Below are 68,053 nucleotides of genomic sequence, written 5' to 3'. Positions count from 1 at the left end.
ATAATGTGAGGGTGATGAAGAATATTTCATTGAATCATTGATTACTGTCTCCACAGTGCAGGGATACAAACCTGTAAACCCATATTCTAAGCCCTGCTGTAATCAGCTTCTTGTATATAGGAAGAACTGATGGCCTCGATTCCAACCATTCAACAAATATCTTAGTGCTGAATCCAGAAATTAGAACAGATATTTTTCAGTTTTGAGAAAAACTCATATATGTCTCATGGATTTCACAAGATTAACTGGAATTTCAATTTGCAGCCATTGAAATTCCCTTGTGTCAGTGAAACTTAAAACATGGACAAACACAATAAAAGTTGTTATAGGTGTTGTAGAGAAGAATATAGAGATAGTTTGCATTACTTGCAGATGCTCCAGTTCTTGAGATGGTGACCATCACTGACATGGAGAGCCTTTTGAACATCTGGTCTGTTGTAGAAAGCTTTTGCATATTCATCAAGGCATGGATCATAACCACCCATAATCCTTGGCATCTGATAAATATAATTTGACAGTTAGACCGTCACTTTACACTTTGCCTCAAAAATAAGTAAGTATCAATTCCCATGAACTTCAAAAGTTCATCAAAAGTGAAGATTAAAATAGTTACTAATCTACAGTAGAAGAATTCCATCATCAGAATACTCCAGCAAAAACAATTAAACAACTAAATAAGTCCATTTTGAAAATTCAAAAAGGCCATATTCCCACTTCACTGAAATGATTAATACCAACAGGATTCAGCAAATCTGAAATCATTTACCATCTTGGATGAGCGCGTAAACATGATCTGTGTAAATTTATCATCTGAACTTGCTGAATCACCAATGCAAACTGAGGTGTAGAGGCTGTAAATATCTATCTCCTTGTACTGTTTGAGTAATTCATCAACAGCCTCAGCACAATCATCGTTGCTCCATGGGTCATTACTGTCAAAGTTGCAGCTTTGTCTGATTATCTTATGAGTTTCATCTGATATGATAGCATGGCTCCAAGCATAGTCCACCATACCTCTCCAGTCTTCAGCGTCACTTGTTTCAGGATTACCCAGCTGTAACGCCCATAAAAAACACTGAGTTCTTAAGCAAATACTATCAACAAGCAGGAAAGTTATGCATAAAGATTTTGTTACAAGACCATACCAGAATACCCTTGAGGTCGATGTAACGGGAAGTATCATTATTCTTGTCATTTATAAGCTCAGCAAGCTCAGGAACATATTTTCCTGTTAATACATGTTAAAAAGTAACATCAGTGTGGTTAGAGTTTAATCAGAACGAGTCGGGAAATTATTGCCAAGGTGAAATACCTGCATAGCTCTCTCCTGCAATATAAAACGCCCGCGATCTATATGATGGAAACAGGAGAAACCACTTATGCAGGAAAGCATAGGCATCATTTGCTGGCAAAGAGGTAGGAAAAAACTCAAGATTTTCTGTTGATACCTAAATCAAAATGGTCCAAAAAGCACTCATAATAACACAATTTCTACAGACGAGTCAGCAAGAAACTCACCAGTAAATTCATCTCCCAGAATATTATAATCACTAGTAGTGTTTGAATACGAAAACCCAACTCCAACTGGAGATTCTAAGAATAACATATTGGCCTCTGCATCATCATGGACACAAAGAATGTTGAAATCAAGTTTTCTAATTAATCAGATATAATGGAGCATTATGCAAAGGGCCACCATAAATGCTCGTGTCATATTTTGTAGTCAGAAAGCTGGTCTTTGTGTTGAGAAAAAAGAAGATTGTGGGGCCTCGCATATATATATACCTCTATTCCAAGAGTAAGAATTATTTTTAAGTCCATTCCCATTAGTGTCCACTATGAAAGGGCCAATCTCTTGTGTTGCACCATATCCTACAGAAGAGCACCCAGGACCTGGAACATGGAGCATCTTGTCACCTCATTAGAGAACATAGAATAAGTAGTTATTGAAAAGAACTTGCTTTGGATGAGGTGGAAAGAGGGAGAAAAACGAGCCCCACTATGAGACTAAGAATTAATGGAGATTTTGATAATATATCCTTAATTGTTTATTAGCAGAGGTTTTGTTTATATAATATGGGGATCTGTCTATAGAGCAGGCAACATGAACGATCGAGCATGTGCTCTTCCTTTTCCACTGTAATACGCACATAAAATTATAGGTGAATTGAATAGATTTGGTAAAAAAGATTGGTGCAAATCTATATGGCCTTGAAGACATTAACGTATATTAGAGGATCACTAAAGTTTCTCCCACTATATATACTATATAGTAGATCTCAAGCCCCTATAACATCTATATGGACTCCTTTTATTGTCTAGTAAATCCTGAAATGCCGTGCACGATGGCTGAGGCACCACGAAGGATATGCTGCAATAACTAGACCAGCCTCTCTTTTTTATTTTGACCCGAAAGGACAGATTTGAATGGGGCATTAATTTTAAAAAGACTACATATAGTAATCACTCTTTCTTGGGGTTTATGTGGACTTCATTTTGACCTAAAAACATTAGGAAAAAATGGAAGCTGCCTATCCAGTGATGATATTATGTTACACGCGCTTACCTCCATTAAGCCACAGGACTAGAGGTTTTTTATCAGGATGAGTAGTGGCCTCATAGAACCAGTAAAACAATGCCCTTCCACTCTGTTCATTGACTGTAAGGTAGCCAGCATAGTGCTTGAAGCTCACATCTGGCTGGCCTGGCAAATTAGTTACAAGATGCTCGTCTACCAGTGGCTGGCTAGACAATTGCCAGTGTCTAATACAGACAACAGGCTCCAAAGAGGATAGAGCAATGAAAACCAAAGTGAGGAAACTTGTCACCTTAGGTACCAAATCCATTTTGGAAAAAGAAAACAATTTACTGAGAGATAGCTTCTAAAAAGCCGAAGATGATACGAGAAAGAAAGAAAGCAAGCATGTCTATTTATACCATTGGAGGGTACTTTGAAGGAGAGATAAATCTTAAAATTTTAATATTTGGGAGAGTAGTCCCATGTGGCATGGTGATTCTATCATATTGGAAACCTTAAAGCTTCTGACATGGATTTTTAGGCAGCTTCTACACTGTTCTTGCATGAAGATGGTTTGGTGGACCCTTCCATTTGTTGTTGTGTGGGTTGGAAGCATAATGTTATATAATTATAAAATCCTGTTATTATTGACTTATAAAGACTTCGCTTCTCAATTATTCATAGCTTTATTGCCACGAACAAAGCTTATAAATGTATTCATTTTAGGCAACATGAAGATTTGTCATCAAACCCATTACAATTTAATTGTTTCAAAAAACTATGGATTTAAGGGATATATAGGAGAATAATTTGAGGAGAAGATTATGGAATGGTCAAATGAGGCCTTCACGCGCGAAAATCAAATATTATTTGTTGTTTTACTTGTTAACAAGCCAACAGCCGGTTGTTACATTGGTGATTGCGTTTTTTTATTATTATTATTTTAGAAAATTATATGCTTTTTAAAAATATAACAAGCAATAATACTTCCAAAATGGCATAAGATTTACCAAAGCTAATTTAATAATATTTGCTAAAAACTTTGGTAAGATTTTGTTAGATAACAATCATATAGCAAACAATCTTTTAGGAATTAAAATGTTAATTTCTTTTTTTGGTTTATTGAGTTTAAATTTATTATTTTATGGCTTATGTGCTTAATTTATGGTATTTTCATCTCATGTAGATTGTATCCTTGTTAAATAGTCAACATGCATTTTATTAAAAAATTAACGTACAATTTTCTTAGCAATTACCATGTTTCTTTGTTTTTTTGGGTTTGTTATTTAAAGTACTATTTATGTTTTTTAATGCTCTTAATTTATGATACTTTTATTTGTTTAACACAATCTTTAGCAATTAAATATATTTCTTTATTTTTTGTAATTTGTTGAATTTAAATTAATTAATTTATGTTTTTGTGTGCTTTTCATTTGCGGGTTTTGTTTTAATATCATTATCAAAAAATTGATAAATATAAATGGGAACACCGATAGATTTTTTTTATCGGTATTACGATGATATTTACCAACCAAATTTTTCCATCACTAAATATATTAATAACCACCAACTGAAATATGTTGTCAGTATATACCAAGGGAATCGGAGCTGGCAAATACATGGTTTCGTTACCATGCACACTAGCAGTTTCATTTCGTTCATTTTCATTGCGAAGAAGATGATAAGATTTATTTTTATTACATCTATTTTTTTATTTGTTGTTATTTATAAATATATTTAGCTAACAACATTTTCATCTTGCAGACTACGACTCCTGAACGCGAGTCAAACCTAATGAAGCTTTTTATGGAAACACACGTGCGAAGTGATGACTATCAAAAAAAGGTGCAACAGTTCATCGACAGCTGAGCTTAACACTTTGTGGTACATTGGTTTTAATCATTTTTTTCTTAGGTTATTATTTATTTGAATTTAATTATTTTATTTTCTTATTTACATGAGACATGTAATAGCTAGTTGAATGAGAGATACAGGAACAACCCTTCAACCCATCTGGATTTTGATCAAGATTTGTGGTTGGAGACAAGATCGTCTAGTGGACCCTATACAAATCAGTTGTACGGACTCTCTAATACTATGGTCGAGAATTAGCAAATGGCTCATAGTATTTCAACCATTGGGTGCTCACAATTGGTCTTGAGCACTCAGTCTTTGAAGTTCATGGCCTTGTTAGATCAAAGAGTGCAAGAATGTACGGCCCATCTCAATGAAAAATATGAACAACTCTTTACGAATTATCAATAACTCTATCGAATAGTCATGAATATGAGATCACAAATGGATGGCATATATGCACCCCTTTATTGGTCTCACGGTCCCAAAGACAACTAGCCTCCTCTTTCTTCTCCAGAGCCGCCTATATTCTAGTTTCATTGTATTTGAATGTATAAATTTATAACAAATATGTGGTTTTTATATTAAGATAATTGATTATTAAATACTTGAATTTTATATAAATTTATTTTTCAAAATTATTTTCTATTTCTGTTCAATAGATTTTTAAAAATATATTATTTTTTTTAATTATTATTGACGGGGTTACCAATGAAATAATTTCGTCAGTATATTCTAAAGAGTTGAAAAAACAATTATAGCAAACCCCCCTGTAACTGTTAAATCACCAATGAAATTATATCGTCAGTATGTTTTAGAGAGTTTAAAAAGAATTACTGCAAATGTCACTGCAACTCACCAAGAAAATTACCAATGGATTGAAACATGTATTTTTTTTTTTTACATGCATGGTCTATTTATAAAGTCATCGGTAAATTTATTAACGACGAACTTACTAACAGACCAGAAATTAAAAACGGAGTGTTAGTGATTCTGACGAATGGTTTCTGTCTATAATTCCTTCAGTAAAATAATCACAAACAAAATAGTAGTGTAAACACCGAAAGAAATTTATGTTAGTAAAACTATTAAATCTAGTAGTAGATTTTATTGTATTGCATATCTACATAGACATATCACATACATTAAATAATGGATTCATCCCAATCTAACAATCCATATGTCATTTCAATCTCCAAATTGAATATTTAATGGATTTTATTTAGAATTTGATTATGATTTACTATTACATATGATATGATATGATATAGATAGATAGATATATGCTATGGATTCTGTTCATATTTTTCTCATTATATTCACACCAATTAATCAACAAAATTCTCATATTTCTACGACCTCAATTGAACTTGCGCGTATCTATTCTTGATCATGGATATTGTTATATATCCCTACCTCTATGAAGCATGGAGATAGGCATGAACTTTCTGAGTCATTGCTGAAATGAAATAATTTTCTTTGCGTTCTTGATTCTTAGAAAGACTAGTCAAAGTTCGCTCTTGTTTAAAGTCTTTCAATAAGGAAATAAATCAAAGAGAATAAAAAAAAGAAAAGAAATTAAAAGATAGTGGTTGAACTAAAGGGTGAGAATTTGGAAGATATTCAAAGAGTTTTGATTGGACTCTTAACCATATTTGTATATGCATCCACTCATATCTTTGCTTTCTCGTATCCTCTTTCTTATTGCATACATAAATCCATGATCTTGCTTGGTTCTAATCCCCAAACTTATTAATTTGTCTTTTGCTTCTTAATTTAATATGTTGCCAGCAGCAACAGTTAACCTAGAATTTACAAGGAAGGTGCTTAACTATTATTTAAACTGACAGCAGTAGTATAGTTCTGAACTTTGAAAAGCAGGGGACAGAGGGAAAATCTAAAGTTCGAGTCCCTCCCTTGATCACACTAGAATTAGTAAGGAGGGAAATCAAATGATAGCATACTAGGAACATTCACAGCATGTTTATAATACCGATCCAAGCCAAGAATATCCCAGGAGCAATCACCAAACAAATTTTAATACAATTTCAGTGAATTAAAGAATGTAATTGATGAATGATTGAGTTGTCTCTGCAATTAGAAGTGGCAAATATTATAAAAAATAAATAAATAAATAAAGACCACCCAAAAATCTGGTTACTGTCTCTACAGTTTCTGCAATACAAGGACAGCAAATAGCCTCTTGCTGTATAACATTATCCTTCTTAAAAGAGAATTAAGAGGAATTTCAGCAGTTGGCTTAAAGAAGTATTAACCAGTAGGAATCTAGGGCTAGCATCATTATCCTTAAGGCTAGTTGATGATTTGAAATTAGACTACTGTTTGGAAGTCTACAGCATGAATGTAGAAAGGTTAAATCAGGTCATAGCACGTGCTTATCCTTGTGCAGATTGACCATGTTCTTGCTAGTCAGTGATCTTGTCACCTTAGTGACAAGGTGGAAAGGCATTGTAGTATATATTCCTATTCCAAATTGGTGGTGCCTCTAAAATATACAAAAAGGCAAATGTTTTTAAGAATCTCATCATCACAAAGTAGAAAGATGGATTTTTGTGGCGAACCTTGTCAGCTTGTGAGTATTGAGCCTGATGATAATGAACTCTAGGTGGTGAACGGAAGAACCAAGTTGGTTGTTGAATAATGACTTGGATTCCAACTTTATTTTTAAGTTGAATAATGAGATGGAGATCGATCATCTCTTAGGTATTCAGTTTGTACGTTTTTTCTTCAATTTCCTTTGATATTCTTTGTTCCATCCAGCAATCATCAACAGAAGCAATATCATGAGCTTTCTAAGATGCTATTCTTTCTTTGAGGGTTATTCATATGCAGCTAGCTTTCGTTGATCTCATATATTTTTCCGCGTCAGTCCATGAAAACAAATCCTATTCTGATGCTAATACCCGCATAATCATATTGAAAGAAGGCAGCCACTCTTTCAAAAAACAAAACGAAGTAGGTTTATGCAAGCTCTTTCTTTAGAAATGGTATATAGTCTAGCATCATGATATCATCTACAAGTATTATTCCTCTTCTTTTTGTCACAAGAAAATGCCTCCAAAGCACATATATTTAACTTTATATATTGAAAGAAGGTAGCCACTCCTTCAAAAAACAAAACGAAGTAGGTTTATGTAAGCTCTTTCTTTAGAAATGGTATACAGTCCAGCATCATGATATCATCTACAAGTATTATCCCTCTTCTTTTTGCCACAAGAAAATGCCTCCAAAGCACATATATATAACTTTATATTGGCCAATGGATATCCACCTATTTCTTAGTAAACTTATTAGGTAATTCCCTTTTTGGTTGATTTCACAGTCACGAAAGGAGGGCCTTGGACAATCTAAAGAAAGAAAAGTGCAAGTCTGTGCTAATCTCATTAGCAAACAGCTTGTCATCAAACTAAATAATATGGCATGTCTCTATTAAACAGCTCGACATGTGTGATGTATGATGTGTGTGACTTCGGTGCTCCATTTTGGTTGTTGCATAGCACAGTCTGAACTACAAGGAGACACGTTTCCCTTTTGTGACAATTTTTGCTTTTCAATCAAGCTTTACCCTGTAGAGCCTACTTTACCGGTGGAAAAATTATCTAATTAAATTATGATAAGCTACAACTTCGATCTTTTCAGAAAGAAATTTTTTACTTTTAGTAGGTAAGGAATGATCAAGTCAGTGACCTGATCTAGGTTGTGATAAAGCGCATTATCACAGAAGCTACAAGTTCAACATCTGATCATTTACAAAGAAAAAGAATCATACCAGCTATATCCATGGAATAAACCATGCAGAACAACCAGTGAATCTTTTTTGAATTGAGCATTAAACTTGTTTTATGAATATTAGCAAGAGTACTTGATACAAAGTACTTGCATGGGATTTGAAACACATTCAAACTAGTATTTAGTTTAGCACTTTTGAGGTTTGTAAAACTTCGTCACTAGAATTTTCCATTAAAGCCTATAAATATTATGTATTAATTATGCCTTATTTTATGTAAGCCATTATTAATAAGCATCGAGTTCAAAGACATTGTGTGGGAGGATTCTGCCACTTTTCTTTGTATAAAACTTCAACAAATGTGGTATCAAAACTTGGATAAGTAATGGCTTTGAGTAGCCGTAGTAACAATAGCAACAATCAATTTTAATCTCGAATTCTCCATCCATAATCATACTTTTATAACAATTATTATTATCTTCTATAACTTCATGTACGTTGTTAGAACTAGAAGTTGACTTAGTCTTTCTTTCTATTATGGTTTCGTAAGGAACATATGGTTCTTCAAGTACAAACCAACCATAAATATATTTTTATGAATCTTTTTTATAGAAAATACATCATAACAACAACTAGATTGAGACTTTTTATTTTTACACGTCTTACATAGACATCTAATACCACCTCCACTAATATTTTTTAGATTAGATGGTGCATAATTAATAAAAACCTTCAACCCCATTACAATAATCTATCTTGCACAGCCCTTCGAGTGAAACTTGACACATCTAAGAACAATCATTAATGATTTATATGAAACCTATATATATATATATATATATATATAATGTGAACTAAACAAATTATTAGTATCCAACTAATTAGCTATCAATGGTTTAACTCAAATTTATTCAATTTATTTTAATAATATCCTTAAATCATTATCAATTTTCTTCAAAAATTCAAATTCCTCTAAATATCAAAATTTTCAACTTAACAATAAAATTAACAAAATATGAAATGTGCTCAGTAAATAAGCCATTATTTATTTCATTATAAAACACCTAAGTTACAAAATTAAATTCAATTTCATCAAATGACAAACAAATATAATTTCTTAAAATCTCAAACAAACCCTAACATGTATAAATCATACATTCACACAACAAATTTCTATAGGAAAAAGTTATAAAAAAAAATGCACACACAAACAAACTACATATACTATATAAAAATATCAAAAAATAACATTTTAAAAATGGTTTACAATAAACAAAAAAAGAACATATTTTTGCTTGATATGGTGAATCTTTAAAAAACAATTGAACCAAAATAGGGATACTAATAAATTGAGTGTTAGTGTAGCCAGATTTGTGATGATAAGAGCTTGATTTGTGAAAAAATAAGGGGATGTTGTGTGTTATTTTCTGCAGAATAAAAAGAAAGAATAAGAAATGGGGGAGGGGAAAAGGGGAGGTTAGTTGTCAGGTTATAATTTAAATATTACTGACAGATTCACCAATAAGTATTACCAACGAGTATATTTTGTCAATAATTATGTCTGTAATAATGACATGTTATTTTTTTCATTTATTCATTCCCAGCTATAATTCCTCTGGTAGTCACCGAAATAAATTTTTCATCGATAAATATCGAAGGAAACAGCAAGGTAATACTTCATCGGTAAATATCACTGTAATTTACCAATGATATTGTTTGTATTTGATAATTTTTTATGGTGAATGATGTTTGAGTAATGGAGAAAGTTTTGAGATCTATAGACTTAAATTTGATCATGTTATTGTAGCAATAAAAGAATTAAAAGATTTAAAAGAGATGACAGTGGAAGAATTTATAGATTCTCTTTAAACCCATGAGCAAAAGATTGAAAATAAAAGAGAAGGAAGATAACTAGAACAAGCATTGGAAGCAAAGCTAAGAGCGTGTTTGGCAGTGTGGTAGCGGTTGCTTTTCAAATAGCTTTTCGTGCCGAAATACATGTAAATGATGTTTTTTCATTTTTTAAAAATCATTTTTGACATCAGCACATCAAAACGATCCAAAAAGTACAACCGTCACTCAATTTTAGCAAAAACAAAAATTGAAATTTGCCAAAACGCAGTTGGCAACGCAGAGACAAACGCTTCCTAAGTTTAAAGGACAAAAATGAGTCTAGTGGAGGAGGTTTTCAAAGAGGGGTAGAATAAAAGGGTGACAGGTCATATAAAAACCATGAAAGTCATGATGGACGTGATGGCAATCAAAAATCTTTTCCAAGAGGATATGGTAGAAATAGAGGTTGAGGTCATGGTAGTTGGACAAGTTGGAGGTATGATATATCAAAACTTCAATGTTACAATTTCAAAGAATTTAGCCATTATGCTTCAAATTGTTATTGCAACATTGTTGGTGAAGACAAAGATGAACTTGGCTAAAACAAATGTTGATTAAGAGCTTGCTTTATTGTTAGCTTATGAAAATTTTAAGTCATGCAATCGAAGCACTTCGTATTTTGTTACAAGAGTATTAAATAACATATGTAGTATGAAAGAAGTTCTTATTGAGCTTGATGAAGAACACAACGGCAACATCACCTTTGGTGGTTTATAACAAAGACTAGTTAAAGGCAAAGGTAAAATTCTTCTTCAACTTAAAAATGGTGAGCATCAATAAATCTCTAATGTTTATTATGTTTCTAAAATGAAAAATAATATATTGAGTATGGCTCAGTTCCTTGAAAAAGGCTTTGTTGCACTGATAAAGAACATGTTCTTTTACATATATGATAATAATAATGTTCTGATCACGTAAGTAAGAATGGCTAAGAATAGAATGTTCCCATTAAACTTGAATATTTACCAACTGAACTACTTCAAAGAAATTATTGGTGATGAATACACCCTTTAGCATCTTCCATATGGACATTTAAACTTTTGTGCTTTAAAGTTTTATAAAAAAAAAAAAATAAAAAACAATATAGTGATAAGTTTTTCAAAGATTAATCATGTAAATTGCTTTTGTGAGATATGTGTCATGAAAAAACAGCAAAACAAAAAAGCCTTTCTAAGGAGGAGTTCAATAGCAGCTCAACCTCCTAATTTAGTATATTCAGATGTGTGTGGTCCTCTTAATTCTATATCAGTTGGTGGTAGTAGGTATTTTCTTACCCTTACAAATGATTATAGTGGTAAAACTTAGGTTTACTTGGTGAAAGAAAAAAATGCATTTTAAAATATATTTAAATAGTTTAAAATCCTTATTTAGAAGCAAAGTGGTTGTCATTTAAAATGTTTGAAAATTGATAGAGGTGAGGAATATATGAGTTTGATGACTTTTATAAAGAAATGACATTGTTCATCAACTAACCATGCCTCAAACATTATAATAGAAAGGGGTGTATCAAAGGAAGAATAAAATCATTCTTAATAAGGTTAAATGTGTTGTTACTAAAAATTTAGACCCTATGTGTTAGAGACGGTGTGTACCTCTTTTGAACTAAGTATAAGAGTTTAGGTCATGTTTGCTAGAAGATTGACAAAAGCAAAGAAAGATTTTATTTTTTTTTTTTCAAAACCTTGTTTGAGTTCTTTTCTGCTCATTTTATCCTTCCCATCTGCTACCAAAATCGTGAGGTTTTCTTAAGTTGATTAGAAGTCCTCATAATGCTAAATTCGTTTCTTCTTTATCTGGTCTTTAAAGTTGGATAAATCCCTCAGAATTTGCACTAAAAAATGGTTATGTTGCTATCGCAATTATTTTGTTCCAACTTAGGCTCTGATTCTGACTTGGTATCATACGATATCTGACTATCCTAGCTATATTATGTCACTCATGACATGTTGAAAAATTGACCTACACCTTTATTAGGTCCTAGGGATCATTGTTCTTAGGGCAGATTCTCAGTCAGATTTGGATGCTCGGCATTGTTAGATCAAGAACCTTTTTAACCAACTAGATTACTGCCAGATTTTGTTCTGTAAAATGATTTCATCTCACTTCGACTCCTTCATCAAAGTTGTCGTCCTGGAGATGTAGATAAATTTGGGCTTTTGAATCACTTGATTTTAATATCAAAAGCTCAAAATATTTTTGTTTGAATATCTAACGTGAATGGCGGAGAATTCTGCCGCGGGCAGGATCCTGACCCGAGTTTTGCACTAAAAACTCTATTTCCATCACAAATTTTGTTCATTTGTTCTTAGATCATACTCTCAATCATATCAGGATTCTCAACATTTGTCAATTTCTTAATTAGACCTGGAGATCCTTTTTTACCAACTAGATTACTGGCAGATTCTGTTCTGTAAAACAATTTTATATCACTTCGACTCCTTCATCAAAATTATAGGCCTAGATGCGTAGATAAAGTTGGGTTTTTGAATCGCTTAATTTTGATATCAGAAGCTCAAGATATTCCCGTTTGAATATCTAAAGTGAAGGCAGAGAATTCTGTCGCGGGAAGGATCCTGACCCGAGTTTTGCACTAAAAAATTTATTTCCATCACAAATTTTGTTGATTTGTTCTTAGATCATACTCTCATTCATATAAGGATTCTCGGCATTGTCAGTTTCTAAATTAGACTCGGAGATCCTTTTTTACCAACAAGATTGCTGCCAGATTCTGTTCTGTAAAATAATTTTATCTCACTTCGACTCCTTCATCAAAGTTGTAGTCTTGGATGCGTAGATAAATTTGGGCTTTTGAATCGCTTGATTTCAATATCAGAAGCTCAAGATATTCCCGTTTGAATATCTAACGTGAAGGCAGAGAATTCTGCCGCGGGAAGGATCTAGCCCAAGTTTACGAGACTAATTCGAAGGATTTTTTTTTTACCAAAGACTGAATCGAAAAGTGCTAAAATGAGGGATTGAATTGAAGAAGGATATTGAAAGCTAGAAGGGGGGCTGGATCATCATAAATGACAAGATTTTTACCACTCTGATTAAGGAAAATAAGACTTTGCAGCATGCACCCTTACCCATCTGATTTCTTTCCTTTTTACTCTGCAAATTCCTGTTTTTTTTCCTTTATCATCACACCTGATTTTTGGAGCTGCAACCATGTTTTTATTGCCTCATTTCAAAGGGAGCAGCTGGCCCTATGGAAGGAAAGAAAGAAGCCACACCATCCTCTAAAAAACTGGAAAAAAGTTAGACATCAGAATTAGAATATTTAAGTTTCTTTTTCGCATTTTTTTACTACAAATCAGTAGGGATTTCATTCTAGAATTAATGTATTGAATCTTTCCTAAATAGAGATATATTTAGACTATATATAAGCCCTTCTAATGACCTAACGACCTAACGGGGGCAGAAAGAAAGAGCATAAAAAGAGGAGAAAAATAAAGAGAGAAAAAAAGCTAGAAAAATGGAGAGAAAAGAGCAGAAAAAAACAGCCAAAGACAAAAGAAAAATGCAAGAGAGGCAGGGAGTAAAAACGCAAAGAACAGAAGGAGTTTTTGTTTGTTACTATGAAAAGGGAAAAAAAGAAGGGAAGCAAGGCAGAAAAAGAAGAGAGAGAACAGAGAATGGGAGAGGGATAGCAAAAAAAAGACAAGAAACACGCCTTTGCTTCATTTTTTCTGCAAATAACAACTGCAAAAACATGAAAAGAAAGTGCAGGAATCAGTAGAGAGAGTGACGAAAATGCAGAGTAAATAAGGAGGCAATAAGCAGACCTAAACACAGAATAGAAGAAGAAGGACGGACATAGACCGAGCAACCATCACTCTTTCAACGCCACTGCAGTTTCTTCATCTCCAGGTTTGTTTTCTATTCACCTATTGCATGCTTTCTTTTTCTGTATGTTTGCACTTTAGCGTGGTCTCTTTCCATTTGTGTTGTATGTGTTTGTACTGTTCAAGTGAATTAATTCACTTGAACAGTAGCTCTCCATTCACAAAAGAGGGTTGTGCCCCTTTTGTGTCCAATCGGGTCACTGCCCAGACCTCCCATATTTTTTTTTCTTTCTTTCTTTAAAAAAAAAATAAAAGAAAGAGAAAGAGATTTTTGATTTTTTTGGCATATTTATTTTAAGGTCTGAATTTTTTTTATGTTGTAAAAAATATCAATCTCGTGTTTAGAATACCCGGTTTTTTACGCAATGTGACAAATATACATATACATCAAAAATTGTTTTCTTGTGTGTTGCATACGGCCAATACTCTAACATGTTTTGAACACTCTTTTTTTTATACAAAAAATATTGGAAGTTTTGAAAATGTGTTTTCACATGGATTTCTTAAACACACAAAAAAAAAAATTGTTTTCTTGCATTTCTGGATTTTACAATATATTTGTAAAACTCCAAAGGGTATTGGCCAATATTTCAAAAAATATAAAAATCTTATTTTGGGGGGAATTCATCTATTATTCATCGCTAATGTTTGGATAAAAAAATCCTTTAAGGATGAATATCCAAAATATTATTGGGAATAATTTGTTATTATTCACTGTTAATATTTGGATAAAGAAACCCTGAGTGGTAAATATCCAAAATATTTTTTTAGGAATAATAAATCTGCACACATCCTTGAAAGAAGCCTTGATTATAATCGAGGACATTTCAATTTTTTTTACTCCACAGTTTACGAGCTATGAGAGTATAAAACACTAAGGCAAAAAATAGGTTTTTTTAAAGGCCCTAGATTTCTAAATTTTTGTCCCTCCTCCTTGCGATTTACGAGTTGCAAACTCTTGAAATACTAAGGGAAAAATGAGCTTTCGAAGTACATGAAATCTCCTTGGATTTCTATCTTAACACATTTAGTTTGAATCAAACCTAGAAAAACTGATGGGATTAGAAAACACTAACACCATAGCAATTATAAAGCAAACCAAACACCAAGCAGCTTACCTTAGGTAGGGCGTACTAGGGGTGCTAATACCTTCCCTTTACGCAACCAGTTCTTTGTCTTAGAATCTCTAAAAGACCAATTAGAATTCCTAGTAACCAAAATATTAGGTAGCGACTCCTTTATACTAAATTAAAAAACCTCAAAATTAATCAAGGGTCACCGCGCTCCGCCGCAAGGGTGCGACAAAATGCATATTGGAAAAAAAAAATATCTTAAAGAATTATGGGGAGATGTTGTTGATTGTGCTAAATATTTGTTAGACAAGTTACTACAAAATACCTTTGCAATATCATATCTAAAGAAGCATGGAGTTTGCATTAGCCAAACATTGATCACTTGAGAGTTTTTGGCAATGTTGCATATGCCAAAATACAAGAAGAAAAGAGGACTAAGCTTGGTAAAAAAATCCTACTAAGGTATAGAGATAATTCTTGTGGCTACAAGTTTTATAATTCTATTTATCACAAAGAAAGTAATGATGTCAACAAATGTTCAATTTAATGAAGAGAAAATATAGAATTGGAGTAATGAAGGGTAACCTGCAACAACTTCTTTTATAAGAAAAACAAGAGGTAAAATGAAAAAGAAATATCAGATTGTGTCAATATATATCTTAAGTTGAAATCAGCCAGCACCATATGACTCCTCTTGGAGTTGCTCCAAGAAAGACAAATGAGCTGAATTTCAACAAGAGGTGATATATATCATTCTATATATATATATATATATATATATATATATATGATGGCACATAAAGAATTGACTTTGATGATTTTAGCATGCTATGTCTTTTTGCAAATTATGATCCAATAACATTTGAAAAGGCTTCTTACACTTCTTCAAGTGAAAGATAAAATAAATGCCATTAACATTAATAATACTTGGGAGCTTTTTACACTTCTTCAAGGACATAAATAAATTGGTGTCAAATAAGTGTTCAAAACAAAAGGAAATGTACAAGCTGAGGTAGAAAAAAACACAAGGCTATGTTGGTGACAAAAGACTATAAACAACAATACAAAGTAAATTATAAAGAAATGCTTGCAGTGGTGGCTCAACTTGAAATAATGAGATAGTTAATCTTATTAACAACTTATAAGAAGTGGAACTTTCTCTATATAGATGTAATTAAACTCAATCTTTCTTAATGGATGTGATAAAACAAAAGTATATGTAAAGCAACCACCTGGGTTCATTGTTGAAGGCCAAGAAAAAACGATATATAAGCTAAACAAAGCATTTTACAGGCTCAAACAAGCACCACGAACATGAAATTTTAGAATTAATGCTTATTTTACTCAAAATGGTTTCCTAAGTGTTCATATGAGCATACTTTATACATAAAAACTTACTCTTGAAAAGATGTTTTGTTTGCTTGCCATATGTGGATGATTTAAGATGATTTAATATTTTCAGGCAATAATTCTTTCATGATTAAAGAATTTAAGTAATCTATGGTAAAGAAGTTTAAGTAATCTATGGTAAAGAAGTTTGTTTGCCTTATGTTATGATTTGTTTTATCCATCTTCATAAACCTTGAACTTACTGGTTATAGTGATAATAATTGTGCTAGAAATTGTGATGATTGGAAAAGTAATGTTGGCTTTGTATTTTGTTTAGATAGAAACAATCTATTGTTGCACTTTTAACTTGTGAAACAGATTAAGTTGCAGTTGCTTCTTGTGTTTGTTATGCTATTTGGTTGAGAAAATTACTAGAGAAATTGCAATAGAAACCAAAACGAAGCAACCATGAGTTATTTTAATAATAAATTAACTATTGTATTGGCCAAAAATTCAATTCGTCATGAATATATGTTCAAAACACGTACTCATCTTTATTTCATAAGAGAGCATGCGAAAAAGAAACAACTTAGACTAATTCATGTGAAAACAAGCGAGCAATTTTACTGTTATTTATCACAAAGCCTCTTAAAGCTAATACTTTTTATCATTTGTAGAAAAAACTTGGACTCATAGCTAGCAACTGGAATTTTTCATTAAAGCCTATAGATACTACGTATTTTACATTGTTTCATGTAAGCCATTAATGAACATAGAGTTCAAGGAGATTGTGTGCGAGTATTCTGCATTTTTTCTTTGTATAAAACTCCAACATTCTGAAGTAAATCATTATCCTGTCATCATCTAAAGATAAAGCTATCCATCCATGAGATTTCCTTCTGCTTCCAGTGTTCGAAGGCTCTTATAACTCATATTTTAAAATGATGTATTGCTAATAATACTTCCAGAAACCTGAACTATTTCAGATATAACCTTAAATGAAAATTGTTGAGCAGGGAACAGACAACTAAATCCTCGTTCATGGTTAACGACGAGTGCGTAGGCCATTCTTCATCTAATCTCCTACCAATTATTTGGTATTGGTGCACTTACAAGAGCATATATAGGTTAGAATGGTGTTTCTATTTGAGTGGTTGTCTGTCCCTTCTGCAGCATGAGAGGGCAGGATTGCATTCTCATTGACCCAGAAATATGATTTCCATAACCATCTTTTCCAAGTTATTCTTTTATATTTGCGTCTTTCTATCAAGAATATGATCCTATGACCATAAAGTTGATTTGAAGAGCACAAACTTGCACGTTTCTTTCTTGTCCACTTCTTAATGATAATATTCAGGTAAATTACAAAGAGATAGAATGTAATCGATGAGAAGAAGAAAAACTTTCCATTACCGGAACTACATGCAAATCACAAACAATTTAGTGGATTATCTATAAAAAAAAAAATACGAGCATTCTGAAGCATCAGCATCAGCTCTGGCATTTTCAGAAATGATATGAATAGCCAAGTCCCCTTCTAGCTACAACTAGGACTAAATAGATTGAACCCCATAATAGGTGAGGATTTCAAGACGCAGCGAGCCCACGTAAGCAATGATCAAGATGCTGATAAATTAGAAGCATACTTCTTCCAAATTCTAGAAGATGCTTTGGTCCAACCGGTGGGAACTCCTACTGCAGTTACGGTAAGTTTTCTTTTCCACCACCACACTACCAAACACATATAGCTCTTGTTAAATAAAAGTCGTCTTCTTTTTAAAAGCTCTGGCTGCCCACTTCCAAAAGCAAACGGCATGTGCTGCTGATTTGACCTACCTAACATTGGCATCATTACAATGTGGTATCAAACTTCAACAGTCAGTGTTTAGTCTTCCTTCGAACAAAGAAATCAATACTTATCTTTTATGTTATGTTATTTTATTTTATTTTTCCATAAAAAAATTCCTTTTGGCCTAGCAAAAACCCAGTAGGATTTTAAGAGCCATGGAAGGACTTACTCAAGTTTCATGCTGAACTACCTTTAGCTTTTCCACTTTTCACTGTTTCAACTTCCAATTCCCAAAAAGTTCCAGGAATCTGTAATTAAATTCAAAGTAAACTACTTTCACTTTTGTAACTTTTTCTTCTACAATCTACAAGGAACATGACTCCCTGCAATCACAGCAAAGAATACTCTTGTATGATCTAATTTCATGTATTTTTTAAATTTTTATGTCAATATTTATACTAACAGTGCATTGGTATGGATGCTACCAACGGGCTCATGAACGGAAACAATCTATCGGAAAAACTCTTGTCGGTAATTGGTCAGTCATCGGAATCACCAAAATATAATTCTGACTTAAATATCACAAATAAAATAATTTTATTGTATGATCGTGAAAACCAGGTCAAACCTAAGGGAAATTTCACTTAATCTTCTTACAATATACCGAAATGAGAAAGAACGGAGGATGCGAGTGAAAAAAATTAAGAAACAATAATTATGAAAATAATAAATTGATATGTCGTTAAATCAGTTCAAAGGTCCACACATCCATTCCTATAAATATATTGATCATCGAAGTAAAATAAATATCCTTTCACCTCAAGCAAATAAATTTAATATCCCTTAAAGTTGAAGGAAATCAATGAGATTATGACTATATTAATTAGAAAAAGCTCTCTAATCAATTTTTTACCATCAAGCGAATGTAATATTGAAAGCAATTTTCATTCACTCGACAATAGTCTTAGGGAAAAAATCTATGCATTTATTCTAAGCAAACGTTCAAAAGCTTGACAATTTTAACTTAGTTTATTCTTCCCTAATAAATCAAGATGAGAGTTGCAGCAATCAAATTAATTCTTTTGCTTTTTACTCTAGTCCCTAACAACAATTACGGATTGAAAGAAACTAAAAAGCATCCATGCCATCTCAAAACAATTCAATAAGCTTGAATAACAAGCAATAGCATAATTCTGAACAAGAAAAAATAAATACTTGAATCTAAAAGAATTACAACGATAACGTTACTTCTCACAACATGCTAATAGGGATGGTGTGTATCCCTCTTGAACTGAATTCAGGAGTTTAGTTCATAAATGCTGGAAAATTGACAAAAGCATAAAAGAAAATAATGTTTTTTTGGGCCATGTTTTGGATGTGTTCTGCTCTCTTTATCCTCCCCCTTTGCTGCCGAAATCTTCAAGATTCATGATGCTAAATTCTTTACTTCTTTATCTGGTCTTTGAGATTGGATAAATCTCTCAGAATTTATGTTGAAAACTGATTATGCTGCTGTTACAATTCTATTATAATACCAACTCTATTGCAATTTAAACTTTGATTCTGTCTTGGTTTCTTGCAATATCTGACCATCTCAGCTATATTATTTCATTCATGACATGTTAAAGGATTGATTTAAACCTTTATTGGGTCCTAAGGCCCATTATTCTTATATCAGACTCTCAGTCGTATTGAGATGCTCGACATTGTCAATTTATGAATCTGATCAGAAGACCCATTTCGACCAACCAGATTGCGTCTGAATTCTGTCTTTCAAAATGATTTTATCTGACTTTAAGTCCTTCATGAAAGTTGTAGTCATGTATGCGTATGATGAATTTGGGTTTTTGAATCACCTAATTTTGATATCAAAAGTTCAAGATATTTCCGTTTGAATATCTAGTGTGAAAGTAAAGAATCTTACTGCGAAAAGGATTCTGACCTGAGTTTGCAGGTTTGATTCGAGGTTCAAATAACATTGGATTTTTTCCCATAATACCTTTATGGCTAGCTTGACATTTGTACTTCAACTTATATTAAGCTCACCTTCTCATTCTAGAACTCTAACTTGGCAAAAAAACCTGTCACGATAAGCTAAGTCCAAAACATAAAATGCAGAATTTCTTATCTTTTAACGATTAATTCACGAAGTCTCTTCTGCATGCCAAACTCATAAACATAACTTCCAATCAACTCAAATAAGATCAAAATACATTAAAAAACATGGTGTAAAAGGAATAAAAACATATGTATATTTTGCACTTATCAGTAATTTATAGTCTGTCGGTGAGCCCGTCGCTAACAAATATACCAATAGATTTACTAACAGACAAAGTGCACCTAAAAAAATTACCCACTTCAATCCATCGGTATCTCCATTGATAAATTTAACTTATCACCTACAGGAAAACTATATGTAATGTCTTTGGTGTTTTTGTTTGTCCATTAGTATATCCATTAGTAAATATAATAAATCACCAACAAAATATCATTTGTAATTCCATTAGTGAGTTAGCAGCAGTAGTGGTATTTGCAATAATTTTTTTCCAACTCTCTCTGGAATATATCAACGGATTTGTTTTATCAGTAACCCTATCAGTAATATTTTAAAAATATTTTTAAAAAAAAATATTGAATAGAAGTGGAAAAATAATTAATATAAATAAATTAATATAAAAATCAAATATTTATTACATATTTAAATATTTGTATATTTAAATACAATAAATATAAAATAGAGACGGCGTTGGAGGAGGAGGAGGTTGGTCGTTGTCGGGATCATGGGGCCAATTAGAGTGTGCACGTGAATCACCCATATGTGATCTCATCTCCAATACCAATTGGTAGAGCTCTTCATAATCAGTAGTAAGTTGTTCATATTTATCATTAAGATGGGTCATCTAAGCCTAAACTCATTCATCTAACATCGCCGCGAACTCCAAAGTTTGAGTGCTCGAAATCGATTGCAAGCATCCAATGGTCAAAGCATTTTGGGTCGTCCACAAGTTCTTGGTCGTAGTGTTAGAGAATCTAAACACTCAATTTCTATCGGATCCACTGGATGATCTTGCCTCTAGCCACAAATCCGGATCGAGATCTAAATGGGTCAAAGGATCATCCCCATATGCAACACCCTCAGTTTAATTTGTCATATTCATTGAAAAATAAGTGTGCATGTGTATGTGTATGTGTTTGTGTGTATATCATTATCCTTAATTATCCTAACAACACTTTAAGCTTCTTATTATCATAGCTATCGAAAATTCATTAGAGTCTCCTCTGTATATTGACCTTTCTAAGTGTAGGCATCAACCAAAAACACAATTGATTATGATCCAACCATCCTGAAACTTCTTCACCATAATCCAATTACTCATCATTTTATATACTTCTACTTATATCTTCTTCATTTTCCATTCTAATAACATTGTAATGTATTTTTTCTTTTCATATGTGATGTCATTAAACAAAACATATTATAAAGTTATCTCTATGCATATCAAAATTTTAAATACATACACAAAACAAATTTAATTATCAAAATAGTAGTCCTCACTTGCTCCACCCTTCATCAATATATTGCTTAAACCTTCATTGTTGACTCTTTATAAGTGTATATTTGGTTTTATGGTAGTTTTTAGGATTGCGGTTTGAAAAACAAAACATTAAATTATCGTTTTTTTCTTGAATTCTAAGTTTTCTATCATAATGTAAAATGAAAAATAGGTCAAGTAATGAAAACCAAATAACTCTTAAAGTTATAGTTAGCGTAAAAAAATCTCAAATCGGACCATCCTACAATGCTAAACGAAATCTAAGGCTCACTTACTCTATTTATCCTTTTAATAATTCTTTATTATTGTTTCAAGATAAAAAAAATAAATAAATATAGGAGAATAGTAAAGACAGAGAAAGCATGTTTCATTTTCTTTATTATTTTGAAACAATAAAAATTCATTAATTTCAAAACAGTTTAAGAGACAAAATTATTCTGTGTAAAAATAGTTTCAATTTTTTTTTCTTTTCTTAAAAACACAGTCCATCATCCTGATATGTTTTGTGTAAAAATAATTGATCATATTCTAACTTTAAAGAAACATGAAGAGGAATGCAACAAAAAAAAACATCAATTTCGTATTTTGTTTTTCCATCCAACCATACTCTCGACTGCATTATCAGAACACTTGTCGATGTAAGGTATGCAACATAAGAATCCACAGAGAACATGAAGGTAGGATTTTGCAAAAGCAGGAGCTAAATGTAAAAAGATAGGAAATGCTGCAAGTTGGGTTAGGCAAAACCAGGGCCAGCCCAACCCTATGTAAGCCACCTACCTGTAAAAGCCCCCAACTTTGGGGGAAAAAAGAAGTCGAAACCACAACAAAATAGTCGATCAACGACAAGACCTCCCAAGAACAAGAACATCCCTCCAAAATTCCAAGTCTTCTCTAAAAATGAAGCAAGAAAATCTCATGCCCCGTGAAACAGAAGTCCACTTTTGGGGAAATACCCCAGAGGATGAGTACTACAAACAACAAGGGATCAAAGCTTCACGGTCATCTTACACATCACCAAGAGGCCTCTCACTTTTCACAAGATCATGGCTCCCAATCTCCACCGATCCTCCACTTGGCGTTATGTGTATGGTTCATGGTTATGGAAACGACATCAGCTGGACTTTTCAGTCCACGGCTATCTTCCTAGCTCAGATGGGTTTTGCCTGCTTTGCACTTGACATTGAAGGCCATGGTAAGTCTCAAGGCCTTAAGGGCTATGTACCCAATGTTGATCTTGTTGTTCAAGACTGTCTTTCTTTCTTTGATTCCATCAAGAATGACACACAGTTTCATGGGTTGCCTTTCTTTTTGTATGGTGAATCAATGGGCGGTGCTATTTGTCTCTTGATTCATTTAGCAAACCCTACAGGGTTTGATGGTGCAGTTTTGGTCGCCCCCATGTGCAAAATCTCTGATAATATAAAACCCAGATGGCCAATTACTGATATTCTATTAATGGTGGCAAAATTTTTTCCTACTTTAGCTATAGTTCCAGCTGCTAGCATTCTGCACAAGTCAATCAAAGTAGAGAGAAAAGTGCCAATTGCAGAAATGAACCCAATGAGATATAGGGGGAAACCAAGATTGGGAACTGTTCTCGAGCTTCTAAGGGTTACTGATCATTTGAGTCAAAATTTGAGAAATGTTACCATTCCATTTATTGTATTACATGGTAGCATGGATGTTGTCACTGATCCAAAAGTGAGCGAAAGTTTGTATGAGGAGGCAAATAGCGAAGACAAGACGATAAAGATTTATGATGGAATGGTGCATTCTTTGCTTTTTGGAGAAACTGATGAGAATATTGAAATTGTTCGGCAAGATATTATATCTTGGTTGAATGATAGATGCAAGCAAAACCATCAGTAAGCTTGTCGTTTTGGGATGTTTTATTACTGCTGGTTGATTGTTCAATTAAAGAACTTTATACTTGGAATTTTATTATAGAATTCATGTTGAGTTCATGTGCTGATGTTGAGTAAAAATAACACTTTGGTTGTGTAATTATGCCTCTTGAAATGCACGGTTTGTATATCCTAATGTGTTATTCATGTTGATTAGCTTTCGAGGGATTGTGTTAATTTTCAATAAAGTATTGAGTTCATGGGCCGGAATGCATGTTTTAGACATCTTACTGTGTTAATTTTCAATGAAGTTCTACTTTCCAAGTATCAATGGTAATGAGTAGCGGTTCCGCCGAGATTTGAACATGCAGGTGGCCTTGGGGCGAAGCACCTGCTCAAAGTCACCGTGGTGGCTTCTTTTGGCAACCCTTCCGATGCGCTTTACAGCCTAAAATACAAAGTAACGCTTCCGTTAAGCTCCGACATTTAATTTTTGTTTCACCACATGTTACTTTCACATTTGAAAAGATTTTTTGTGCGAATTCCTTGTTTGCAGATCGACTTCTCCCTTCTCGAGCATAGATTGGGCATGTTGTTTCGTCACAGTTCATCTGTAAATTGCTCTCGTATACGGCGGTACTAATGGCAAGACATAATTAAATAACCTTTAAAGCAAGCAGTTGAAATGCAGCAAGCCAGTCACAAGCTGAATACATGATGGGCCCAGATGACAGGTCTTTCGAGGAGATGATGGATTTTGTCATCTCTGCACCACAAGGAGAACTATGCAATGAAAATAACTGCGCAAGGGTAGTTAAGGAAAACCGAAAAGAGAATAACCCCTTCTATCAATTACAGGTGGGGAAAAATGAAAAACGTCCAAGCAATATCTATAGAAATCTATCTTCACTTGCTATCAGACTAATGTAAACCTACGTAGTATCCCAGTGTAATGGACGACAAAACGAGAGGATCCACTGTTTGACCGACAAAAAAAAACGTATAAAGAATGGATCTTCACCGACTGCAACTATGCACGTATCTACTGGTTAGAAAAGGCCTCTATACCTTTGTCATCTTGTTGAAACTAGTCAGGCAATGGCTAAAATATCAATCTGCAACCGCAAGCAGCAGCTAGGAGCCTAAAGATATCTGAGTTGCTGAAAAAGAACCTATAGGTGATCTCTGGGTTGCCGAAAGAAACATCTGCAAAAAAATTTGAGCTCCATATTCACACCATAAATAGGTAATTCAAGTCATCCACTGTTAGGCGAGTCTGACGACCACCGTTTTCATCCTCTCCAAAAGCAGATGCCACCATCTCTCTCTTCTTTTGCTGCAAAAGCAAACCCAGTATTTTTGTTTTACCAACAAATTTCAGAACAAAATAAATATAACAAAACAGACTTTAAAAACAGTAGAATAAATATAACAAAACAGACTTTAAAAACAGTAGTCCAATAATGAACTCTTAGTGAATACTAGAAATTGCATTTATTGGGAAAAAAAAACCGTACTAAGTTATCAAAACTGAAGGTACATCAAGGGGCACTATTCTTCATTTCGAAACTCTGGCCAAACCTTTTAGTGTTATCAACCAGAAAATTGTTCAGAAATGCATTTGAGTTTTGATTTCAGAACATGACTAGGTTGAATTAACTACAGAGCAAACAAACCAACAGCCTATTTGGCACCATGGCTGAAGCTACTTCAGCAAAAACACCTCCTTAAATGCTTTGGTTAAAAGCGAGCCAATGTTTCTATGGTACGTTAGGAACTACAAGAATCAAAGCACTTCAAATCCTTTCAGCCAAAGCATCCAAAAGGCTGCTTTTGCAAAGAGTTGCTCCAACTGCAGGCCAAAAAACTAGGCTCAGAATCCATAACCTGTTGATCATGTTAAGGACGAGTTTGTCCAAAAACAAACATCTTTTTCTCAGCCCAGAAACTTTTATTGGTTAAAACCAATGCATTAAGACATGCACTCGACCACACTGAGCTTGATGTCTTGAGCTCATCCAAACATCATGAATATACAGTGACCATTAAAGAAAACCTGATCTCTTGTCCACCCAATTCACATTAATCTGCCAACTTTATGTTGGTGGCTTGAGTACTGTTTAAGGCAAGTTCATTTAATACCACAACCCATTCCCCTTACTCTGCTATTTAAAGTTGTTTGAGTTATTATGGTCACTTGAAAAACTTAGTCGAACCACCTTCACCTAATACACAAACTCATTCCCTTTTTTGCTTCACTCACTACTTCAAAGAACACCTATGGTATTCAGCTTAGTAAGCCTTTGAACAATCAATGAATTCAGTTAGCCTTTGAATAACCATTGACTTATAGATGAAAAATGTATGTCTTTTGCCTCCCAAAATGAGAAACACTAGTTCTTAATTTTCCCATGGCAACGGAAGAACCAAAACCAGTAATATCAATTAATTGATGAGACCTGAAGCAAATAGCAATGGCACGGGAAGAACCAAAAATTTCTTACAGATCATTGAAAGCACCACGTCTATCATCTCCATGCTCTTAATTGTTAAATAAAACTATTGCATGATCAACCATGGAAGGGCAATTTAAACAAATTATGATGGAGGAAGTGATGACCTATGCACCTTTGAATGGTGGGGGAAAAAAAAGGTGGCCACTTGCTAAGGAACTGAGTAACACAAAATTTTAGAGAAAACACAGTACCTGGAGGGCTAATATTCTATCTTCAACAGTATTTTTTACAGTTAATCGCAAAACTGTAACTGCACGAGTTTGTCCAATACGATGTGCCCTATCTATTGCCTGATCTTCAGTTGTAGGATTCCACCATAGGTCCAGAAGCAACACATGGCAAGCTGCAACCATGTTCAGTCCAAGACTAGCTGCTTTCAAAGACATAATCATAACAGATACCTGTAGTGCAAAGGAATCAAACATCAGGGAAATATAACATGTGAAACATTTGAGAGGGCATTTAAAAAACATTATACATAAACCTTTGAAGTTCAACTGGTTAAAATCCCACAAACCTCCGGAAGTGTATTGAAATCCTTCACAGCTTTATCTCGGGCAGTAACTGACATTGTTCCATCCAGTCTTCTGTACTGAATGGAAGAATTTTTAAGACAAGCTTCAAGCAAATCTAGCATTCCTGTCCATTGGGAAAAAACTATGGCTTTCTCCCCAGCAGCCTTAATTGGGAGGCATCTTTTATCCATTCCATCCTTAACTGAATCTCTAGAACCAGATGAGGTATCATAACAAGCAACATTTTCATCAACAGTATTCTCTAACAAATTGCATGTAGGCAAACAATCTTTTGGCTTAGTCAGCGATTGCAGGACTTCAAGAGCTACCCTAATTTTTGATGAATCATGGGGACGGTTGTCAGAGGATGAGCTAACTGCCGCAACAAGCTCAGAACCAGAACAAACCTGACCAGGCTCATCAGATAGAGAACTGTTTAATGTAGCTTTGGAAAACACTGAAGACACATTCAGTCGAACTTTGCATTTTGACACAGGGCATTGGCTGTCGTCACCAGTAAGATGCTCAAAGATACACTGTCTGCAGAATACATGACCACATACTGAAACAACAGCATCTTCAGGTGGATCCTGTATGAAATCAGCAAAGAGGTCAGAAACAATTAAAAAAAAATGACCAAGAAATTTAACAAAAACAACCACCAAACCTCAGTCCCAAACTAGTTGCTAGATGGAAAAACAGTTTAACAAATAATAAAAGAAAACCGGGATATAAAATAACACAGAATTAAAGCACAGAATTATAAAGAAATTATTAGCCGCAGCAACCCTGTCCAACAATTTGTACAGGCAGGGGGGGAGGCTGCATTGTGCGCTCAAGCTTTGATTAGAAGCTCCTATAATGATGTTGCACCAAAATGTACCTCAAATAACTAGTTTTTGAAGTAGAAACAGCTGTTACATCATTTTTTCTATGTTATATTGCAGCTGGGCTATTTTATCTAAAAAATCTCTTGAAATACCAGGTTCTGAATGCCATGCAGTGACAACCATGATTCTTAGTTGCTTTTGATCAAGCCTAGTGCATTTTTTCAAGTAATGTTTGCTTTCCTAACAAACATAGCAGCATTACTATTATATAAAAGAAGAAATTATACTCCTAGCCAAACAATACTCCTGTTGAAAATACCAAAAAGCATCCTAGAGGCTTCCAAGGATTTGGAAACTATTCTATGTATAACTGTGAAAGTTCTAGACAGAGCTATTGAGCACTTTGAGACAAAGCAATCGCCTTATTTTGAGGAGGGAAATAATTAGGAATGGTGGGTATGATATGTAGGTCTAGCCGCTACAAAAGGAACTTTTCCCCTCTAAATCTGTGAACTCCTGCAGACTTCAGCCAGTAAAAGAAGCCTTCTGAATCATAGACATCAAACACCAAATCAAACTAATGCTTGAATTCTAAGATCCTGTTTATTATACAAGTAACAGATATGCAGCTTCAAGACTATCTTTTTTCAGGAAATCCAAAACAAAGCAATTGCAACTGAATCCAGTATCTTAAAATCATGTTCCAGATCCCTTCACTAATTGAACTAGCTGATGTTTAAACGAACAAAACAGGATGCAGAAAGGGAAAATTATGATAAATCTGTTTTAATATGCGCATAGAGTTATTTTTTGCAATATGCATCCACAATATAAATGTACTGATGAAGTTAACAGCAGGAAACAAATCCAGTAAAGATACAGAAAAAATAAAAGGAGAACATAGAAATAAGTCAAGGAGAAATAGCACAAGAAAAGAAACCACATACACTGCATATGCCACAGATTGCCAAAGATGCTTCTAAACAATTTAGAAGGCATAATTGTTTCTCCCGAGGAAGCTTCTTTGCCATCTCAACTGAGGAACTACCTAGAGAGCTTGAATCTAAACCCGAGACGAGACGAGGATGATCACAAGCTTGTCGAAGACGCAACAGCATCAACAAGATGTTAACATAATTTTGTTTAACAGTTCCAGCAGCTGCATATTCCTGACAAACAAGTGAAGTAGTTCAAAGAATTATTTGATATGCATACAACATTTTTGCTTCATAGCAGATATATGATTAAATTCTCTCAAAAATAAAATTGAAATCAGTTCTAAATTACTCTTCTGGTAAATTCATACTTTAAACTGAGCTCGTGAATCAATTTCTAGTCTGGTGTAGAATTCACGTTCTTCCTCTGTAAAGTCCACTTTTTTTAGTTCTACTACTCTGGGAGGTAGGTTAATAATTGGTTCCCCGTCAAGAAGAGTGCCTAGAGCACAAAATAGCCGTCAGATGAGTCCAAAAAGAAACTGCAATAAGTTGCACAACTTCAACAGGCTAGCTACAATTTACAATATAAATATGACACAAACCAGAAAAGGAAAAAAAACATATAGATGAGCATTTAAAGACAGAAATTGTGCAGGTAAGATTTTTCAAACAGATCAAAGGATACTAATATGTTTATGCATTGCCAGACTTAAAAAAAGTTCTCTGTGGGTAGTAAAATCATTGTAGACAGTGCCTGTTCATACACTGAGACACCAAACAATAGAATATGTTTCTTGTAACTAAAATCCATCAACTAATCACAGGGTTAAATCATTTGTGTATCCTGAAGATGTAACCTTTAGATCACTCCACAGCAGGACCCTCATGGCAAAAATGGAAAGAACTCTTAACCACATTCCTAGTTTAGACCAATGCTTCTAGTTAATACGCTACTAATCAATTTGCCAACAGAGGAAAAGAATGAAAAGAGTAGTTGAAACCTGTGAAAAAACTTCCTCTACTACCGATGCAATCCCAATGAATTGGAAGACAAACAAAGCATTCAGACCAGGACAAATAATCAACATCCAGCCGAGCAACAAGCCTCGAATAGAGAAAAAATATTAAAGGATCTCAATTCTACAACAAAGGAGATAGGTAGAAGGTCCTGGAGGTTTTTACAGTCATAATAAAACAAATTAAGGATCTTTGTCAAATCCAGCCAGGATGAATTTCACCATATGGACTAACAACTACGCTACTAATCAACTTGCCAACAGAGGAAAAGAATGAAAAGAGTAGTTGAAACCTATGAAAAAACTTCCTCGACCACCGATGCAATCCCAATGAATTGGAAGAAAAACAAAACATTCAGACCAGGACAAATAATCAGCATCCAGCCCAGCAACAAGCCTTGAATAGAGAAAAACTATCAAAGGATCTCAATTCTACAACAAAGGAGATGGGTAGAAGGTCCTGGAGGTTTTTAGAGTCATAATAAAACAAATTAACGATCTTTGGAAAATCCAGCTAGAATGAATTTCACCATATGGACCAACAAATACACAAAATTAGTGCACAGAAAACTCATACAATCTTACCTTTGGTGCGACGAAGCATTACTGTCTTCAAAACAGCTTGTAATTTTTTGTACCCTATTGGTGCATTCTTTTGAATTGGGACCTTTATTGCTGAGCAGAATAGCTTGTAGACAGCATATGGGTCATATCTGAGGAATCTGAAATAGCTATAGAGATCATCAATTGCATTTTGGATAGGGGTACCAGACAAGCACCACCTGCGTTTTGCTCGAAGACCCCAACAGGCCCTGGCCACTTGAGTTCTGTGATTCTTGATGCTCTGGGCTTCATCAAGGACAACCCTAAACCATGCCACCTTTGCAAGAGGCCGGGCAATGGACTCAAGCATTGCACTATCCATTCCTTTCTTATTCTTTGAACCCTTTTTACCAGAACTAGGAGGATTTTTTCTTTTCTTATTGTATGAAAATCCTAGGCGCGGAGCATCATCACCTTCCATTCTTTGTTTCTCTTCATCATCTTCATCAGCCAGAGGCTGCCTTGGGACCTCCATGCTGACAATTGAATATGTTGTAATAACAACATCATACTTTGCCAGCTCTGAAGGATCCTTTGTTCGATTGCTTCCATGGTATACTAGAACAGAGAGATTGGCTTCAGTGGTTACCTTCTTATGCAATTCATCATCCCACTGCCGCAGGACACTTGTGGGGCAAACAATGAGAGTTCCAGCAGCTGGCCTTCCCTTGGATTGCCCAGAAGAGTTCAGGCTCTTTGTTGAACTATGATTTGATGTGACTTGAGAACCATCTGCACCTTTCTTCATTCTGTCAATCTCAGTAACTCCATCATCATCATCCAAATTTAAGGTTTCACACTCTTCTTTCTTAACAGCCACAGCATCCGCTCGATGAGAAGGAGCTCTTTCCTTGAGTATAAGAGCAATGGTTGATACTGTCTTTCCCAGCCCCTATGAGAAAATGATTGCATAAATCACCAAGCCGCAAAAGAGAGGGTGGGGGGGGGGGGGTCTCAATGTTAGAACCATCAAATGTCTTTAGCAAGTTAACAAAATCTACCTGATCATCTGCAAGAATCCCTCCAGAACACTGCGAGCTAGAGGTTTCCTTCTGAACCATCCATGACAACGCAATTCGCTACACAAGAAATCATTGGACATCAATGGGATAATAATACATAATCACGCATATCCATAAGCCCATAAAAAGCACACTAAGCCATTAGAACAGCAAGGGGAATCCACATATAGTCCTCAAACCCCATCTTAGAAGTAGAGTAACAAAATGCAGAACATCAGAAATAGAGAGCATATAACAAGAAACAAACACTGTAGAAGTAAGAATTGACTTCAAATGCAGTTAGCCAATACCAGTTGCTTTCAGATTGCTAAAAGCCACCACAAAAATCCACTTCAAAGTGAGTTTTGCCAATCTCAGTTGATTTCAGATGACTATACAAGTCAGACTGAACTTAAATCTCTCTCATTGCATTGAAAACACAACACCCCATGCAAAGAATCTTGGTGTCAAGAGGAGAAATCCACTTCAAAATGTAATTTTTTTTCCACTGGCACAAACTTGAAATTTATTGTTTGTATGGATTAACAATTTATTTTGTTTGTATGGATTAACATGAACAAAAGCATAACACAACTCAAAACACATTGTGGGCAACTTGAAAAATCCATCTTCATGTGCCTCTCTGTAGGCATTTTGCCTTGCTACTGAACAGGAATATTACAGTTAATTGCTTGTGAGCATATAGGAGATCAAAGATATTCTAAGCTTCTTGTTGATCCACATCTGGTAGCTGCGAAGAGATAGTCTGGAGTGGAAAACTAGTTCCATATGTTCAGAATTATTGAGAGGAAATTCAAACTTTGACAGACTGCTGATAGAAATCAGTTCCATGATACATATTGACTTCATGATGCTAAAGCATCAAGAGTACTACTTTTATCTTTGTTTATTTTGTTATAGCCTTATTTATTTATCTTTGTTTTCTTTTGGTTAACTTACAAGTTACAATGCAGTAATGCTGGTTTCACAAGTCATGATGAGCTCAAAGTGTTCTGAGATTGCCATGCAAGATTGATTGATATGCCACTTATCAGATTCTGTGCATCTTATACAGTCATCAACTCATAGCTACAGATCAGCCTGCATAAGGAAGAAAAGAAAGATTCCAAACCTGATGTCTCAAGAGAGGAACTGCCAAAACACCATCGGGTGGAACAGCTTCAGACTTTGGTTGAGCAAGATCCTGCCATAAAATTTGCCATGTCAAATACTCGCAATGCTAGTCATGATATAAGAATCATGGAATCATGAAGAAGCTCTTTAATTTCCAAATACAGAAAACAGTGAGGTATTTATGCAAGATCGCAGGACTATGTCTCTTCTCATACATGAGAAAATCAGTTGAATTTCAATGGCAATCACAACTTTTTTATTTTTTCAGTTGAAATATTTTCTAGGGAGGACAAGTTTTCAATAAAGGAAATAAAAATTATGTCCCCACTAGTATGTGAGCAAATGCCTGCACATTGCACTCGTATGCTTATTGTCAAGTCATTTGGTGAGAAAGTGTCTGTGAGTGTGTGAGCCTGTCAGCATCCCAACAAAATATTTCAGGCAGAGACTGGAAATCTCAGATCAATGTGATGACACCTGACCAGAAAGTAAATTGGACTCCAGCTCCAACGCATTCCTAATTCTGTATTTAATTAAGTTCCAATTTCTTTTGAATTCAGAAGGAATTGATAATCAAAATTTTGGTTTTAGCATAACAACTCAGGTAAATTCCCAGCTCACAATACTGACCTGCAATGCAACTTGAAGTACAAGTCGCTCATCATTGGCCCTGAACCTTGTGGCTTCTACTGCAGAATGATGAAGTGAATCATTATATGTAGGTCGTTGCAAAGGATCTATGGGCTTTATAGAAGCAAAAGATTGGTTTGAGCGAGCAGGTTGACTGATATCATCAAGAATATATATATCAGGATCATCATCAACATGTGATTTGCTTCCAGACGAATTACTCTCAATTGATTCAGGGCTGACTATTGACAGATGAGAACCCAAGGCCTTAGACTGAATCAGTATACCCAGTTCTTCATCCTTACCACAACTCAACTGCTTGTTGCTTATATTGAATGTCTGAGCAAAGGGAAAATACTGCTCTGAAGCATTTAAATTCAAATATGCACTATCCAAGGGAAACCTACCAACAAATCCCTCAACTTGATCTCTTGAAGATCCAATGGTCACACACCCCCGTTCATCCTTAGTGTAAGTTACATGCTTCTGACTTTGCACATCTGATAAGAAACCTGATGATGACTGTTTTTTGTCTTCGTCAACAAAAGCACCATTTCCATCACTCCAGGAACACTTTCTGTCAAGAGCTTCAGTAACTCCACCAGACTGCCATGTCATATTCTTACACACAGCCGATCCATCAGTTTTTTCATCGCCTACACGAACTGTTTGGTCCCCACTGATGCCTAACTGAATATAACTGGATTGCATATCTGATGCCTTGTCATTAAAAAGTCCATCTTCAGCACTTGATGAAAAATTTCCACTGACTGGTGGCATATAATCGATACCTTCATATTTAACATTCATCCTGTTTGCATCAGAGTAAGGCATCATTGAAGTCTCTGATCCAGAGCATGCACTCTCAGGTTGAAAATCATTAATTTCTTGATTGTTGTGCAATAATCCAAAATTAAAAGCACTGGAAAAATCGCATTGTGGAGAATCAGTATAGTGCATATCATATTCGTTCATGCCAAATTGCATAGCTGAATGATTATAGCTGAATTCAGTATGAAAATCAGGATGATGCCAGACATCAGACTTGGGAGAAATCATATCATGTGAAAAAACATCTGTATTCATCAACTGCATGTCCATGGATCTATCAATGTCATTTTCAGGTTCTAGGATTTCTAAGCTATTCTTAACGAATGCATCACCAGATCCAAACTTCTCATCCGAACTCTCCATCCAAGAACCATGTGAAGCATCTGCAATTATCAGGAAACATAAATCAGAACTCCAATCATAAATCACAATGATCTAAATCAACCTCCCAAATGCACATCATCAAACACACAATACAAAAGCAAAAGTGGGAAAGAGTTTACATGCCTGTGGATTTGAAGTTCCCATTCTCATGCCTCAATTGGTTTCCATTTTCATCCAAAAGAGGATTTAAATTCAAACAACGTGCATGATCTGCAATACAGCTAGACAATCCATCAGCAAAAGTAGTAGATGCTGTACTGCAACTGGCTATCTCTGATTTCAACACTCCATCCCTCATTGTTCCTTGATCCTCTTGAAACGGTAAATAAAACTCTCTATTACTTCCAGAGTAAGCATGCATTGAAGAGCTCATTTGTTTCCCTGCATAATCAAAAGAACCACCCAAATGACCTACCCTAGCATCTGAACCTTCGGGGTTGTGTATAGAGTTCGCAGCATAATCCACAGATTCATCCCCTCCATCTGCCCCTTCTATCATCTGAGACCCTAAACAGTATTCGAACAAACAAATTAATTACAATCTACAGACAACCAACATAACATTCCAAGGATTATATTGCGTTTCAATCTATTACCACTTTGTAAATGCCAGTTTCCGCCATTTCCAGTATCCGGCACTGGCTCGCCCTGCAAATTCTCAACCAAAATATCCCCTTTACCACTCTGCAATTTCACATTAAAATTAAAAAAATATATATACTAAAAAAGGGAAAAACAGCAAAAGCATCCCCCCATTTCTTTATTTTTTTGCTCGAGTGAAGAATTAAGACTATTTCACGTTCAATTAATTAATGATATAACATGAAATTCAAGCAGAAAATCAGTTAAAGTTCTAAAAAACCTAAAATCCAGTTCAACTTAACCTCTCATCGAAGACATCACCGTATTCCCATGCAAACCCGAGTCCAAAACCAACGCCGGTTATCGAAACTTACCGGAGAAGCACGTAGTTCTTCTTCGAGAATAGTATAAAACAAGCCGACATCCATTGACAAGTCCTCCTCCTCTCCATCTCCAGTATTACCATCACCAACGGCCATGATTTCACCACCTGGCATCATACTCCCCGTGCTCCCGCCCGCCATTATAATGATCGTCAACACAACTTACAAAAACAAAAGGAAAAAACCCTAACAGTGAATAGAATTCAATTCAATTCCTTTTAAAGGAGAAATCCAAATCCAAGTTGTAACTGTTTTTGAGAGAGAGGGGGGGAATTACAGCGAAGTTTCGGGTTTGGGGTTTTTGTGTTTTTATGGCGTGTGTTGTGGTTTGTGGACTTTTTCATGATCCGAAACGGAAAGATTGAAAAAAAGATAAAGATGTGTAGAGATTAGAATAACCAAAAAAAAAAAAAAGAGTGAGGGAAATCTCGTGAAGAATGCAAGTGGCGCGGGTTTAAATATAGGGAGACGAAGGTTTGAGGTGGGGGCGGTGCGTAGGTTAACGACTTTTTCTTTGTTTTTTTTTTTTTTTAATAATAATATTTTGTTTTTGGTGATAGAAATAAATCAGTAATGGTCAAGTTTTATTAATTATTGCGTGTTAGCTGGGGATGGGAAAGTGAAGGCGTGACGGTGGCTTTGGGTTGGTTATTCTCGTTTGGTTGGTCGTTTTCACACCCGACGGGGATCGTGCTGCTCGGGATGGTTAATTTTTTTATCTCGTCCCTCTAGTTCTCATTCAACGGGGATCGTGCTGCTCGGTAATGTAATTTTAACATATCTTGTATAATTAATCCATTTTATACTTATCCTGTGATTTCTCCTTTTGTAGACTTTGTGAATTTTTAAGTTTAGTATCAATTTTACTTACTCCTGTTTATCTTTCTCTTTTTTTTATTTGTTTTATGATTTATGTTTTTAATTATATACTCGTAAATTATGTTATCTATTTGTATTATATTTTAATGTATTTAGCGTGTGTTAATGTGAAGCGGTAATCTGTTTGAAAGTATAATTGTAGTTGTTTTTTAAAGTGTTTTTTATGCTAAAATATATTAAAAACATATTTTTTAAAAAAAAACTAACAATTATTATTGAAATCAACACATTAAAATAATGTAAAACACACATAAAAAATTTAACAAAAAATATTATTTTTTTATATAACATAGTTTACATCATGTTCCCTAATGTTATTGTAGTTGCATTAGGATGTGGTGGGGATAATTATTTTGTTGTATATGAAGTCATTGATAATTTAGTATGATTTGGATACAGAGCAATTTTATTAAAATTTTGATAAAATAATTAATATGGACTTAAAAAAAAGATGACCCTTCTAGTATGATTTGGATACAGAGAAAATTTTATTGAAATTTCGATAGAATAATTAATAAAAAAAAAATGACCCTTCTATTTCATTGTATGTATAACGAGCCTAAATTTTTAACAATTTTTCATTTGGAATTCAAGATAATAAGGAAAATTTATATAATATTTTGTTAAAAATTTGACAAAGTCTCATCTATAAATGATCTATCCCAGCTTATTGATAATTTCAGCACAGCATCGAATTTTAAACAATTTTTTATTTGAATACTAACTAGTTAAAGAGAAACAATTAAATTAATTTCATACAACAATTAAATTCATCCATCTTAGAATCCTAATTCATAATGTTTAAATATCCATTCTACTATTAAAATACAAAAGACATTTGTTAATTATTTACATCCATTACCATGCACATAAATAAATGCATATAAAAAATAAATGCATATCAAATTAAAAGTTAACATAACTAAGTATGTTTAAGATTCATTCATCTGCATCTAATTAGTCATCAAAATACACAGAAGATACATTTATATAATCATGCTATGAAGAACCATGTGCTAAAAAATACATTCTGAAACTTCTATAATGCATGGTATTGTGATGAACCTACATCATTATTTACAAAACAAAACATAATTAATTTGAAATAATTTAATTAATATTTCACATGACTGCAAATATTTTAACTATACAATTTACTTTGAGATCATGAATTTAATCTCATATGTATCATAGGGCATCAACCGCAAACCGGAGAAACTGACCAATTATTCGTCAATTAACATGACATTAGCCCCAAACTATGATAATTGGCCAATCATTCTTTCTACAAATAATTTAATACAAGAAAATAGACAACATGACACTCAGAAGTTACATTTAGCAAGAACATTATAAAATTTCAGAACTAAAGATTCGAGGTGCCAACTTGATACTTAAATTATATTTTAGATATCACTTTATTATATAACAATCAATTATGAATTGTTGTTGGATGAGATTCTTGTTTTTTTATGATTTTTTTTTTTTAAAAAAAAAAAACATTGTTTAAATAATGACTTTTATCGCAAAAAAATAATTTTATTACTATATAGTTAAATAAAAATATAAAAAATAATTTAAAAACAAAAATCAGAGCACGTTAGCAAACACACTTTAAATATATAGAGATCACATCAGCAACAATTTTTTTTAGCAAAATAAATATCTAAACTCATCTCAATGGACTTTTTTTTTTTTAATTTAATCTCTCTTGCTTTGTAAAATGAACAAAAGACAAAAAACAACAGAAACAAACTTACTAAAATAAAAAAATATCACAAAAATAAGCTACTATAATGTTCATAAAAATCAGAAAAATAAAAAAATTGTGGACCGAATGAACAGTAAAATTTAGCAATACACCCTCACCAATATTCAAGGTTTAGTTTAATTTAATTTAACTTTGAAGAGGAATATTAGCAATTGATTTGAAATCAACATTGATTAAAAGAAAATGCGAGGTGTCATATTCCGTAGAACACAAGGAACCCACCTCACGTTTTGCACATTCTGTCTAATGAATAATTGACAAGCAACTAGCTCGCTACTAGGGAGTCCGATTGGTTGAGCCTGAGCAGGAGCAGGAACTTCTGAAGTGCACGGAAGAGTTCTCATCATTGCATTGCTTGGAATGTGACATCATCAAAATCAAATCCTCTTGCCAATTCCAAAATATTACGGGACTGTGTAACGGTTACAGTGTAAAATTATTTTTTTTAAAAAAAACTTATTTTTGATATTAATTTATTAAAATAATTTAAAAAAAATTTAAATTTAAAAAAAACATAATTTACACCGTATTTTCAAATACGCTTTACATATATTAAAATTAAATAAAAAAATACAAATATAAAAGAAAAAAAGACTAGAGTTTGATGAATCATTTTATTTTAAAGTTTTCCTTTAAATTTAAATATAATTAAATTATATATAAGTTAAGCTAAAAAAAACTATTATACACTTAATAAATAAAAAAAAATAAATTTATTTCTCGACAACATCAATGTTTCCAAGTATTTGTTTAGCATTGTGATAAATTTTGTAATTATAGTTTAAAAATTAATATTTTTAGCTGTGTTTTTTTTTTTAATATGTTCAATTAAAATTGATATGAGATGGGATTTTGCATGCAAAATGAATGAAAAAAAATTTTCATAAATAAAAAATATATTATTTTAATTTTTATAGTTAAGATATACGTAAGTTAATTTAAATATCTATATTAATAATAAAAAAATTAAAATGTAATTATATATAACACAAGAAGTAAAAGCTATTTGACTATCTAAATAATTTTTTTATGGTTATATAAAAGTAATTATTTGATAGAAAAATAACTTGCTTGTTATAAATTTAATGAGGGTGCACTCTTAGCTCCATCACAAACCATGTCTTTTAGTTTCGACGGTGAGAGAATAAGGATTTATTAACCAAAAACATCTCTCGTGACAAGCTTTTGCCTGGGAATCCAAAGTATAGAAAATAAATCTTTACTCTATTTTTCTCAACTTTACCCGCATTGTCGTAATGATTCGAGCGTGTTTGGCAGTATGGTAGCGATTGCTTTTCAAATAACTTTTCATGTTGAAATACATGTCAATATGTCAATGATGTTTTTTCATTTTTTTAAAAATTATTTTTGACATCAGTACATCAAAACGATCTAAAAAGTATAAACCGCACTCAATTTTAATAAAAAAAAAAAAAATTGAAATTTGATGAAACACAATTTGAAACGCAATGTCAAACGGTGTCGAAGTGAAATAAGTACAGTAACGTGATTAAGTGATTGTTTGGAAATGTACTTATAGTTGTTTTTTAAAATATTTTTTATATTAAAATATATCAAAATAATATTTTTTATTTTTAATAAAAAAAATAAAATTTTTGAAAACACGGTGCAAACCGCGTTCCCAAACCATGTAAGCTTTAAAATTAAAGATGTCTTTATCTTGAGTTTGGTAAGGGTTCAATTTAAGTGGTTCAAGATTCCCACACATAAATTTTTTAAAATAAAGGTAAGCAAAGAGGATTTAATTAGTGAAAAAAAAACTTTAAAGTGCCCAATCTATGAATAAAATAGATCGAAAATGGCGGGGGAATGGAATCATGGACGGGAACGTCAAGGCTTGCCTTTTCATGGGAGGTAAGATACACGCAACATATAATCATAGTTGTTTTTATTATTATTATTTTGGATAATCATAGTTATTATACTCACCGGTGTCGTAGATTAATTTGATGGTATAAAACTTGACTGGTTAGGTTTTATTTAAACCAATCTGAATATTGATTTAGCTAGATTTAGGTTCTTTAATGGATTTGACTTTGATTTGGTTAACTTAAATAAATAAAAAAATTCTAAAATAATATTATTTTAGATAAAATAATTAATCACGGCTAACCTATGATAATTTAATGAACCATGGACTTTGCATTGATTGAAAATGTACTTAGATATTATATTTTGAAGTATTTTTATTTAAAAATATATTAAAATAATATAAAATATTAAAAAATATTCAAATTTTAAACAAAATAACACCAAATATTTCTCAGCTCATTTAAAAATATATTTTTAAATTGTTTTGATATATTGATATAAAAAATAATTTTAAAAAAATAAAAAATATATTTAAGTATATTTTTAAATAAAAAATATTTTATATCACTATCCCAAACCCAAAAAATTCCGTAGTCACCGCCGCTGACGACTGTGCTAGCACTGAGCCTATAGAAAAAGAAAACTCTCAAGTTGGCGAAGATTCCTAACAATGCCAAATGTGAATGGAATTTAAATTAAAGTCCTCGTGATTCACGTTTCTAAGAAAGTACCAAGTTGGGGTACATGTAAGGGAATTTCGTCGACTCGTTTTGCATGCAGGCAGATGCTCCTTCTGTTTCTTGTCTGCAGCCGAAAAAGAACAAGAAATTTCAGTTTGTTTCCAATCCTTGTTTATTGTCTTTGCTGTTGCATCATGTTTTTTTTTTTTAAATTTAATTTTTTCATTTCAGGTGTTTTTTTAATCGTTTTAATACGTTAATTTAAAAATAAAAAAGATATTTTAATATATTTTTTAAAAAAATTTAAAAACAACCGACATCAAAATCTTCACATATGTAGAAAACCGTGTCCTCGGATTTTTCGTATGGAATCAGCCAAGCTTGTGTTCGGTAGTTGTGATCAAAGAAAAAGCATCCAATGCTTGCTTCAACGCCGACCCTGGCAACTGCATGCAGCAGGTCCTGATCCAACGGTAGTTATTCCAAGGGAACTTGTGCTAGAAACTTCTTAGTCGCAGGGAGGGGTTGTCGCTTGTCAGGTCCCATACTCGGAAGTCTTGTGTAATTTCTAATTTTTGTAAGCCATAGAAAATGGGAGCACTATACTTGATGAAAAAGAAAAAAAAAAAAACAGAAAGACTTTTCATCAATTCAAGAATTAATGTGACCTAATGTATTTGATCTGAAATTATCGCAAGATAGCCAAGAATTACTGTTAGAAGATCTGAATTACCATGTGATTGTTTAAAATAATAGCCGTCAATTGAGAGGGGGGGGGGAATTAATGTTTAGTATTTAGAGTAAGTAAAATTTAAATCCAAACCTAGTGTCATCTTTTTTCTTATTTATGTTTTTAAAATATTATATTGATAAAGTTGTGAAAATTTTAAATTATATTAAGCTTTTCACAAATATGTATTGAGTTGGTAGAGTAACTTAGCTTGACTTGATTGACTAGAAGATTAGACTTGATCACTGCATGATAGGTTGATGGAGTAATTTTCATGCTTACCTATAAAAACAAGTTCCTTGTCAAAATAAAAAAACTATTTAATGTTTAAGTTAGTAAATATAAAAAGAAAAAAATATGTTAAGTGGGAGAATAATATGAAGAGCAAGAGGAAAAAAATATATGGATAAAGGAGCAAGAGCAGGGTAAGAGCAACTCATCTTCTTATGTGATTTGCCTACTACATACTCTAAAAAGAGTTTTATATTGTTGAATGAACTTATGATTTCTAATAGAGTTTTTAAATGAATTTGTTTACTTCATGATTCAAAGTATTTTCAAACTTTAATCATGTAAGCTTACCTAGTGAATTAGTGTAATAATATAGAATAATTATTTTCTCTTGCAAATATCCTATAAAAAAGTGAAGAAAAATGAGTTGTTGGTTGTTATTTCTTGTTGTGCCATTAATGAGGAAGTCGATGCTTAAGAGTGATAGGTGAGAGATGCATGTAGATTGGCAAAAAAAGTAGGCATCATGATAACATTCATTGAAGAGAGTAGTTCAATATCTTACTAACTTTCTTGAAACTCGTTTTTTTACTTTATGGAACGAGTTGATAAAAAAAAATCTACATAATATTAAGTCAAGCTCAAAAATAGCTATCAGAAGACCCCAAGCATTGCGAACAAGGTCGCATGCTCAGGGCAAGCCCGCTTGGACAACTAAAGGGACTGAATAGTTGGTTCAACTCGAACAAGTGAGGAGTTTAAACCGATTGGGTGTGTTAACCCATTCACACTTGGCTTTAACAACACATGTATGTCCATTTGGATTGATTTCTTTTTAAATTTGTTTTGCACTATAATATATGAATGGTTTTTCGTTAATTTAAGAATTAGCGTGGCTTGATGTATAAATTATAAAAGACTAGTAGTGATGCTCTAAAGTGATTCATACATAACCTAGTGTTTATAAATACATAGAGATAGAATAAAAGGCCTTTGGCCACTTCAATCATTTTTCATGGACACGTTAGTTGTCATAGACGTAAAAAGACAAGCACCGATATATTATTGTAAGATAGCCAGAAATTATTGCCGGCGTTTTCTGAGAAGTTACCAGGATAGCACATTGTAGAGGTGGCGTGTTTGGTCTTTTTCCAAAAGATAAAGAGACCAAGAGAGAAGACGCAAAAACCCACATAACTATATAATCATCCCTCCATGTCACGAGATGATTCTTCTGGTTTTAAAATTGTTCTTATAACCGTATTATAAGATATTTTTTAAAATATTATTTTGTTTAAAAATATATTAAATATATTTTTTATTTTTAAAAATTTATATTTAATATGAAGACATTAAAACAGTAAAAAAACCAAAAATTAAAGTTTTTTTAAAAAAATACAATTAAACCATAATACCAAATAGAAGCAAGATTCCTATCTTTTTGAAATGATTATATACATATAATACGTATCTTTATTATGATGGTATTTCTCAAAATATAAAAAGAAACAAAATCATTTTCAATCCACAATAACCCCTGTTTTTAGAATTATGTCACGAGACTTTGCCCATAGCATAAGATAACCCAATAAAAAAATTTACAAATAATCTCATGGTACATATTTAGCGGAGATTGCTCTTTTCACTGATTTTTTAAGTCAGAAAATTTAAACCCAATATTCAAATAAATTTATTCTATTAAAGTACAGTTTTAAAAAATAGTAAAAACTACTATTCTTTAAAAATTTATTTTTTTTATTAAAAATTATTTATATATATATATTTGAATTATTTTGATGCACTGATTTTAAAAATAATTTTTTAAAAATAAAAAAAATATTATTTTAATATATTTAAACACAAAAAAATATTTTAAAAAATGATTATAACTACACTCACAAATCAAATTTAATTCCGACAAGCAACAACAACTTGAATCTCTATCTAGAACCATCAACTTGGATCTCTCTATCTAGAATTTTCTGACCCAATATTCAAATAAGTCTAACAGCAAGGAGACATTTCTAAATTCGAATTCTATCTTTTGTATTTCTAATCTACACCTTGTGTTTTTAATTTACACGCAAGTGTGTACTTGTTGGCAAACTCTTTTTTATAAATTGACTTTTGAAAATAGTGTTTATAAATATGTCCCTGATATAAACAAAAATAAATGTATTTAATTTTTAATTGATATGAACTACCGCACTTGGATCCCTGTCTAAAAATTAAGAAGGCCCTGGAGTGGTTGAACTGAGCTTTTATTTTTCATAACCGACTCCAAATAAATAAACAACTTAACAAGAGATGATTCAAAAACAGTTCAAAGAATTGCGTTTGTACTTTTCTTTTTTCTTTTGAGATGTCTAGATTCTAAATTATAGTTTGTAATTATGTTTCAAACAACATTTTTATATAAATATATATTTTTAAAATTAATATTTTTATATTTTTTTTATGTTTTGACGAGCTGTTGTTAAAAATAATTTTTAAAAAATAAAAAAAATTATTTTAATTTATTTTTAAATAAAAATTTTAAAAAAATAATCGTTCAGTAAACTTCCAATACCATCATACAAAGCAAAGCAGCTATGTATTTATGAATTTCTATTCTTGTCCCTAAGCTACACGAGTGTGTTTGTTTTTATGTTTTAAAAGTATTTAAAAAAATTAATATTTTTATTTATTTTAAATTAATATTTTTTATATAATATTATGATATTAAAAATAATTTTTTAAAAATAAAATAATTTTATCTTAACGCATTTGAGTACACTAGCTTGAAATTAGTCTATTCCAAAAGAAAAGTCCGCAGACAGGGTGGCTGGCTGGCCACTAACAGGCTATACAACCTCCACCAAGTTCAAGCAACATAAAGATACAAAAAGCAGTGACTTTTCGGCTTTCGCAGCTCAATTATTGACTCGAAGCAAACACCCTTTCGTCAATGAATGCGTCGAAAGTCACACGTTGCGTGTAGCTGCCCCTACACAAATTCCTTAACAGTTAAGTACCTAGGGTTTTTGTCTTATCTGGAATAAAGCTTTAATAAACAAGTGTTTTTTTTTGCCCCCTCGCTTTACCAATAATTGATGTTTGGCAAGTAAAAGAGCCAATTAACGAACTTTTACACAGTCAAAAGTTGGATTTTTTTATTCCACTTTATATATGTTTTTTAAATTAACATGGGTATCGAGTTCCCTTACATGTATTTTAACTAATTTCACGGATTATAAAATTAATAATCATATAAACATCTAGTGATTATTATATTAACAATCACAGAATTGAACCTGAGATTATAGGAAAAACAAATTTCTTGATCACCTACTAATTACTGTTTTCAAGGCGCTATGAAATTGCCTGAAATACCATAGTAATAATAGTTCATGTGATATATTGATTCAATCATAAATTGTTTCATATATAATTGTGTTTTTCATTATTATTATTATTGTTAATATTTATATTTTTCATAAATTATATATTTTTTTACACTCAATTTTTTTAACAAGACACTATTGGTTGGATTTTAATCTCTACCAATATCATAAGTTTTTTAAATAAAAATAATAAAAAAAGAATAATATAAACAGAGATAACGTGATAAATATTCAAAGCATAAAAATTAAAATATAATTTTTTTCCAGAAAAAAAAAAAACTAAAAAGATATTAAAAACAAATGGTGATAAATAGACTTAGTGAAGAGCAAAAAAAAAAATATAAAAAAAACTTATTTTCTTAAAAACAATCAAAAATTAAAATTTTACCACCGCCAAAGTAAAAAATTAGCAAAATCTACAATTTTATTATTCCAAAGCACTTTTTTGTTTTAGTATATGTATAATTTATAAATTAATATGCTTGAGATCATAAAAAATTATTAACAAGTCAAGATATTATTAATTAAAATATTTTTTAAATTTAATTTGAGATAAAAAAAAAAATTTAATCAAGGTTATACTGTATTTTCATATATATGCTCAAGTACATTTACAAAAATTGAATAAATTCATATTTCGTAGAGGTGTAGTCCGAATATGTAATGGACTCCCTCGATAATCTATTGGGCTATTAGCCGAACAATAGTATATCTACCAAAGGCCCATATAAGCCCAGGCCCATACCCATATAGCACTCGTAAGACGTAACCAAAATAATTACACTCTTAGTCGTACAAAGTAGGGTGATGAAAGAAGTCAAAAAACCAATCTCATCCTCAAAATTTTCTCTCTCGCGCAAAATCTTTCCTGGAAAGTGAATTTTTTCCCGGAAACTCAAAACCCAATCCAATCTACCGAATCATAAATTACAATACAGTTAAGGATTTTGACTCTCTAGCGAGTGTAAATACAATTGTTGACTTCTTTTATGAGAGTAACGGTGTAGATTTTAGTGCCTTTTAAGCGTTTTTAATTTGGGTGTTTGTTTGGTTACAGAGAGAAGTGGAGTCCGGTTTTGGATTACCGATGATGATGGTTCGATGATGTCACTGTTCTGGATTGTAATTCGTCAGCTTGCAGAAATTGAAGCAATGGTAAAAAATAAATAAATAGGGTCTCTGTTTCTCATTTCTTGTTAATCTTGATTTTATTTTCAGTAGTGATTAGTTACGGTTGATGCTGTGGTTCTCTTTGAAGGAAATGAAAGATTGTTGTTTAGGGTTTTAGATTAGATTTTAATGGTGCATTTGGATATTGATTGCGTTAGACTGAACAATGTGTTCTTTTTCTTGATTGTGATTGAAATTCTTGATAGATAAAATTGGCAAAGGGCTTCAATTTTTGGAAAGAGAGCGAGCCCTTCACTTAGACTAGCCAAATGACTGTGAGAAGTACTTTGAATTAGGGTTTTGTGACTCTTGATTGATTTGATGTTATTGAAGTGTTTAACCTCATGCATTGTTGATGCGAATGAAATTTGATTATTCAAGGTTTTGTCATTTGTCAACTATAAGGTAATACTGACTGGATTGGTGTTGCGTTGGATCCTGGTTGATTTTTATTACGTGGTGTTGTCTCTGATTGGTTATGTAGTAAATATTGTTCTAGAAGAGGGCCTTGTGAATTCAAAGAAAGAGTATTTTTTTTTGCACTTCCCTAATAACCATGACAAGTAGTTTAGGTTACAGTTTAGTTAGATTAGATCCATATGGGAATATACGTGCCAATGCTTTGTTTTTTTTTTAAGTTCGCAAAAATGGGAAATAAAATATATGAAATTTTGCGTTTACACCACTTAATTTGTGTGGCATTGAGTGTACAAAATACGGACTGGAGCAAATTTAATGGAACTGGAATAGCTGGATAGGTTTGGATGTTTATTATTGTTGTGCACAGGCTACGTCGAAAAAGGTGATTCCAAGAGAAGAGTGGGAAAAGAAGCTTAATGATGTAAAAATCAGGAAAGAAGACATGAATAAATTGGTGATGAACTTTCTTGTTACTGAAGGTTATGTTGATGCTGCTGAGAAATTCCAGATGGAATCAGGAACTGAACGTATCCTTTATCTTCAATATTAGCTCATTCTTAGTGCTGGCATTTTATGTTTCGTGCTCTGGTGGCATGACCTTGTGAGGATCCTATGTTTTTCCTTAATGAGAAACAGCAGATATAGATCTTGCAACAATTACAGATCGAATGGCTGTTAAGAAGGCTGTGCAGTGTGGAAATGTTGAGGATGCTATTGAGAAAGTCAATGATTTAAATCCCGAGGTTAGACTTTTTATTATGTTGCTACAATCTATGCGAAGGTGACTTGTGGGTCAATTATACACAAATTATGGTCCCTGTCATAGTTTGTCAGAACGATTTGACTACATTGTTTGTTTGTTTAATCTGTTTTCTCAAACTTCTAGCTTTTTAAGTGTCTAAAAGGACTTCTGCAGTTTGCTAATTGTATTCATGAATGTCGTTTTTTGAAACTCCCTCTTCCTTGGAAGAATGAGGAAAGCATGTTAGGCAGTCATCCATGACTATGTTGGCTGTAACATCTTTAACTTTGCTCAACAAGCATACAATTGCATTGAGCTGTAAGAGACCTTCAACCTTCTATTACCATATAATTGTTTTATCCTTGTAGTAAAGTTAATGGTTTGCCCTTAGTAACTGGTTATAGTATAGCTCCTGCATCCTAGCTACCTTTACTGATGTCATAGGTTTGAATAAAATATGACTTGAACTACGTGATTGTGCGTGCCAATGATCTGCTTATGGGCTGAGTGCTTATTAGCTATGAATGTTTCAAGGAAGCAAACGAATAAACTGCAGGATTGTACGTTATCATTGCATGTTGCATCTTTGCAACTCATGTTAGTCTAGCCAAGAGAGAGTGATGTGATTTTCTCATGCATGGTGTTTGGCATATTGCCTGGTTTGTGTGTACTAATGAAATGACAGGAAAGTAATAAAGAAAGCTAGAGTATGGAAATTTCATCTTTAATGGCGGTTGTGGAATTTCAGAAACATAATTCTTTCAAGTGAGGGTTATTCGTTTTGCCATAAATGTCTGATCTTTTCAGTATTTGTTTGTGTGTGTTGTAAGACAACCATATACAGTATGGCCTTTTTTCTATCTTGATTTCCTCATGTGAAAATACTTCATGCAGATACTGGACACAAACCCGCAGCTGTTTTTCCATCTCCAGCAGCAGAGATTTATAGAACTAATTCGGAATGGCAAAGTAGAAGAGGCTTTGGAGTTTGCTCAGGAGGAACTTGCACCAAGGGGAGAAGAAAACGTAATTCTGAGTTGTTCATAATTTTGTTATGTTGACTTCTATTGCATTTGATATCATTTGCAATTCCTTATGGCTTTTTTTTTTTCCATCAATTTGATCAGACTTAAATGATTAAACGGGTTTCATATTTATTGAAACTAATAATGGTAGTCACTTTGAAGATAAATACTGTCTTAGTAGACACGTTCACATGACAACTGTGGTGATAATAAATGACCTGTGAAAGTTGATATATTCTGCAGCAAAGTTTTTTAGAAGAACTGGAGAGGACTGTTGCGCTGCTGGCTTTTGAAGATGTTTCTAGCTGCCCTGTTGGAGGACTTTTGGATATTTCACAGCGCCTGAAGACAGCAAGTGAGGTGAATGCAGCTATCCTTACAAGCCAGAGTCGTGAAAAAGGTTGGTGGATTTCTTTCCTCTTTCTTCTTTTTTTGGTATGCTCGTGTGTGTGTGTAAATAGAAATGAATGTTCCCGTGTACTTGGGTGATGTATGCTGCTCTTTCTTTTTATATAGCAAAAGTAAAAAAAGGAGAAGAAGAAATCAAACACCTTGGTTATCGTATTGGTAACCAAATAAATTATTATTCTTGATATATCTTCTGGACATGCTCTTCTATTCATTAAAACATCATACACAAACTTCCACTCTCATAGTTGTACAAAGAGATGCTTACCTCCCAGACATGTCAATTAGATATTGGTATAAAATGGGAATCAGTTACTGTAACAGCATCCTTTATATGCCAGATTTAACTTTCATATTTTTGCCCAATTGAACTTTGCTTGATCTTCACTCGGTAGCACTAAGAGCCTGAACTTTGGCTCACTTAAAATGCGGCCATTTTGTTCTTTCCTTTGGGGAGAATTTATAGGAATATTGAGAAAGGCATTCTTAAGGGAATTTGCGTATGTTACTCCTTAGGTCACATCAGTAGCTATGAAATAGACATGCTTATTTTCTTTCACTATATTTGCTGAATTCTCAAAGAGATGATGACAAAAGCAAAGAGAGGTTGCCTAGTTTGGGTCCTGACTGTTTCTTTTGTTCTCACATCCGTCTTGCTTTATTGGGCTTGTGTTCTTGAGTTGATTCTTGATATTGTATTTTTGCACCGTCTTATTTTCATATGAAGAATTAATTCATAACGTAATCACAGATCCAAAGCTTCCAAGCTTGTTAAAAATGTTGCTATGGGCTCAGAACCAACTTGATGAGAAAGCTGTTTATCCTCGAATAAACGATTTATCCACTGCCAAGCTTGAAGACTCTGCAGTTTGAGTTGCTGGCAAGTTTTCGGCTTGGCTAGCTTGCACATGCAGAAACTAGATGGAATGATAAATTTCTGTACTCAAAATTACAGCGACTCTAGGCAGCTATTTGTTGGATGCAACTTTTTTACAATTTGTTTGCTGTTCTTTCTCCTCTATTCCAAACATTGCTTGCTCTCTTTGAAGTTGTGGATTGTGGCATATTATCCAAAAACGCAACGAGATTAGTACAAGTGATTTCAAGGCTGTGACCAATCTTTGAAAATGTTGTCTTGTTGATGTCTCCTAATATCCCAACAACAAATTCAAGGGCAAGCGATGAGAGGAACAGCAATTCACTTGCCTGGACAAAAGTGCCCAGCAGGGCATTTAATAATGGAATGCTTTGCTTAATAGGTTTGATCGGCAACAACAACAGCGACATAAAATTGGGTAAAGAAAATGTACAGAACAGACCGACAAAAACAAACAAATACCACTCTCAAGGTTCTTCTACCCACAGAACGCAGACCCATAGAATAAGATGGCTCTCCTGAAGGATATTAGTGTTGGTATTCGTATTACCATGTTTGAATGCATCCAAATTGCAACGACCATCATCAAAATTGAGAGCATAACTTGAAGGATCATACTGGAACTTGAATCGCTTCTTCCCACCATTCTTTTTCACGGCCTTCTTCACTGCTGCCTTGAGCCACCAAAAAAGGGCCCTGCATTGCTTCTTGCTGTAACTATTCACACATCCAAAGCTTCCAATCAACAAGCCCATGTCAATCAATAAGCAGAAACCCTCAATTCTCGTAAACAAAATCAAGAGCCCAAGAACTGAAATCTTGAAGGAGAAACAAAAGAGATGAGGAAGTTGGCTTGCAGGTATCTCTTGGCTTTATAAAGAGAGAAGAAACAAGAAAACTTGGCAAACTGCTTCAGAGAATGAGAAAAGAGAATAAAAACAAACCAGAAGAAGAAGAAGAAGAAGGAAATGGATGAGTGCAGAAATAAAACAAGCAAATCTTTTGGGTCTTTCAAAGAAGCTGCTACAGCTTCAATTGCAGCATCCACAGTCATGTGCCCTCTTTTGACATGATATTGGGATGCTCAAATTCCATCTTCCACTATAAGAAAAAAAAGAGCAAAGAAAAGGTTGAAGTGGGCAGGAGAGCCTCTCTCCCTCTCCATAGTTGTTGTTGTGGTAGCTGTACTGCTATAACAAATGTGTGCGCCTTCGCACTTTATGATGAATTCCTTGTCCGCATCGTGTTTTACTTTCTTTTCAAGGATCATGTATTTCTACCCTACAAAGAAGAGGCACCTACCTATGTTAAGGGCTAAAACTCAGGCACGATGTTAATGGAGGGAGGCCAGAAGGAGTCACTAGACCAACCTGTAGGTTGCGACAAGCAAAGGTTGCACTTAACTGCTTTATAAAGTACTTCTAAGTCATGTGTCAAGCGCATTCGTTTCAACTGACTAACTGGTTTGACTCACAGGTTAGATTTTTTTTTTTTTAGTAAAGATTCTGAATTTGAAATTTAAAGAAGAAAATTAATTATTCTAGGTTTTTTTTTTTTTATTAATCAAATACCTAGTATTTGTTCAGCTTTATTTTCTTATTTATACGTTACAATTCATCTTAAAATTTGATTTTTGAATATGTTTTGTATTACTCAAATTAATTAATCTTGGTTCACTTATCCTACGTACATTTGTTTTTTGGCTTTACTTAACCAATTGGCTTATCCTACCTGCTAAAACATTTTAAGACTATATAGTTATGATATTTTTATTTTTGTTAAAAGAGAGACATGGATATGAATCCTCTTATTAAATATAAATAAAGGAGGGTTTGGATGGTAATGGAAAATCATGGAAGTAACTCGACGAACTCTTCTTGACATCAACAATAAGAAGAAAAAACTATAATTAAATTCAAGATTTTATTGTAGATTGTGCTTCTTAAATCCATTAAACGATGGTGATGGAAACTTTTTGAGAGGTAGGTTTTTATAATTATGAAGATTTTGTGATGGTGTGAAAAAAATATATAACATTAATTTGTTTAAATGCTTTGACATTTTTTTTTTAAGTAAGATTTTGAGTTGAAGTCTTGTTAATGAAACATATTATTACAGGAAGAGCTTTATCTCTTAGTAGAGAAACCCGGCTCATCTGAAATAATCAAGGTTTAATAGACTTTCAAATACCGAAGTTTAAATAAAAAAAAATAAAAATGAATGAAATGTAGTTTGCATTAAAATTATGTATATAAAAAATCACATATTTAAAGTTCAATTTTTAATTTACATGATAAAAATCATTTAGTAGTTTTTATATATTTTTCATATACTAATATACAAAAACTTATATGATATATAGCTCAAAAACCACTCTACATGAGAAGCTCCACATATTAAATCATCTCAGGTATGAAGAACAACATATCACAACCAAACATGAAAAATGGTGGTGTCTGAGACTCTAGCCCTGAACCAGCCATGACCCCTAAAAGGGCCCGAGTAGTTGATATTTGTACAATAATGATTTGCTCGTCACTGTAAAAAGGTCCTTACACTGATAATTTCTGTAGCATAGGTTACTTGAAGCTACGAAGGAGCATCCATGGTTTAGACCATCACATGCATCACAAGTAGATAAAGTGGGCTCTGGAGATCTCTAATGATCCATCAAATCAGTCCTATTTTTTACCTCTTAGCTGCCTTTTTACAATATTTGTTCATGTGGGAAGACGGCAGGTCTGCTTCCCGGATTTCTACATTATAGCCGTTGTTTTCTTCTCCAAAGACCTTTTGCTTTTTCATACTCATTAATTTCCCTTTTGTCTCACTCCACAGCTTCCTTCTACATTTGCCGGTGGCCTGGTGCCCTGTCACTCGCTTGTTCAAACTCCTACCCTAGCCTGCCGATGGAGCTTGTGGACACACATTCCCAACAAAACAAAGCTTGTCTCCCACATTGGAAACTCCATGGATTCCTTCCAGAGTATTATCTCATCTCTATTTTGATGTGGGTTGCATGCATAGTCGCCCAAGAGCAGAACTTGAATCATGAATTTGCTTGCAAATCAATCTATGTTTTTTTATAAAATCAATTTGGATTTAAAGAAATCCCATTAGAAATAATCTTAATTTGGATCAAGTTTCGAAACCTTAGTTTTATAACTTGATTATATATGGGCTTTCTTAGAATTTGGTATCAGAAATTTCAATGGGTCAGAATTTTCCACTAGGCTTTTTCTTGAAGTCGGCCTTCCTTATTCCTCACAATCACTAGTCAATCCAATTGTTCAGACTCTCTCAAGATCCATGCCAAGTTTGTTCTCATCCCCAGTTTGGTGGTGCCTGTTCACGTACCTTTGCGGATTCTTCTTGCTGGAAGCTTGCATCTTTTTCTTTCATTTTCTGGTCTTGTTTGTGCATTTTTTCAGGAATAAACATAACATTAAACTAAAGGAGAATACAGAAGTGCAAGAGATAAAACAGAATCGGGGACATCTTCCACTCAAGTTCTCTGAGAAATACTAGGATTAGCTAACTGTGCTAGAGCATGAGCAATAACTCATTGGAAAAGTGTACTCGTCGTTCTTAGAAAAGTGTCAAAGCACTCTATCCTTTGAAAATCAAGAACTCAAAGAGATAGGTAGGATCTGGAGAGCATCAAACCGATAGCAGTGAGACAACAACAACATCTCTCCACGTCAAAGAGGTCACTGACAAACTCTTGAGATATACCCAATGGCTTAGGAGATTGAACTTTGAAGTCCAAATAACATGGCAGCCATTGATCAGTCCTTATGTTGACCTGACTCCCATTACCAATAACCCATCTAGCTACAACCTCTGCTTAAAGCTATCTAGCTGCCAAAATACGTCTCAGACAATGCAGACCATAAGTTAGTGGGGGGAAAGTGTTTGGCTTATAGGACTTGTGTTATAAAAGGATACCAATCTCCTTCCTTGTTTAGCAAGCAAAGCACCATTGAATTGAGGGATGCTTCGAAATTCTCCACAATTCTCTTGTTCATGCACACCTTATCCCAAGCTAATCATGGAATGCCACAACCCTCACCGGAAAATATGTTTGGCAGTGTGGTAGTGGTTGCTTTTTAAATAACTTTTTATACCGAAATGCATACCAATGATATTTTTTTTATTTTTAAAAAATTATTTTTGACATCAGCACATTAAAACGATCCAAAAAGTACAAATCACACTTAATTTTAACAATAAAAAAAATTTAAATTTATTGGGAACGCGATTTGCACCGCGTCCCGAACGCTACTAGAGTTACTCCACGCTTGCTAATAACCACACATAATGCCTTGAACTTTGCATCATTATTATCCATTGATTTGATTAGCCAACAGTTATAGAGTTACTTCATGGAGAGTTAAGCGTATCAACGCGGGCATATAATTAATGGGTCTTGAAATGCTATTTCCATGTCCCTTACCCAGTAAACTACAATGCCTCAACTCATTTCATGGAGCTATTCCTTTAGGATCACCATGCTAGGATCGAGCTCTTGAACTGGGTCTCGTGTAACTGCTTGGATAGAAGTTAAGAACCCTTTTTTTGTGGGAATATTCCAAATAAGCAATTGATAACAATTGACAAATCATTCAAGTAATTGATTGAACAATCAAAGAAAATTCTCTCTAAAAGACTGTTTAGACCTATAAGAAGTGGAATCAGAACTTGCTTGTTAAATAATCAGTCCTTATTTGAATGGAATTATGGAGTTCATCATAACTCAATTTAAAACTTCACTTTCGATAAGTCCACTACATAGAATTGAATGGAATTATGGAGTTCATAGCTCAATTTTCAAAGTTCACTTTCAATAAGTCCACTATGTACAATTATTGACCTAAATTAACATCAATCTTGATATATTATTGGAGTTCATCCCTCAAATGGATGCCACATTATCAAATTTTATAATTCCCACCTTACCAAACATCTTCATAGACATAGGCCCTCCGACATCAAAATATTTAGAGCCTTTATCCCTTGGATTGATAAATTTAAGCTTTTGACAGATGGGTTTTTATGCTCCATGTTTAAAAGCACAACAAACAATGATCACCCTAAATATTAAAACTTTCTTTGAAAATCAAAACTAATAGGTCAAGAGTTTGTTTGTTATTATGTTAATGTTGGTTTTTTAAAGTATTTTTTATTTAAAATTATATTTAAATGATAATTTTTTAAAAAATTTATTTTTGAAATAAGCACATCAAAATAATTTAAAATTTTAAAATAAAAAAATTTAATTTTTTTTAAAAGCATTTTATAACGTTAAAATAATTAATAGAATCTTATTGTTATCGTGATAAGGAGTTGGGAGTGGAGAAGGATTTGTATAGGGTTTTGGCACTCATGAAATCATTATGGTTTTTCTAAATGGCGTGTCATGTTCTTGAATATAAAATAATAAAAAGTGTTTTCAATTCTTGTATCTTCATGTTATTAGTTGAGGGATTAAAAGGTAGATCATCGGATAAGTTTTCATGTTAAAGAAATGTTATATGGGATTTTGTTTTAAAAAAAAACCACTAGATAGCTTTTTTTTCAAAGAAAAATAAAAAAAAAATATTATTTTATAATTAAAAAAATATTAATTATTATAGTTGTTGGCACTACTCATAGGATAAACTAAAAATTTGACAACTCATAATTTAATCTAAACCAAATTTAAAATTAAAGTAACCAAAAAATTGACTCAAACTCAATTAATTTGGTTAAAACTTAGTTGATTTAATTAACTCGATTTAATATAATACAAACCCAATTAAATCAATTTTTTTAAAAAAATATCAATACGATATTATTTATCCATTATAAAAAAAAATCGATCCCATATCCCAATAACATATTTCTTTAACGCATAATGCATTAAATGGAATTTGACAACTATACTAATTACAGAGATCAAACATTCCAATTTGAAAAGGAAAAAGAAACTGCTCAAAACAACTTGATTAGCCCTTGAATCTACAAAGATAAAGAGAAGATAAAGATGTGATCCCAGAAGATAACATCTGATTATAAAACTAACTACTTTATTAACACGACTGAAAAGGTCCAAAAGGGTCATTTCTTGGTAATCGGATCTAATGCCTAGAGCCGATCTTGTGTTGGCCTAATGAGAACAAGAGTGTGAGATTCGAGATTTCTAGTATCATGTGTGGTATTTCATATGGATTTGCTCCCTTTTCCTTCTTTTTTTGCACCTTTTCAGAGTAGATTCACTGGTTAAATGCATGCCTGCATATATACATATGAGTCTTCCATGCTTAGGACCACTTCTAGATTAGTATGCAAGCCTTCAAAACTTAGGGTTTTTTTCATTACAGTGATCATCAATGATCATTTCAAATTAAGAAATCGAGATGCGCTCTTGATCATTGATTAATTACATCGTGTTTTAAATGAAATGACAGAGAAAAGACTGCTCAATAAGCCCTGCAGAAAACAACTGATAGAATTGCAGGCGTTACTGCTTGAGAAGATGAACTCGATATTGCAAAGCCATATATACTTGCTAGGCAATGTCCCAGTGACGATTCCAAAGCATTGACCCTTTTTTTCTCTCTCAAGATGAACTGTTATTTCCTTGCTTAGACCAACAAAACCTTTGTTATCATACAATAAATTCAGAAAAGGTAAATGTCACTTGCATCTCGACATCGACCATGGCCAAAGATGAGTACAAATTAAGGGTGTTAATTTGCTGTATCTTTTAGAAGAACAAAAGGGTCACCAATTTAGCGAAGATTCTTTATGTCGAGTTCCACAGCCGGATTCTCCCTCTAATTTAGCTTCGATTTCTCAGAAAAATCTTCATCGTAATCAAATATCGCAATGCAAGAGACAATAACCCACCAAAAGTTTCCCTAACACCAGATTATGCCTTGATTATCTGGTCATCAACTGTCAAAGAACCATCTCAACCCAAAAGCTTAAACCCCAGGATATGATTTATATTATTCTCTAACACACCCCTTCAAGTGAAAGCCTTTTGGGCATGAAACTTGCATAGACCCACATTATCTTGTGCTTAATTATCAAATAAATATGGTGAGATTCAAACTCGTGATCATTTGTTATTAAAGCTCTGATACCATGTCAAAGAACCATCTCATCTTAAGCTGTTAGGTGAGGTCCCAGGATATAATTTATATTATTCTCTAACATCAACTAGGTAATATTGTCCTAGAATAATGCTCCAATCTTAGCATTAGCTACCCTCCATGCATATCGATGCACACAAGAAACCGTTTTGTTGTGTTCTCCGCTGTGTTATTTATATTCCATTTTTCTCTACATATAATTCCTATTTCACCTAAGATTGGTTAAAAGCATATACGAGCCACTAGCTAGTACTGTCACCTCACCTTGCCGGTGCTGCTTCAATGGGGGCTACCTCCATTCTCCGCCCCAGCCAACAACGCCACCACCATCTCCCGAATTTTCCCCGTCGAGCAATAGGGTCTATGCCTCATTTTGCCACAAGAATGTTTCCAATTGGATAGAATGTTACAACCCATCAAATAACACATGGAGTTATGTTAGCTCAATTCCTGGCCTAATTGAAAACCATGTCTTGAAAGGTTTTGCAATGGTTACGTTAGGTGATTCAATCTACATAATTGGTGGATTGCAATGTAGCAGAGCGCGACCACCTCACAATGTCGACGAGTCCGGCGAATTTATTGACCTCGGAGTTGACGTGCTACGATCGGTGCTTCGCTACAATGTTCGTTCTACCCAATGGTCTCAAAGTGCACCCTTCGGCGTGCCACGATACAATTTTGCTTGTACTATTTGTGAAAATAAAATTTATGTGGCAGGAGGCAAGTCCAGTTTGGATAGTAGAAGGGGGATCTCTTGTGGCGAGGTATATGATCCAGCTCTTAAGGTGTGGAACCCCCTGCCTGGTATGAGCACATTGAGGTACAAATGTGTGGTTGTAACATGGCAAGGTAAAATTCATGTGCTAGTAACATGTTTTATCAAACTTTGTTATAATAAAATATTATATCTTTTGATATTATAATTATTAATGAAATAATTATATTTTAAATTAAATTGAATATCTATGCTATTCAGTTTCATCTCAAGTAATCATAAATATTAAAATTAATTAAAAAAATTAATATAAAAAAATATCAAATACCATCTTTTGATATTATAAATAACCTGTATTAAAAAATTTAATAAGAAAGTCATTTCATTATAACTTTCACTTAAGTTTACTACACAATATATTACATCAACATTACTTGTGATCCAAATACATGCTTATTGTTGGATTATAATGAATAACTTTTACATTTCAAAAACATTTATAAAAGAACAATGAAAACTAAATTCCTAGACACAAGAAAAGCCGATATGGCAAAGATCTTCCTCACGAAGTGCAAGAGAAACATAAAAACCCCATAAATCTGACCCCCTCCATCACTTTTTGTAGTCTAAAAAGGGTTTTTGGGTCACCTTCGTGAAGACTAGGCTATAAAATATACCTCATAGGCCTGCAAGCCCAACCCCAGCCATGACCCTTTATTGTCAATCGGTCAATGGCTTGTGCACCATAGTACCATCAAAAGAAGAGAGTGAAGCCTATGAGCAGAATAAAACATGAAAAGCCAAGAAATTGAAAAGGCAAGTAATAGATCCTTTCACGTGAGCCCGTAAGGTTAGCCCCATTCACGAGCCACCATGCACCCACCTCTTGTATGATGAAAAATGATAAGAATTGCTTTTTTTTTTTTTTTTTTTTTTCAGGTTTGAGCCCTAGATTGTTTATATGATGACCACTAGATATTTATATGGTCGTTAATTTCAGGGCTCGTGGGATTAGTCGAGGTGCGCGCAAACTGGCCCGGACACCCACGTTAAACTAAAAAAAAAAATGATAAGGAAGGAGGCTAAATGATAAAAATTAAAAATTAAAAAGTTTATTTATTTTTATAATTTTAGGTTTTAGTTCTGTAATTATTTATATAATAATTATTGGAGACTTACATAATTATTAATTTTAAAACTTATAGACTTAATTGAATTACACGTAAGTTAGTTCGAATACCAATGTTAATAAAAAAAAATTAAAGTATTTATAAAACACTATTTTTAAAGATATTTCTTTAAGTTTATTTTTCAGAAATTAACAAATTTCTCATTAAAACAAGGATTATAGAAATAATTAGATCAAGATAGAAAAAAAATATCAATAAGCTTTGCAAATATAGGAAAATATTATGATTTCTTTAGCATATTTTGATTGTAAAAATATATGTTATATATAGGCTGCTAATATGTAATAGTTAAACCATAAAATAAATTAAAAAATTAAAAAGTTATTACAATAATTTAAAAAATAAAAGAACTATTTGAGAATTAAAGAGTTATAATTATTAAAAGAGTTTTAAAATAAATAAAAATTATTAAGATTTTGTGACACAAATTATTATTAGAGACAAAAAGTTCTGATAGTATAGGCCTTGTCTTGAGCGCAGAGGGCAATCAAATGTTTATTTTCTTATGTAGTTTAATTTTATGCGCATGAATAAATTATGTTTTTTTTTATTGGTTATTATTTTATTTTAAAATTTACTATATAAAAACTAGTTAAAGATTCAATTTTTTTTAGTGTGAAATAAAAAAACTCTATATGCACTATATTCATAAAAATTAAATTCTATTTTTTTAATATAAAATAAAAATCTTTTAAAATAATTTTTATTATTGACAACAAGAACACCTGACTCACATGTTCCTGACCCTGAGCCTACTTAACCCACACCCTGACTCAGCCGAGGTGCTTGCTCGCTTCTACTTTTTTGTTATTCTATTGCTGCCACTGGTCAATTTTGAAACCCTCTAGCAACCACACGTGCGAACCGTACATGCACGCATGGATTTACTGCAGTTCTTGATGTTTGACCCACTTGGCTTTGACTACGATGAGCATCCTTAAATCAACGGCTGAGATTTGATGGGATGGGACAAGTGATCTAGACCGTTTATGTGGGAGACAATCTCAAGAATTCTGATGTCCACATGTTGGTTAGAACTTGGAAAGGCCGACACTAGAAGTTGGTATGTCGGCTTTTTTTTGTATTTTTTATTGGTGCCACGTGGAAACTTGATATGGAGTGACACGTGGGAAAAGGATACAAGAGGGGACCATAGGGCTGATAGGGTTTGGAAGACATGGACACATAACCCGACATGGTTGCATGTGGTAGAGTCTATTTAATGTCACTTTTCGTTTAGGTGTATGAAAAGCATGGAGGTGTTGTTTTGCTGGTACAAGTTTTTTAAAAAATATTTTTTATTTAAAAATATATTATTATTTTTTAATATTAATACAATAAAATAATCTAAAAACTTTAAAAAATATTTTTTAAAATAATTAAATTTTAGTCAACTTTCATTTAAACTACAATACTAAGATTCCGTTTGTTTGCTAGAACGTAGTTTCTTTTTGGAATATAAATTCTGGGAAAGTGAATTCCGATAAAGTATTTTTTAATATTTGGTAGTGTAATGGAAAAATAAGTTGGAAAACACTTTTCATTATTTGGTTATGTCATAGAAAATGAGCTGGAAAATAACTTATTAACATTTTAATTTTTCTCAAGTTTATTAAAATAATAAGAAACAAATCTTACAAATTAAAAAGTTGAATGAGAATGAAATTGAAAAAAATATATAATTTCATAAATTATCTCAAATAAAATAAATAATAATCAAAATAATAGAGATCAAATCTAAAAAATTAAAAAAATAAAAGATGAAGAAATTAAAATAATAATAATCAAATTCATAAATTATTTCAAATAAAATAAATAACAATCAAAAGAATGAGAACAAATCTGATAAATAAAAATTTTCAATAAAAAAATGATAAGAAAAAAAACAAATAACAATTATAAAAATAAGGACCAAAATTAATATAAAAATAAAATTTTAAGAGATGAAATTGAAAATAAATATTAAAAACAAAATATATATAGCGATCAAAAGTTTGAGGATCAAATTTGATATAATCAGCAAATAATGACATTTCTAAATTTTTCACAACTTCCGGAAAGTATTTGCCCCCAAATTTTTTAGGAAAACACTTTCCTGAAAACCAAGCTAATTTTTCCTTTTACTGGAAAATATTTTCCATTGACCAACTTTTCTAATGGCAAACAAACACAAGAAAGTTTGGAAATTGATTTCCTGGAAACCACTTTCCGGAAAACAAACACAGCTAAAGGGAAAACACTTTCCTGAAAACCAAACCAAATTTTTCATTGACTAAAATTGACTGGAAAGTATTTTTCGTTGACCGGAAAGTGTTTTCCGTTGACTGGAAAGTATTTTTCGTTGACCGGAAAGTGTTTTCCGTTGACCAGAAAGTATTTTCCGTTGACCAACTTTTCTAATGACAAACAAACACAGGAAAGTTTGGAAACTGCTTTCGAAAACCAGTTTCCAAGGAAACAAACGAGGCCTAAACAAACACTAATTTTTATTGCAATTCCTAATTCTTTGTCTTGTTGAATCTCTTTAAATAATGGGGTATTTCATGCCGACTGTTTGCTATTGGTAGTTGTTCTTTAGTAAACATAATTTAATATGTTTTTAAAATTTTTTTTTAGTATAAAAATAATAATTTTTAGTTTTTTATGGTTTTAATATGTCATGTCAAAAAAAAAATAAAAAATATCTTATTAATATATTTTCAATTAGAAAATACTTTAAAAAAACATCTTATTAATAAACTAATACTTAATTGTCAATCTTTTTAATATAGTTTCATACATTTTAACCAATCAATCATTGTGTCCAAGGAAATACTTTTTCAATGTATTCAACTAATGGTATAGAGCATATTCAATTGTCCATTGAGATAATAAATGTCAAATGAACTTAATAATGTTTTTAATTGATTTTAAAAATGAATTTTTATATTAACCTAACCGATTTAATACATTGAAAAGAAAAATAAAACCTTCAAAATTATTTGCATTCGATTCAAAATGTATCTCTAAGCATGGGTTGAGCATAGCATAAAGGAACATAAAAATATCAGCAGTCTTCAAAACCATGAAATTATTGCAAGCAAGAAAGAAAGAGACGAATCTTTAATTTAGTTTTTTTGCTTGTTTTTTTGTCAATCAATTTCTTAGATAATAATATAAATTATATTTTAAAAATTTATTAAACAGTTTAAGTTTTTGAGTTGAATTAGTTTTTTAATATAATAATAAAGCTTTAATGATCAAGTGATCACAAGTTAAAAACTCATCATCTCTATTTATATAATAAAAATTAAATATAAAATAATATGAGTTTATTAAAGTTCGAAACTCAAAAAGTTTTTACTTGATAAAATTCCTTAGATAATAATAGAGTTTTGATGATCAAATGATCACAAGTTCAAATCTCGTCATCTTTATTTATATAATAAAAATTAAATATAAGATAATATAAATTCATGCAAGTTTTAAACTTAAAAAGTTTTTATTTAATAAAATATTTTAAAAAAATAATATAAATTATATCTTAAAAATTAAATTTTTAAGTTAAATTTATTCTTTTAACACTACACAGGAACCTCATAAAACCGTATATCCTCAAGATTCTAGTTTCATAAATGCCAACATGCCGCTCAAAGTCCACTGCTAACTGCTCCGTTGCCTCCCCCGCCTGGCTCAAAGTCCACCGCCGATCGAGTCCCATCGTCTCAAAGCCCTCGCCATACTGACCATTAATTTCACCATCATCAGATGGGGTATTAATGAGGATGGCATCGGACAACTTTGTCAAAATTTGAGGTCTGGTCTATTCGATAAATTTTATTAGATTTTGAGATTAGGTTTCCTTTATGGCAGTTGCTTTCTCTGTATTTTTATATATGTGGAGAAGTAATAAATAAAGGAAAAACTTTATGAGGATTATAAGTCATTAGAGTTCGATATTAATGTCAAAGCCAATGTTGGATTCCATTTATGTAATGGTATTATATAGTTTATTCTTGAATTTTTTTTATTGTTTTTTCTTAATATTTCTTTCGTGCGCTACATGTATATTCTTAAAATTAACACACAGAAATGGGATAATTAAGAGTAGGCAGACTTTCACGTGTGAAATTTTATGAACACTTGTTTATTTTTTTTTATGTAAGGAATTTAATCAAATAAATCAAGTATTTATGTATGAGAATCCTGCTGATGTATAAATTAATAAAACATGTTATGAGGTCTTCGAGTCCATATAAATTTTGAGATTTGCGTAGACATCATATGAAGTTAATTGAATGTTTAACTACTGAATTAAATGGGACATTGTCAAAGGATTGCGAGGACCAAAATGACAAGATCGAGTTCTAAATCAATTTTTCTGTGAGAAGTTTTGACCCAAGAAAAGTAGATGGTGCCTCTTAAAAATTAGCTAGCTGCATGCTTTCAAAGTAATAAATATAAGATATTGGAAAGCAATTACGAGCAAATTAATAAAAGTTTTTATATATTGTAAGAGAATAATATAAATTATATTTTGAAATCTTAACTAATAATTTAAAGTATTGGATTGAGATGGTTCTTTAACATGATATCAGAACCTTGATAACCAAACGGTTATAAATTTAAATCTCACAATTCTTATTTAATTAATAAAAATTAAATATAAGGTAACGTGAATCTATACAAGTTTCAAGCGTAAAGAACTTTTACTTGAGAGAGAGTGTTAGAGAATAATATAAATTATATTTTAAAATTTATATTAGTTTAAGTTATTGAGTTGAGGTTACCGTGTGTTCCCGTTCAAGATTTTAGGTTCATTTGTTGCTAGGTGCAAACAATTCTATGGAGTCATTAAACTTTGGCTTTAAAATTTGAGATAAAGTTTTTAAGGACAAAACTATTATAATTTCTAAACTATATAAAAGCAAAGTGTTATTTAAATATCAAACTAGGACATGTTTGAGAGTATGGTTGCAATTGTTTTTTAAAATGCTTTTCATCCTGAAATATATTAAAATAATATTTTTTTTGTTTTTTTAAAAAAATATTTTTGAAATCAATGTATCAAAACAATTCAAAAATATAAAAAAAAAAATTAAAACTTTTAACAAAAAAATTAATTTTTTTAGAAACATGGGTTTGCCTACGTTTCTAGATGCACTATAATGCAAAGCATTATTTTTCAAATTATAAAGACTTAGTCTTTTTTTTTTTGTGTGTTTTAAAAATGTTTTTGAAAAAAATTAAAAAATTTTGTATTTTTTTCCTTATTTTAAATTAATATTATTTTGGTGTTTTTAGATCATTTTAATATGCTGATATCAAAATAATTTTTAAAAAATAAAAAATATTATTTTGATATATTTTCAAGTAAAAAACACTTTAAAAAAAATTCCTCAAAAGTGTTTTGCAGCATGCCCATAACGAGAACTGGGTTCCTTTCTTTTTGAGGTCAAAATATTAACCTGTCTAGAAAGCCTTTGTTACAAATTATTTGTTGCGTGATGCTGAAGGGAAGGAAAAGATATGGTCAATGGGCCAGAACTGTTCGGCTAGGATGCCCTTGTACTGGTGGAAAGGAGCTCACCTTCTTTTTAACCTTTGCATGTTACGTTTTTTTTTTTTTTTTTTTTTTTTTTTTTAAAGCAGTCAAAGGCATGCATGAAGATATTGAACGATAAAAGTTAGCCATGATTGTGGGATTTTTGGCCATGTAAAGTTGTTCTTGCCATCACTCTCCTAAAAACTTTATCACACCAGTTTCATAATTAAACTCGAATTTTTTTGTTAATTTTCGGTTTCTCAGAGTTTGGTTTATGATCACGCCAATAGCCTAGTTATATACCCTAGATCTTACTTCTTTCAAGTTCGATTCTGCATTTTGTAACCCAAAAAATGAAAACAAGATCCTGATTAATCTTGAGCCATTAGTATTTTTCTTTGTCCCTGTTTGGGATTAATGCAGTCTAAACAGAAATTGGTTAAAATTTCATATTTAAAACTTTTGCAGAATAATAATTTAAATAAAAAGAGCAGTGAAATGTCGTATTTTTACTTTGTTGTGATTTTAAAACGAGATAATTTAATATGTAGTTTTATTATTAATTATTTGGTTTAATTAGTTGGTTGATTAATTTAATTGTATGAATGAGTCAATTATTTTATATAAAAATTATAATTTTATGAATTGTTTTTCAAATATGTTTTATAAGTAAAAAAATATATTTTTGCTCAAATTTGTAGAATTTAAAACAAACCCCAATTAAAATCTCAAAAATTTATTATTCACACTGGTAATTATTTTTTATTTTCAGTATTAATCAGTTGGTCTATTTAACTGATCATTATGAACTGGTTGACCAGTTTATCCTGAATTTAATTGATATTATAATTTAAAACATGATATTTATTTAAATATTACAATTTAAAAAGATGACATTGGAAAGTGTTTTATTTTATCAAAAAAATGTGATGCTATATTAATTTGTCAATTTATTTTATTTTATATGGTAATTGCTCAATTTATCGCCACTAAAAAAAAAAACCAATAATAAAGACCACAAGTACACTTGCAAGTCGATGTGTTCGAGAGTGATATTTCTGTTTTTAAGCGTTTTTAAAAGGAATTTTTGGCTTGAAATTAATGGTTTGTAATGGTTTTGATATATTTATATTTAAAATAAAAAATTTTAAACTTTTATTTTAATATTTTTTTAAAAAAATATTTTAAAAACTACTCCAACACCGTTTCAAACGTCACAACGTGTAAATAAACTGAAAAGTCAATTTCAACTGCCACAACAACCATTTCCCTTTTATATAACACCAAAAGAGTTAAAAAGCAGACAAAGCTATCCAAATTCCAAAGCTTTCTGTCTTCTCTCCTCCTCCCTCTAAGCCCAGTCACCTCTCTGTAAAGAAAAGATAGCCCACATCTCTTTCCCTAATCTCTCCTTCTTGAGTCCTTGAAATACCAAGTCTCTAAGCAGTCCATCAAGGTCGATTTAGCTTTGATTTTTTCTTTTCTTTCTTTTTTTTTTTTTTTTTTTCCTAGTTAGAAAGCCTTAAGGAGCGCCTTACCTTTTGTTAACACACCATCAGCTGTCAGGTATCAAGCATCAATTTATCTGCTTTTCTCTTTCTCGTGAGCAAAGTAATGATAATGAAACTGAAGCTCACGAGCTAAAATATTGGACTTGAAAGAAAGGAAAGAAAATGGTTGCTCATGATGGTGGCTATAATGTTTGGCCACCAACAGAATCTCCATTGTTGAATGCGCAAAGAGAGGATCAACTCTGGAGACATTTTGACAATTCAGTTAATGCTGTGTCTTTTGGGTTTGTAGCTACTGCCATTCTCATTTCAATGTTCTTGGTTATGGCCATCTTTGAAAGGTTTCTTGGACCCACGTCAGGTAGAGGTGGCCATGGTGATCTTGAGTCTCAAACGAGGTTCAATTCTAAGCTTGGACACCCTTCACCAAAAGTGAGTGATACCCTATTGTGCTTTATGCTTGCATTTAATTTTCTTTGTTCAAGAATTTCTTATTTGATTGGATAATGTGTGGTTTTCTTTAGCCTTCTGAAGGGTAAAAAGTCTCAGTTTTTTTAGGGAAATGTTACATTTTTTTGCAAGTTTTTGAAGGGAAATTTTGTGACTTGCTTTCTTTCTTTTCTTCTTCGTTTTTTTTCTGGGACAGTTTCGATGGTTATGTTGGTTTTTGCAAACAGTGATGATTGTAGGCCTGTCTTCATGTTCTGCTGCAGAATTGGTTTCTTTTCATAATTTTAGGTGTTCTTAATTTCTTATTCTCGGTTGATTCATAATTATATTTGTCAGAGAAGGATTTATTGCACTCAAGAAGGTTTATCTTGGTTATTTTGCTTCAAAACATAACAAAGGAATCTGGCCATTAAAATAAGCTTCTAGCCTTATTCACCAACTCCTCTTGGTTTTTTCTTCTAATTTCCATCTGGATCTCATTACTTGTTTATAATTCTTCTTAAACATTTTCACCTGCTTTATTTGTTTTACTGGCTCTTCTGTTTTTTGTCATCACCAAATGTCCCCTTGAAACTTATAAACAAAGATCTCTCCTTACATTAGCCATGTAATCATGTTGAACCGATTCTGATTAACCACCTGTAACCCTTCTCCTCATCTCCCAGGACTGGCCATAGCCTGAATGTGTATCATGTGATGTTTCCACGTAAGCAAGTTTTAGCTGTCCTTGAATGAGTTACTGTCTGATGTGTGAGCAGATTTAACCACTGGTTTTTGGTTTTACTATCAAAGTGATCAGAGTCCGATTCGAATGCAAGATTTACTAGCTCTGTAAGCATGCACTTTGCAGAAGTCATAAAACTGAAGCTGATAAAATACATTATTTTCCCCATCTGCATTTTCATTCTTTAGTTAAAATTTCATCATTTAGGAATTGTCCTGTCCCCTAATTTTGATTGATGGGGCAATGGCCCATCCAAGAAGTTGTCTATTGAATGAATGGTTGGCCCCAAACCAATGAGTTAAAAGAGTAGAGATGTACTTCTTGTTTAAACCCACCATTGTACGTTAGTACATGTTGGTTCTGAGCCTCTATAGTACTAATCTTTATGCTGTCCCGCATGTCCAGAGCTTATGGTCGGAGACAGGTTTTCTGTGGACACATACTTAGTTCAATTATCATCTTCTTATTAATTTTCAAATCTATCTGTGTCCTACTAGCTATTTTACGTCACAAAAGTGTCCTGCTAGCTTTAAACAACGTAGCTATGTGCTTTTATGAAGGGAGATAAACCATCTGAGGTTTTCCTGTAGTGTTCTAGGAGGGGTCCTGCCTGATGCATAGCTTCTCTGGTCTACCATGTGCCATACCTTTAAAGAAGCACCCAAGCCCCACTTGTAGATCCAACCTTATTGTTCAGTCTTAGGCCTTATGTGGGACCTAAGAAAAGAAGTGATTTCAACTTTATGAAGTGATACAAATGCTAAAAATCCATTGTTTGTGAAACTGTGCATTTTTAAAGCTTCATCTAACACTATCAGATAATGAGAATCCTATTCAGTTGATCACTTTGATTATTCTCAACTTGTAAGAGTGCTCGTAGGAGCTTTTCTGTGATAGGTCTAAATCAGGTTGCTTATTGCGATATATTGCTTAAGGACCCATATTTGCACTTCCTATCAACTTAGACAAGGTGGTCTTTTTAAGTATTTTCAGATTATCAGTTGGGGGACTGCTTTTTTTTTTTTCAGGGTCCAGGGTTGGAAGATAACAGTTCTCGTTGTTGGGATAACGTTGTTAGTTCGTACCTTATCCCATAAACTACGAACATGGAAAATAAACTGAAAGAGTCTGCAGTAATCAAACACTAGCATATGCATGGATTTTCTGAACATTTAATCTGTTTGTGTCATGTTTTGCTTGTCTTGTTAATTTTATTTATCGCTTCAACAATCCAGAACCGTATGATCCCAAGTGATTTTCTTCTGTTTAATGCCGTGTTACAAAGTTAAGTTTAATTAATAAGGTTGCTGAACCACCAACTTTTGGATGGAACCCGTCAACATTGTATGAATGGAAACTATGCTTGATGGTAACACAGACAAACACTGCTAGCAGAGGAATTCTGTCAGGCTTTCCCTTCCTCTAGATATCAAGTGGTTTTAGCATGTCAAAACTTGAAGGCCTTGATCTTTGACAACTGTTTTTGGTGACTTGTATTATTTGTTTCGACTCCTGTTTGCCTAGAAATAGGAAGTTGTGTTTGATTTTTTTTACTGATAAACAAGCTGTATTTTCTTAAACGTTGATTACTGATTTTGTTGAACTGCATTATACGTCCATATACTAGCTTATGACTTGTGATACACTTCCAATTACTCTGGATTCATCTAATTTACTGAACTGCAAAGCCCTTGCCAAATGCAGTTTGTTTGTTTTTCGCAAGTTTTGAGAGGTTGATGGAATTTGACATCCATTCATTATGAATTTGTTCAGATGACTGTATATGCAAGTGGAGTTTCTGTGTTGATGCCTGGAGATAACATCCCCACCTTCAT

At 32.6% G+C, this 68,053-nt stretch overlaps 5 protein-coding genes across 14 annotated transcripts in view; 3 read left to right on the top strand and 2 right to left on the bottom strand.

Annotated features, from left to right (window-relative positions):
* The window catches only part of LOC118031680 (serine carboxypeptidase-like 31), a 3,600-nt gene extending 693 nt beyond the window's left edge, over nt 1-2,907 (bottom strand). The window contains exons 1-8 of one of the 2 annotated variants that reach the window (XM_035036183.2): nt 2,567-2,907; nt 1,786-1,893; nt 1,519-1,614; nt 1,313-1,405; nt 1,146-1,228; nt 767-1,054; nt 367-497; nt 72-167 (exon numbers count right to left, since the gene is read on the bottom strand). In XM_035036183.2, coding sequence (XP_034892074.1) covers nt 72-167; nt 367-497; nt 767-1,054; nt 1,146-1,228; nt 1,313-1,405; nt 1,519-1,614; nt 1,786-1,893; nt 2,567-2,846 — 1,175 coding nt within the window. In that variant the 5' untranslated portion in view covers nt 2,847-2,907. The remainder of the gene's footprint in view (nt 1-71; nt 168-366; nt 498-766; nt 1,055-1,145; nt 1,229-1,312; nt 1,406-1,518; nt 1,615-1,785; nt 1,894-2,566) is intronic. The other variant, XM_035036184.2, reaches the window with a different exon arrangement.
* Nucleotides 2,908-22,429: 19,522 nt separating this feature from the next.
* On the top strand, nt 22,430-23,735 carry LOC118031679 (caffeoylshikimate esterase). The gene has a single exon (XM_035036181.2). It carries the CDS (start codon nt 22,504-22,506, stop codon nt 23,473-23,475), a length of 972 nt encoding a protein of 323 aa, XP_034892072.1. The 5' UTR covers nt 22,430-22,503; the 3' UTR covers nt 23,476-23,735.
* Nucleotides 23,736-24,264: 529 nt separating this feature from the next.
* Nucleotides 24,265-35,244, bottom strand: LOC118031678 (helicase-like transcription factor CHR28). Of its 6 annotated transcripts, XM_073412698.1 has the most exons (13): nt 34,805-34,872; nt 34,445-34,496; nt 34,264-34,347; nt 33,972-34,160; nt 32,634-33,847; nt 32,002-32,073; nt 30,870-30,947; nt 29,851-30,760; nt 28,618-28,748; nt 28,259-28,480; nt 26,484-27,071; nt 26,158-26,367; nt 24,265-24,786 (listed from the first exon to the last, which is right to left on the bottom strand). In XM_073412698.1, exons 4-13 carry the CDS (start codon nt 34,144-34,146, stop codon nt 24,682-24,684), a joined length of 3,705 nt encoding a protein of 1,234 aa, XP_073268799.1. In that variant the 5' UTR covers nt 34,147-34,160; nt 34,264-34,347; nt 34,445-34,496; nt 34,805-34,872; the 3' UTR covers nt 24,265-24,681. The 6 variants fall into 6 exon arrangements, with proteins under 6 accessions (XP_073268799.1, XP_034892066.1, XP_034892067.1 ...); XM_035036175.2 differs by having other exon boundaries at nt 33,972-34,355; nt 34,445-34,532; nt 34,805-35,244; XM_035036176.2 differs by having other exon boundaries at nt 33,972-34,355; nt 34,805-35,244.
* A 9,871-nt stretch (nt 35,245-45,115) lies between these two features.
* LOC118031676 (protein GID8 homolog) lies at nt 45,116-49,213 on the top strand. 4 transcript variants are annotated; one of them, XM_035036172.2, is made up of 7 exons: nt 45,116-45,257; nt 45,378-45,475; nt 46,278-46,437; nt 46,550-46,653; nt 47,547-47,678; nt 47,921-48,077; nt 48,837-49,213. In XM_035036172.2, exons 2-7 carry the CDS (start codon nt 45,422-45,424, stop codon nt 48,956-48,958), a joined length of 729 nt encoding a protein of 242 aa, XP_034892063.1. In that variant the 5' UTR covers nt 45,116-45,257; nt 45,378-45,421; the 3' UTR covers nt 48,959-49,213. The 4 variants fall into 4 exon arrangements, with proteins under 4 accessions (XP_034892063.1, XP_034892062.1, XP_034892065.1 ...); XM_035036171.2 differs by having other exon boundaries at nt 46,547-46,653; XM_035036174.2 differs by lacking the exon at nt 45,116-45,257 and having other exon boundaries at nt 46,390-46,437.
* A 15,639-nt stretch (nt 49,214-64,852) lies between these two features.
* LOC118031638 (uncharacterized) overlaps nt 64,853-68,053 on the top strand; it is a 4,168-nt gene continuing 967 nt past the window's right edge. Inside the window, exons 1-2 of the mRNA XM_035036124.2 lie at nt 64,853-65,476; nt 67,992-68,053. The exon at nt 67,992-68,053 is cut by the window's right edge and continues 967 nt beyond it. Coding sequence (XP_034892015.1) covers nt 65,207-65,476; nt 67,992-68,053 — 332 coding nt within the window. The 5' untranslated portion in view covers nt 64,853-65,206. The remainder of the gene's footprint in view (nt 65,477-67,991) is intronic.

This window comes from Populus alba, chromosome 11, assembly GCF_005239225.2.
Source record: "Populus alba chromosome 11, ASM523922v2, whole genome shotgun sequence".
Lineage (NCBI taxonomy): Eukaryota > Viridiplantae > Streptophyta > Magnoliopsida > Malpighiales > Salicaceae > Populus > Populus alba.
This window is presented reverse-complemented; position numbering and strand designations above follow the sequence as displayed.

What these genes read in the sequence shown, in the direction of transcription:
- LOC118031678 (XM_035036175.2), bottom strand. Translation starts at nt 34,954, where the DNA reads ATGGCGGGCGGGAGCACGGGGAGTATGATGCCAGGTGGTGAAATCATG. An exon ending in GGATTCTTGCAGATGATCAG is followed by an intron (nt 30,761 to 30,869) that starts GTAGATTTTGTT and finishes ATTTTCTCATAG; the next exon opens with GGGCTGGGAAAGACAGTATC. An exon ending in CAATCTGTGGCATATGCAGT is followed by an intron (nt 27,072 to 28,258) that starts GTATGTGGTTTC and finishes GATTTCATACAG; the next exon opens with GATCCACCTGAAGATGCTGT.
- LOC118031679 (XM_035036181.2), top strand. Translation starts at nt 22,504, where the DNA reads ATGAAGCAAGAAAATCTCATGCCCCGTGAAACAGAAGTCCACTTTTGG.
- LOC118031676 (XM_035036171.2), top strand. Translation starts at nt 45,422, where the DNA reads ATGATGTCACTGTTCTGGATTGTAATTCGTCAGCTTGCAGAAATTGAA. An exon ending in TCAATGATTTAAATCCCGAG is followed by an intron (nt 46,654 to 47,546) that starts GTTAGACTTTTT and finishes TACTTCATGCAG; the next exon opens with ATACTGGACACAAACCCGCA. An exon ending in AAGCCAGAGTCGTGAAAAAG is followed by an intron (nt 48,078 to 48,836) that starts GTTGGTGGATTT and finishes ACGTAATCACAG; the next exon opens with ATCCAAAGCTTCCAAGCTTG.